Source organism: Triturus cristatus, chromosome 4_2 (genome assembly GCF_964204655.1).
Source record: "Triturus cristatus chromosome 4_2, aTriCri1.1, whole genome shotgun sequence".
Classification (NCBI taxonomy): Eukaryota; Metazoa; Chordata; class Amphibia; order Caudata; family Salamandridae; genus Triturus; species Triturus cristatus.
In genome coordinates this window covers 928,355,322-928,427,410 of record NC_140586.1, presented here as the reverse complement: position 1 = coordinate 928,427,410, position 72,089 = coordinate 928,355,322, and the positions used below count along the sequence as shown (strand labels likewise).

Here is a 72,089-nt window from a genome sequence, read left to right as displayed (position 1 = left end):
GGTCTGCCTGCAATTGAGATCTTTTCGATCGGGTTACCACTTGCCTGGTGGGCGATTGCTTAGATTCAGTGTCTGGTGCTGTTAAAAGTGCACTGGTTCCCCCCCTTTCAGCTTCTCCTAACACAGTGTCAGAGTGTAGCAAGCCAGCTACTTGTGGCGCCCTGAGAGTGGGGGAGATAACTTTAGCAGACGGGCTTGCTAGATCTAGAATCCCTCGTGGGCTAGAGTCTGCCACCAGCAGGGAATTGGGGGGAACCCCACCCGGCGTTACACTGTGAGTTAAGTTGCCCAAGGAGGACCGCTTCTTGGCTATTAAAGAGTCCAGGGAAAGCCGCTTTTCCGTCAGTAAAATTTCGTGAGCTAGCAGGGACTCCGCTCTTACAATAAAGGCGTCCAGGGTCCCCTTTACCCCTCCCTCCACCCTGGGCTGAGGGTTCTTACTCTTTACCATGATATTAATGTAATGAGTGGCCCAACTATTGATTTAATGAGGACCAAAGGGGCGGTACTGCGCGCGGCCGAGATTTCCCACCACTATCTCAGACCAATGTATGGGGCAAGGTGGATGCAGAACTTTCACAACAGGAGGAAACAGTCAACAATAGGCAAATGATGCAACCAATATGGCAGCAACCGCTGCAACAGTCTCAATGTCCCGGGTCCCGTAGCAGTGATTGTGTACTTGCCTTGTAGGATAGTGCCTGGTAGAGGAAGGGAGCGCGATAAGGGATATGGACCGGCCCTGCCTCCTCCGGCCCCGGACGGCCACAGACGGCCCGCCCTCTGCCCGGGCTCAGCCCGGCGCTGCCCGCGCGCGTCCCGCGACGCGGGGAGTCCTCGCGGCTTTTGAGCGCCTCCGGGCGCGCTGTGGGCGGAAGTGCCCCTCGCGGGCTTCTGGGTAGTGTAGTTCTGGCCCCACGATGCTCGCCGCACCGAGCGCTGCAATTCAGGTCCACCAGGGCGCCTCACGACCTCACGCCTTCCAGTGTCGGTGTACGGATCAGCCCCCGCTCCACAGGGGAGTCCTCGCGGCTTTTGAGCGCCTCCGGGCGCGCTGTGGGCGGAAGTGCCCCTCGCGGGCTTCTGGGTAGTGTAGTTCTGGCCCCACGATGCTCGCCGCACCGAGCGCTGCAATTCAGGTCCACCAGGGCGCCTCACGACCTCACGCCTTCCAGTGTCGGTGTACGGATCAGCCCCCGCTCCACAGGGGAGTCCTCGCGGCTTTTGAGCGCCTCCGGGCGCGCTGTGGGCGGAAGTGCCCCTCGCGGGCTTCTGGGTAGTGTAGTTCTGGCCCCACGATGCTCGCCGCACCGAGCGCTGCAATTCAGGTCCACCAGGGCGCCTCACGACCTCACGCCTTCCAGTGTCGGTGTACGGATCAGCCCCCCATTTGCAAAGAGGTCCCTTTCCTCACTGGACAGCTTCTACTTTAGTCACTGTGTCAAGCGGTGTCGGAGTGAGTAGGCAATGGTCTAGGGAACCACGGGCTGTCTCCCCAATGTCTTTACAAATGGGAATTTTTTTTTGAAGCAGCATCTGTCCCTTTTGAGAATGCACAGATGGATCTGCTGTTTTGTTTCTTGTAGGTTACCATCTGTGTTCGTAGCCAAGCACAGAAAGTCGCAAACTGTGAATGCTAATTTTATGTGACCCACGGGAACATATGTCAGATCACAAAACTACAGGTAGGTCATAAAAATTCAGCATACAATTTGCACCCACTACATGTGATATGCCTCTTACGTGCCTTGGGCCAAAAATACCCCACGATTCAAGTCCCCATTACCGCTGCTTTCCTACTTTACTTGCTCATCCTCACCAAGTTACTAATTTGTCAATTTTGTAGTACATGATCTAGCAACTTTAGAGGATGCAAGTTTAATGACAGCCTCTTAAAGGCAGATTAAGCGCACCTCATGCTCTAGGAAGCTATTCATGGGTTTCCTATCTGTCTTTGTTTTGCTTTTACCCTAGCTCTGCCAGTAAAGAACCACACATTGCAGAGGTATAAAACATTTACTGCTTCACATTAAAGGGCATAGTTCTCTTAAGTGCTCCCACTGTAATACATAGACCAACAGACAGTGTTTAAAAGCAAAAAGACAATGGAGCAGCAACTCTTTGTCATAAGTGGTACTGAGAATACAGTATTCGAAATTTCACTGGGCAATTGAATTTAACACTAGCTTCCATTTTCATGTAAGTAGATGATGTTTCAACTCTAGGCATATAGTGGGTCTTCTTCAGGATGGGTACTTAGGAAGAGCAAAGCGTGTATTTTGCAAGATGTATTTAATATGCCTTAGAGAGGCCTTGAAAATACGTTCATGTGACAGTAAGTGCTGCACCACTTTGTCTTTGATAGAATGTTACCTTAGACCCATCCTGTTTTACATTTCTTCTATTAAGTGTTTTACATTTCTTCGATGAATTTATTTTCTCTGTTTCTTTTCTTAGGTGTCTCTACTCATATGTGGTATTCTATTTCAAGTAAGCCACCATACTGTGGTATCTGTGTTGGGTGTTACTTGTCTTACACTTATTGCTACCCCACCTATTGTGCTAGATTAACCCTACACTCTCAAAATATTTTTCATCAGTACGTAGCCTAACAACCATCGCCGGTGTGCTGACAAATCAACCCAACAACCATTTTCATCCAATTTGCCCTTACTTTCTTTCCACATACTCAATTCTTTCTCTGTGGCTTCAGCTTGAAGGGACTTCACACTCTCTATCGTGTCTTCACACATTCCAACATCACCAACCCATCTTGCAGGGCCTGCAACATACATTCGAGTTGTCACATCTTTTGCTGTTTCTTTCGCAATTTCATCAGCAAATGCATTACCACGACCAACATCGTCAGTAATCTTTTTGTGTGCGCTACATTTCACAATCGCAACTTGTAACGGTAAGGTTAATGACTCAAGGAGATCATTCACCAACTGACCATTCTGAATTTTAGCTCCATGCGAGGTCAGAAACCCACGTTCTTTCCACAAGCGCCCAAAACTATGGGCCACGCCAAAGGCATACTGGCTGTCAGTATATATGTTCACTTTCATTCCTTTCGACAACACGCATGCTCTTGTAAGTGCAATTAATTCTGCTGCTTGAGCTGAATTATGTGGTACACGTGCAGTTTCAACAATCGTGTGCAAAGTCGTGACAGCATATGCAGTAGTCGTATCACCATTCGGAAGCTTGAAGCACGAACCATCCACCCATAGGTTACCATCACATTCAACCAGGGGAGTATCTTTAAGATCCACTCTCCCTTTTGTCTCTTCTTCTGTTCTGAACAGACAATCATGCTGCTCAATCTCATCTATGTCTGTTGGAATCTGCAATAATGTAGCTGGATTCAACGTGTTGCACCTCTTTATGTGTACATGGTTTGCTAACAGTGTCAATTCATACCCTGACAATCGAGCACTAGTTAAGTGCTGTGTCTTGGTCCTGTTTAACAATGTGTCCACAGCATGTGGAACCATTACAATCAATGTGTTATTCATCACTAATCCAGCAGACTGTGGAATAGACACAGCTGCTGCCGCTGCGGCTCTTAAACAACTTGGCAATGCCCTCGCTACCGGGTCCAAAGTCGACGAAAAATACGCGCATGGACGCGGTCTGTCTCCAAAAGGCTGTGTTAACATTGACAATGAGCACCCTTCTTTTTCATGAACATACAATGTAAAAGGCTTACTATAGTCGGGGGTACCCAACACAGGAGCTGAACATAATGCCTTGCGCAATTCCCAAAAACTTTTCTGACACTCTTCAGACCATGGGATAGGATTCGGTGTATTTTTACATGTTAATGCTAGCAAAGGTTTTGCCAGCAAAGAAAAACTCGGGATCCAGTGTCTACAGTATGAGGTAATGCCCAAGAAAGCACGCACTTCTCTCTGTGTCCTTGGCACACTTAATTGTGCAATGGCCTGGATTCTTTCTGGGGTCAGCTTCCTTCCTTCCTTCGATAAGAGATGACCTAAATAGGTCACTTCTTGTCGACAATATTGCAGTTTAGAGAGAGACACTTTGTGATGAAAGGCAGACAAATGACGCAACAATGACGTTGTAGCTCGTTTACAAATCTCCTCAGTATCTGCGGCGATTAATAAATCGTCAACATACTGAATAAGGGTAGCACCACTAGGTAAAACAAGTGCATCAATCTGCGCTTTTAAAGCCTGACTGTATATTGATGGACTTTCACAGTAGCCCTGTGGAGCGCGTTTAAAACGGAAACTGCGACCTCCTAAACAAAACCCAAACATATCCCTGCTCTCCTCTGCAATCGGGATACTAAAGAAAGCATTCTTTAAATCGATCACTGAGAACCAAGCAGCGGAAGCTGGGATCATAGTTAACAAAGCAGTTATATCAGGGACGACTGGAAATTGTGGCACAAATGTCTTATTGACCTCTCTAAGATCGATCACAAACCTGTAAACAGGTGGCTGAGAAGGGTCAGTACGTTTTAAAACAGGCAGAACCGGACTATTGCAAACGTTGCCTCTTGTCTCTTCAATTACGTCCTTCTCAATCAAATCATAGATAATTGCTAACAACGCTTTTTCACCTTCATTAGAGATCTTGTACTGGGGAATGCGTGGCAATTTAACATTGCCTTTCAGAGTGACCACATACGGTGGTATTTCCAAAAGGCCCACATCATTAGGGCCAGTGGCCCAAAGGGCATCGGGAAGAGACGACAATTCAGCTGGCAGTTTATTCTTTGACAAATACATGGGAGAAATCACTTCCCTACCCAGTGTAAGTTGTACTCCCGAGGGGGAGCAATATAATGTCGCATGTACTCTCTTTAACAAATCCAATCCTAACAGGTTTTCACCACATCCTGTCGTTAGGATAAGGGGTGCTTTCAGTTCGCAAGGTCCAACAGAAAGGGCCATAGGACTTGAGATCGGGTTCCTAACCGGGGCGCCAGAAAAACCTACTGAAACATTCATTTCACCGGACAAAGGCGCGCCAGGGAGATTTGAGTGCATAATAGAACTCTTTGCAGCACCAGTATCCAGCAGAAAGGGCTCTGTTACACCTGCTGTAGTCACCTTCACATACGGTCCGCTCTGATCCACTGGCACTGAAACAACTCCCTCTCTCTGTCCATGGCTGTCCTAGTAATCATTACCTTCCGTATTATCATCTTCTGCATAATAGTCATTATTATAGTACTGAGCTGTCTTGCCAGTTGCATTGGCTTGCTGATCAAAACTATTTATCGTATTTTGAGGCGGAAGAGGACGCGCATTCTGGGGAACATTTCCACGCCCTCCACCTCTTGGAGCTTGCTGGCCCCCTCTACCTTTTGCGCCATAAGCATTATTCGTGCGCTGCAACAATCTAAGGCAATTATTTTTAAAATGACCTTCCTCCTTGCAATACGAACACTGATTGGGACCTATAGGGATACGTGGTTGATAATACCCATACCTTTGCTGATTATTCTGAAACTGTTGGGGATGCTGATAGATACCCTGGGTTTGCCTATAACTATTCTGACCTCCACGTGGCGGATAAGCCTGCTGTAAAAGAACCTTTGTTTTTAATTCTTTTGTTTTCTTCTCTGTTCTATCCTTCTCATCTTTATCCCTATTTTCGTAATACTGTGCAGTAGCCAGTATTTGCGCTGAAGAGGAAACGGCCCAAGAACTCTCCGAATCTTTCAATTTTTTACACAAATCTGGAAGCAAATTGTGCACAAATTTATCAACAAATAACCGTTGGCCACCTTCTGTACTCATGTCTTGACCACTGTGGTCGATAAATGTTTCTTCAAACCTGGTGAAGAAATCGGACACTGTTTCATCTTTCTTTTGTTTGCATGCGGATAGTTTATCCCAATTTACACGTATTGCGGGCATTAAAGTCTTCATATAGTTAATTATTCTACCAGGGAGTTCTGCTACCGCGGGCTCAGGCTTGGCACCACCAACCTGTCTGTTGTCTGCATTAATGATATTAGCCCATGTGTCACCTAGTTCTGCAGCATGATCTGCATTACGAATCAATCCCCATAAAGGCTGTGGAACAACATTTCCGAACAACATATCTATGTCAGCTAGGTTCATGACACACGATTCTGCAGTCTGCGATAACTCCTTATAATATCCTGCAGGGTTTTTACGGGGGTCAGGCAGAGTCTGCTTAAGGGCTAAAACTTCCGATCGTTTCCAGGGAACATGTACCCAAACACGCTGAAAATGTGGCAGAACAGGTGGATTAGCCTGTGCATCACCAGGTCTCCAAACTGGAGGAACCTCACGCATCGGGTATTGTCGCGCTTTTACCTGTTTCCCTTCAGGGAATTCCTGTTCAAACAACGACTGCTGACAATCCCCATTCCTGAAAGACAGCAGTGTCGCTACTGCTTTCTCAACATCAGAACCCACAATCGTACCTTTTTCAAATTCAAATCGCACTTGACACAACAACTCCTGTGGGTTTGAGTCTAAATCATTATCTTCCAATTCCTCACATAGGATTTCACACATTTTCTCAAAAACATATCTCTGTTGAAAAACATTTGCAACAGACTCTACATCATATCTAGAAGGATAAACAATCCATCTACGTGCCATGCGGTCCAGTTCTTCTTTCTCTCTAGAACCAGGCATTTGACTACGTAACTGCTTACGTTGTGGACCAGGATTCGTACTAGATGACCCAAAGAGGGGTGATATAAGACTAGTGACTGCACTAGCTATTCGTTGTCGTGCAGAAGGAGAAGTTGAGGCAAGAACCGGGGGGAAAACAGAGGGAAGAAAAACGGGTGTAGATACAGATACAGGAGTAGTAGCAGGTAGGGCACCAAGGGAGGCAGCTGATGTGCTAGGTAAAGTCGCAGAGAGCGCAGAAGTGGTAGGTAGCAAAGTCGGCGTCCCTTGGGAAGGCTGTGCTGCAGGGATAAGAGCTGGCTGAGGAGGAGCTGGCGGCTGCGGAAAAGCTTGCGGTGCATTAGCTGGAGGCTGTACATTTACGGGTTGCGGAGGCGCTGTAGCATTTTGCGCATACGGGGGTGGCGAACTTAGCAAATGTGACATGAGGGAATCTTTCTCTTTTTCTTTTGACTCATATTGTTGAAGGGGTGGCAAAGCTGGGTAACATTTATCAATGACTAGTGTGCGTTGCCTGTGCAACCGCTCATTCATTTGGTCCTCTTCATTATCTTTAAACTGCACAGCTGCTTGCATTATCGACATACCTCTCTCTCTTTTATTCTTCTTTGCTAATTTAATTTCTTTTTGTTTGGCTTCCTTTCGCCATAGGCGGAAAGAATCAAACATCGCCGGCCGGGCTTTCTTCTTGAATAATTTACCTTCTAGATTATCTAGGATTTCTGTGTCGAAACTACCATTTTGGGGCCATTTTAAAACACCATCCTTCCTGGTGTATCGGACCCATCCTTCATTATACGTAATGGGGCCCACGCCATGTTTCACATAAAGCTCATAAGTTGGAGTTCCAATTGGAGGAACCGGACACGAATCCTCTAATCGGGAATCCCTTTTACAACCAAAACAAAACAAATATCCAAATATACTAGAACCAGGCATCCTCGCTCACTAGTCTAGTTTCAAACTTCAATGGATTATCGAATACAATAGTCTTGTGAATACACGAGTCCTCTGGCTTTGGCACTTGCAAGTTCCACATCAAAGCGATCCCGAAGGATACCAAAATCCCGAAGGATACCAAACAAACTGGGAGACGCTCCACTTATACTTAACTGAGGTATCGATGACTTCACCAGAAGACTCTCTCAATTGTTTCGCTCTACCAAATCGTCAAGGGTCCAAAACAGGGCGATTAATCAGGGCAGCAGTCCTTCGTAGCCGTCGGGACGCGGAGAACCTCGCAGAAAAGACTTTCGGACCACGTCGACATGCAGGGGTCGATGAAGTGGTGGCCTTCCTCCGGAATTTCCACACGAAGCTCCTCACGAACCTCTGGCTTGGACCGGTACCGCTGAAATCGCCCCGAGTTGGGCGCCAACTGAAGTACCGGGTTTTTAGAACCCAGCGGTGCAGGGGAACACACCCTAAGACTTCGGGTTCTTTCTGTTTCAGACCTACAGAAACACAGAGTCTTCTAGGTGAAATCAAAGATCGTATTTATTGGCTGCAGACCAATCACAGGTATCCGAGAAGTACAACATGATGTATGTTCTCAGGAGACTGCTCCTGAACCAAAAAACTGTCTTTTCTTATATACAGAATATTACGCTTCTGGGCAACACCGCCCCTATTTTACAAGTGGCCATTCACATATTTTTGTTTCAAAGGAACAGCAGAGCCATAATGACAATCCCACATTTCAGTTCGTTAAGCATAAGTCATTGTACCCAGCAAGGCTCAGAACCCTCATCAGATAACAGCGGACCCCAATAAAACGGGCACCTCCTGCTCGTAAAACAAGCCATAAAGTAGGAAACAGAGTCAGGTGTGAAATAGCTTAGTCAGAGATCGTGTGCGAACAAGGACTTTATGATGGGTCGAGCCCTGATGCTAATCACATTAGGCCGCGAGGAAAGGAACCGGCCGGACAGGACTGACCCCGGGCAGCGGAGTCAGTTTGCACAGGTCAGAGAGAAGTCACAGAAGGTGTACGTGTCCTTTTAGGCCTAAGCATGGCCTTAGAGCGCAGCCTATGTGAGGGCAATCACAAAATGGCTACTGTTCTAAAATGGAACCCAAAGGGTTCAATATGTGGTATCGTATGCACGGTGAATTCATCAGTGAAACATGACGAAAACACTCATACATACCGCATTTGACATTTGCGGTTTGCTGATGCTAAAATCGGCATGGTAGGACCATGCATCCAGCATGGTTCCGAAATTTACAGTACCACACGGTCGCACTTGAAACTGGCCCACGGGTCACTCATGGAGTGGAGGCCAGCAATCTTCGGTGCAGGAGGTGCTCAAGGCTGGGGCTACTCGGAGCCCAAAGCACAACTTCGAGGAGGACCAGGAAGATGCTGTTGCTGCCAAAGATCACTGTGTCCAGGGGTCACGGTTCCACGTCACCCACGATAGTCACGGGCCTCAGCTTTGCTGTGGACTCAGGGTAGCCTCGGGGAAGTCTGGAAATCTACCTCTGGTGATGCAAAGACTTCGGCGTCCAGCGGGAGCTTCAGCGATGCAGACCGGTCAGTTGCGTCTTTGGGGAGTCACTCCTTGACCCCAAGGCAGATTTCTTTCGTCTTCTAGTCGTGATAGAAAGTCGAAGGTCCAGGATATATGTTGCAGAGTTTCGTCCAGGGTAATCTAAAGTCCTAGGGACTGGATTCCTATACTTATACTAAGTTTAGGGGATGGACTAACTCTAAGGCCCCACCTACGGGTGGGTTTGGAAAGAGGGGTGGTTACACCCATTTCCTTTGTCCAGTTTCGCGCCAGAGCAGGGGCAAGTAGCCCCTGCAACCGGTCTGAACTGGACTATGCACAGGGACACCAAGTGTGCCCCCAGTGCAGGACTTCAAAGCACCAGAGAGTGCTGCCGCCCAGCCCCAATACACGTCTGCCTGTCTGGGGAGGTGGTTACACCTCCCTTCGACAGGAAACCTATTGTCCAGGCCTCCCCTGCCGGAGTTTCGGTCAGCAGCAGGAGGCCAGACCCGTGTGTGTGGCAGAGGCATCCATTTTGTGATGCCAGGGCTCAGGAAAGTCCTACCGGGTTTGACCAGTGTGAACATGTCTCTCCCTCTAGAAGGGTAGTATTCCAAAGCGTTTGACACCAAACATGACATGTTTTGATGCAGCCATTCCAAAGTTAGCATTTACCGCGAGGTTATAATGCACTTAAAGAGTATATGGTATGGCTGTATCACAGAACAGCCATAAGGAAGGATTTCCGAAAGCTGCAGAGCATGCTCAGCTCATGCTTTGGCACCCTCTCACACAAAACCAAGCACTCTGCCTTCAGAATTGTTAAGGCCTGCCATAGGAGTGACTTATAGGTTTATATGTGTCTGTATATATATGTGGATATAGGTAGCCTATACCACGGTAAGGGGTGCAAGCACACCCTTACCCAGGCTGCAGTAGCAGACCTGTGGTGCCATTTTGGAGTGCTTCCCAGGGGAGGCATAATACATGCTGCAGCCCCTGGTAGGCCTCTGAGGTACCTATGCCCTAGGTACATAGTAAACCATATACTAGGGGCTTATAAGGCACTCCAGAATCCAATTAGATATGTACCTAATGTACATGCAAACCATTTTAGAGAGGAAGCAGCTAGGCTGTGGTCCTGATTAGCAGGGCCACATCCAGACTAAGGTAAAAAAAACAGTGAAACACTAGTAAAAAGTGGGGATACCCATGTGAAGCAGATCCTACTCTCCTACATTACGTCAAATAGGGACTTTTGCAAGAAGGGGTCTGTGGTGGACCCTCACAAAGTGTATCTATGGTAGTTGCGGTCAGAGCATGATTTCAGGGCCAGCGCCGACTATGCTCAGATGAACTGAAGACTATAAGGGACCGCAAGGCAAAGTTGTATGTCACCAAACATCTGAGACTCTACACCACTTCCTGCCACTCTTGAACTCAGAAGGCGCAAGGGTGTCAATAGTGGAGTCTAGTCCCATTGCACCCTGAATTTCCCAGTGCGTTTGTGACTTTGCAGCACGTGGAGGCCTTTAGGGAGGCCATGCTGCACATTTTCATCACTGTACCATTTCCATTCGGTTCCCCAAGGATCTGCAGTGGCCTCCAGTTAGGCATCCGCTGGTGGGTCCACCCTTTGGCATAATTTGTGACCCTGAAACCAGCACTGGGTTCCACATCGACCCTAGTGCCGACTTCAGTTTCTGTGTCACCTCCCACAACAATTCCCTTTGCATCAACACCGGTGCTGATACTTCATCGCACATCACACTACATCACCACCAATAAATTGTGGAATATTATATCATGAAAATAAGGAGTGAAAATAAGTTGAGTGTAAGGATTAGTTAAGAACAAATAGGGTAAAAGGTAGGCAGGCAGGATGTCTACCCTCCTGATAATTGATTTCCAACTTGACTTTTCTTTTTATTACTTTTTTAGGACCCTGTGGTACATTGTGCCTAACATGTATTGAGTGAAACGTCATCTACCCAATTTTGTCTTTTCTTTTTTCTTTCTAAAATACCAGCGAGGGCTTCCCTCTCTAACATTAATCTCGGTTGCTTTCCGAAGGTTGGATCCACATAAGGGCTTCAAGATAACTACCATGTAAATTACTTTAAAAAAGCTTAATTGGATATCTCGACAATTTGCGTGGATCCAACCCTCCTGAGTCTTTGCTGGAAAGTCTGCTCTATACAGTAATATCAACAGTGGCCACCTCAACTCTCCTTTTGTCATTTTCTTCTTGAAACTTACAGACAGGTGTAATGTCACCAGTCCAAGTGTTCAACAGCGCTTCCTTCTCTGTACATATATATGACTTCACGTAAAGTCACTAAAGACACGTTCTGGAGCTTCAGTATGTAATAAGATATGTTCCAGTGAAAAAAGTGACTTCCTGTAACTTTTAACCCAGCCTAAATAAAATGCAAACATGTGCCTTTTTCACAGGGATTGTCTTCAACTTCCAAATTCTCTTTTTAAAAGTGTATTTGCGATGTGAGTATAGAGTGACAGTTCCAGACATAAAGCGAACTACATAGTCAACCAATTTTCTTTCATCTTCAGAAATGTTTACATTACTGTTTGGGATTTTGTTCTCTACTATATAGTACATGGAAGAAGGTTTGAAGCAAACAATAAGATCTTAAGTGGTGATCAGTGAAGTCGCACTTATGTCAACGTTTTGGTATACTACAACAAAGATGTCAAAGCAGTAAGGATGAGCTAATGGGGATATCACAAATAATACACCGGAGGATATCCCTATTGCACCAAAGTACAAATTCAATATTTTATTCAGCATTTTACATTAAAACCTCATGTTAAAATACAATAAAAAGTACAACATCAAAGACAAAGGGTGTTAAATCAAGTGGGAAGGGTGTGGTGTGTTTATAAACTTTCTGTTCAGGTCCTCAGGTGACAGAGAACCATGAGAACTATTTCCTCATATGGACTTTAGGTAAGTACTTAGCTAGTACATTCATTAAAGGTGAGTCATTTGTGGATCTACCAAAACCTATACTCCAAGGGTCACTTGTTAAAGGAATTGTATAGTTAGAGTATGTCATCTCATCTCGCTTAAGTTCTCTTTTTTGAGCTTGTTCAAGCTTGGCTCCAATACGATGTACAATATTATGTGCAGATGTATACTCTTTCCCACCATTACGCAAAACAATGTTTTGTAAACAATACAACATCCACTTGTTAACTCTGACAAACATGTAGTTTAGGTAAGTGAGCAGTTTAGGCCATTTTCAGGATACAGTTACTGTGTCACAAACAATTGGTGTTCTGCTGGCAAAGTGTGATTCGAGAATTTTTGCGCATGTTTTTTGGGGTGCTCTTGACAGGGTTGTTAGGTTTAATGGGAGTCGTGAGTTTAAACAATAAACAATGTAGCCTCCAGATAGGCAACTGAGATTTAAAAGTTGAGGCATCACCTTAGATCCCATCTTCAACACACTGCCTTCAACCTTTGCCATTCTTCTAGACTCTTCTAATGATCAAGGAGAACATTTTCATAGGTTGCAGAGGGATGAGTGCGAACAAATGACCAGATGTACTAAAGTATTTTGTGGTCACAAGCCCTGCGGTTTGCTAAATCAGAGGGTTTGCAACAGCATTTTTTTATTTAATAAACTCCCTCTGAAACTCATTGCAAATTGCAATTAGAAGTGGGTATGATAAGCAATGAAATGTATAAATGGTTTGTGCCACAAATCTTTGAGAAGTTACTGTCACTTTAAAGGAGGAGGTAACCCATTTGCAAAGAGGTCCCTTTCCTCACTGGACAGCTTCTACTTTAGTCACTGTGTCAAGCGGTGTCGGAGTGAGTAGGCAATGGTCTAGGGAACCACGGGCTGTCTCCCCAATGTCTTTCCAAATGGGAAATTTTTTTTGAAGCAGCATCTGTCCCTTTTGAGAATGCACAGATGGATCTGCTGTTCTGTTTCTTGTAGGTTACCATCTGTGTTCGTAGCCAAGCACAGAAAGTCGCAAACTGTGAATGCTAATTTTATGTGACCCACGGGAACATATGTCAGATCACAAAACTACAGGTAGGTCATAAAAATTCAGCATACAATTTGCACCCACTACTTGTGATATGCCTCTTACGTGCCTTGGGCCAAAAATACCCCACGATTCAAGTCCCCATTACCTCTGCTTTCCTACTTTACTTGCTCATCCTCACCAAGTTACTAATTTGTCAATTTTGTAGTACATGATCTAGCAACTTTAGAGGAGGCAAGTTTAATGACAGCCTCTTAAAGGCAGATTAAGCGCACCTCATGCTCTAGGAAGCTATTCATGGGTTTCCTATCTGTCTTTGTTTTGCTTTTACCCTAGCTCTGCCTGTAAAGAACCACACATTGCAAAGGTATAAAACATTTACTGCTTCACATTAAAGGGCATAGTTCTCTTAAGTGCTCCCACTGTAATACATAGACCAACAGACAGTGTTTAAAAGCAAAAAGACAATGGAGCAGCAACTCTTTGTCATAAGTGGTACTGAGAATACAGTATTCGAAATTTCACTGGGCAATTGAATTTAACACTAGCTTCCATTTTCATGTAAGTAGATGATGTTTCAACTCTAGGCATATAGTGGGTCTTCTTCAGGATGGGTACTTAGGAAGAGCAAAACGTGTATTTTGCAAGATGTATTTAATATGCCTTAGAGAGGCCTTGAAAATACGTTCATGTGACAGTAAGTGCTGCACCACTTTGTCTTTGATAGAATGTTACCTTAGACCCATCCTGTTTTACATTTCTTCTATTAAGTGTTTTACATTTCTCCGATGAATTTATTTTCTCTGTTTCTTTTCTTAGGTGTCTCTACTCATATGTGGTCTTCTATTTCAAGTAAGCCACCATACTGTGGTATCTGTGTTGGGTGTTACTTGTCTTACACTTATTGCTACCCCACCTATTGTGCTAGATTAACCCTACACTCTCAAATTATTTTTCATCAGTACGTAGCCTACTGGCACACTTACTTTCACATACACTTTGCTTTTCTTAAATAGTAATCTAATTACATTACCTCATTTTTGGTAGCACATGGCTCGCTGCTTCCTTGAAATAACCACAGTCCTGATGACGACCCAGTAATTGCCCAGAGTCAAAACATCATCAACTTACATGACAATTGGAGGTAGTCTCAAATGTAATCCATCAGTGACATTTCGAATGCTGTATTGACAGTACCACTTTTGACAAAATATTGCTGCTCCATTGTCTTTTTGCTTTTAAGCACACTACATCTGTTGTTCTATGTAAGACAGTGTAAGTACTTAAGAGCTCCAAGCACTTTAATACGAAGCAGAAAATGTTTTGTAGTTTTGCAAAGTGCGTTGCTTTTCTTACTGACTGGTTCTCAGAGATTCAGAATTATTACAAATTACATAATTATTGTGATTTAGATTTTGAATCATTTACAGCTCTACAAGATGGGACAGTTGTTTTATGTGTTAATTGCCCCTGGTTCAAGGTGGTTTTTGAAAAGGGCAGCTCCTGTTATTGTATAGCTGCCAGTCAAGTAAATCATATGTTTTTTGGCACCTCAGGACCACTCTAATTTACACACAGTCTATCCATTCCCTCTTGCGGACATAGCTATAGCATCACACAGAGACAACGCAAACCGCTTGCAAGATGGTTTACCCTGGTTGTTCATTCTTCTCCACAAGCTTTCAAAGGCTTCCTCACCGTGCCATCTCAGCACCAAGTGGATTCTTGTGGTGAGAGTATCAGTTTCTTTACACAAGAGTGCTAGAGCAGCAGATGGCGTTACTAAGAGGGAAGCACTAGAAACAGAGGATCAGGAACACAGCAGAACAATCCTGCCAGCAATCTGTATCATGCACAAGGAATGCCCAGAAGCAAGCATGCACACACAGCAACTTTCATTGCACAGTTAACATTCACTTTATCAAGCGCCATAGTCTCAGAGATGATGATACGGGTTGCACCATCGTGCCCTTGCGGTACAGATGCTGGGTTGCTTAATTCTCCAACACAAATATTCTTGTAAAAGATCTTAGCTTGTGGGGTCTAAGCTGATTTACAAAGGCATAAACCTATGCTAATAAGTTCAAGCAGTACACAGTCACAAGATATGTACGCCACATTGCGTATTGTGTGTTCTATTGTTTATTCAATCTCTGAAAATAGAAAAAAAATGAAAACCACCATTGGAGTGATGTTAATGTGTCTTTTGTTGGAAGGTGATTGACAGGGTTTCGTTATGGGTCTTGTTATTTCTCCTTTAGCCAAGAACAGCCAGTCCATGCTTTTCTAGAATGCAAAGGTGTTTGTTCTTTAACATGACACAGGGTAGTCATATTTATATCCTGGGGTGCAATGTACGATTGTTGTGCCCAGTGCATAAATCTGCATGTAACCTGCAAATATAATAGTACCAATTGCGTAAAATGATGTGAAGAATCTACGGTTATCTTTTTTCCTTGTTTGCTCTAAACCTTTAGGAAATCATTTGATCCACAGATACAGCGCCGAGCAGCCGAAAAATAACCTCTCATTTTTAAGTTTAATTTCTTTTAGAGGGCTGTGAATTGACTCAAAGTGATTATTTGTGTTCTGTAGAGAAGAGTGTGTGGGCTGTAGGCTACAGGTTTTGGAGCCCATGATGGCCCACACCTTCCATCTTTAGGACCATGACTAAAAATGTATGGATTAAGCATAACAACTTCTATGAGCACACAGACTTTGTTATAACTTATGATTCTAATAACCAAAAGGCATCTGCTGTTATTTCTGTTTCCCAATATCTTTTAGACTGATATTTTCTTTCCTCTTAGTTCTACTTATCAAATTATTTTTGCTATTTTACAGCTTCTGCTGTGTTTGGAACGTTAGCCATTCTTTGAAGGTATGAACCTTGTGGGTTGAAGTTAACTATAGAACATTTCTCCTTTTACTGGAGTAATGCTTGTGACGCAGTAAACATCGCAGTTAAGAATATGTGGTGGCCTGCAACGGTTGACTTTTAATGATACAGTTGCTACGATAAAGACGCTTCCTTGTAGTTCTGCCACTTAAGAAGTCACTTAAAATTCAATCAGCTATTGAAGATAAAGCCACATTAGAAAGAAGGGAACATGGTTGGATGACATAAAATAATCACAGGTCTATTGCCCAACAAGATTATTTTGCCACAAGTGTCACCCCTAGTGGACAGACAGTACTCACAGCACAGGCAATCAGGGGAAGGCAAAAGAAAGGCATCCAAACGCTTGGAGACCTGTATCGCGAGGGGACACTCATACCATATACATCTTTGATAGAGGAGGAGAGGCTCCCGCCGGGACAGTTTCTAGTACACTGATCACTGACAGCCACACTCACAGCCAAATGGGGGGACATCACCACAGAACCACGATCACACCTCACTATACAATACCTACATGGCATGGGACAGAGTAGGCACCTCATGCGCTGGTTCGCAGCCTCGCTCAGGACTCACGCAGCGATAAGCCTCGATGCACTCCGCCACAAATGGGAGGAAGACCGAGGCCACCAATTCACAGACGCAGAGTGGGCTCAGGTGCTTGGGAATCCGACACGCATACCTAGGAACATGCGGTTCCGACAAATACAGTTATATATAATTCACAGGGCATACCTCACACCGGCAAAAATTAATCAATATTTCAGTCCAGAGGACGCAAAGAGCCCTAGGTGTGATGAGCGGGGGGGCTGACTTGATACACTTGATTTGGGGCTGCGCCCGGTTTGGCTCATACAGGAGCGAAGTAGCTACTATATTGTACACTTGTACTGGGCGGGAATTGCCTTTCGATTTGCCAACATACCTACTACACAAATTCCGCAGAACACCTAACACCAAAGTAACATCTAGGTTCCTAGATTTAGAATTGGTAGTGGCCAAGAGGTTGATAACTAAAAGATGGAAAGCACCAGACCCCCCTCATGTAAAGGCCTGGGGTAGCTCATTGCTCGCATGGGCCAAGGCGGAAAGTCTCGCATTTGGCCCAAGGAAGCCCTGGGATTGTGACAGGTTCCCATTGGAACATATTAGGATGCTCTCTATACTGAGCTACAGCGGAGTATGGATACGGCTGTACAGGACTCCTCTGATGAGTAAGCCGTAGGTAGGCACCATGCATGCATGCTGCAACTGTGTATGCACCACGACATCTATTCACTAGCAATTGCACACTGGCTGTATTAGTGAACTGATTTACACGCTGGGAGCGGAGGGGCAACGAGCAGTCAGCAAACACAGAAACAGCATATAAGATCTATGCAGGGAAGCGAGGGAGCACTATGGGCTGAGCAAGTGTTTTCACGAGTTCTTTGTTTTTTTTGCATTTTTCTTTTCTTGTTAATCTACTAATGCCAATATGTCAGTTACATGAACCTGTACTATTACTTCATCTGTATTTAAACAAGTGCAACTACAGTCAGTAGTGGGTATGTAATATTAAGCACAGTCCAAAGGACAATAAGGCCTCTACACTAGCAGCAGGGATCCTCGTGTTTTTAAGTAAAAATATTGAGTACCAAGATCAGTATAACAACTATATTACCGCCTGAAGTGTAATAGAGACTTGCTGATGTATAATGTACCATACCAACTGTATGTACCAAAAAGAACAACAATGACTGTACTTGCAAATTCTGAGCAATATGGAAAAGTACAAAATTCAATAAAATAGATTTAAAAAAAAAAAGGATTATTTTGCCACGGTTTACCAAGCTTTTATCAAGCAGCAGTTTTTAAAATATCGGCTGGGGCTATTACCAGTTAAAGAACACATGGCACCTCGGCTATGCGGAAATCTACCTGCCACCTGTCGACTCTGTGGGAGCTGCAAGGAAGATCTGCTGCACTTGGTTTGCTCCTGTAATACTGTAATGGCAGAAAGAAAACGACTATTAATCAAGGCTTTCAACCAAAGAGGAATTCAAACAAAAAGACAAGCAATTTTTGCATGTTTTGACCCAGGGGACCCTCAGTTAAATTGCAGTTTCGTCAAATTTTTGTTAAAGGTGGAGCAAAGACTACAGAAAACGTCATTTGTTCAGTGCCGCCGATATAAGCTATCATTCAGTGGCCATTTCATCCTTTAGGAACAACATAGCGTTTCCCAAGGCAGTACCAGGGGTAGACTTGTTGACTTTCTAATCAAATCCCCTTGAAGGTAGACTAACAAACTGAAATGCTCTTCTGTACAATAGCACTTCCAGCCTTAAAGTAGTGACTTATACTTGTTTTTCACTACTTGACATATTTTAAATTGAACCTAAAAAGTTTTTATCATTGGAATTATTAACTGTGTCTTACTGTGTAACTGTGTCATATTATGTAAATATATAAGTTATTATTCAACGGCCATATCATCATTAGCAGGGGCAGACTTGTTGACTTTCAAATCAAATCCCCTTGAAGGCAGACACATGAATTGAAATGCTCTTCTGTACAATAGCGTTTCCGACCTTAAAGCTGTGACTCTTACCAGTTTTTTACTATTTGTCATATTTTTAATTGACTTGTAAAGATATTATTGGAATTATTAATTGTCTTTCTATGTGAATATGTATCACCTTGTACAACTTTTATTGCAATGGTTTTAAGTAACCTCACAATCGTTTACATAAACTAAAAAAAATGTAGTTTTGTCATATTGCTTTTTCCCACCACAATGCTGCACACCAATCATGCTGGTGTACAACATGGCTAAAAAAAAAATTACAAAACTAATAGAGCTTGCCAAGTATGCAAATGAATGGTTTCTTTTTTGCGCTTATAAGATGGTGTTTCCATTCCTCACCAAGTCATTATCAACACGGAGGGTGCATTGTGTGCAATAGACACCACCGGAATTAAGCTAATCCTTTTCCTTTATCGCTAATGCATATTCTTGTTAATAATGTGTATTGTTAACTCTTCTTAGTATCTGCATTGCACTAAACATGGTCTCTTTAACATGTACAATTAGAGGTCCTAGGTCTAGAAAAGCTTGCATGGTTTCTAATGCTTTTATTGCACTTTATACAATTGGCACAATCATTTTACCTTATGAAAATGTCCTTATCTTTCGTCTCACTTGGAACTATTACCATGATTGGTGCTTTCGTAACATTGGGGTATGTTTTTTTGCTACTTTGAAATCATGCTACGTTTCCTGTGTACAATAAATTCTGCTCACTAGTGAGCTTCTTCGATGTGTAAATCACATGATGCTTGCTCACAACTGAGCTTCTTGTGAAGTTTTTCCTCGAACTTCATGAACTAATATTATTGTATCTCATGTTTAATGTCCACAGTATGGGTTTTATCGCGCTGGTTTAGCTCAACACTCTTAACAAGACTGTCCTCACAAACAGTAAACTGATACGGATTCTATATATTATGCCCCCTCTGAGGATTACACACACCAGAGCTCTCTGTCAATCTTTTATCACAACCAGTTCATTGGTCCGGTCTTTCCCTCGTATGAGATCGCTCATGCCGCTTCAGATACGACGCTCGTCCAAAGGTTTTACCACAGTCTGTGCACTGATAGGGCTTCTCTCCGGTATGGATCATTTGATGCTGGCATAGGTTTAAACTACGCGTGAAACTTTTCTCACACTCTGTACATTGGTACGGCTTCTCCCCAGAATGGATCCTTTGGTGCTGGCATAGATTTGAGCTCACGCTGAAGCTTTTCTCACACTCCGTACACTGGTATGGTTTCTCCCCAGTATGAACCCTCATGTGACTGTACAGAGCAGACTTCTGATTGAAGCTTTTCTCACACTCTGTGCATTGGTAGGGTTTCTCTCCAGTATGAATCTTCTGATGCCTGCACAAATCTCCACTGCGAGTGAACCATTTATCACAATCTGGACACTTGTACGGTTTCTCTCCAGTATGGATTCTCTGATGTCTGCAAAGGTCCGACCATTGAATGAAGCTTTTCTCACACTGAGTACACTGATATGGCTTCTCTCCAGTATGAGTTTTCAGGTGCCGGTACAGCTCAGAGGTGCGATTGAAGCTTTTCTCACAGTCTGTACAGTTATAGGTTCTCTGTAAAGTTGTAGATTGGGTATGATTTTGCATACATGCCATGGCACGAACAAAGCCGATTCCAGGGTGATGTATGTGATTTGTTGTATATGATTAGACTAGTTCTATCGCAAAAGCATGTTTCAATCACTTCCAGAAAATCCCTGATGTTTGATGTGATCTTCAGATATAGCACAGGTTGAAGGCATGAGTTGCTTTAACGTGGCAAATCTGATACCTAAGGACACAGTCCTAGATGGTAAAGCATTTCCCACAGTGTATACAGGTGCATTGCATCTGCTTTCTTGTCAATCTGTCCATTTCAGTGAATTCTCCTTTTCAAACTTCAGTAGCATGGGTAAACTTCCAACTTTATGCTTCTAGCAGGATCTCAGCTTTGATAACTGTTTCATTAGCTGCTGAAAGAAAGAGGTTAATTGTATTATTATTAGTTTCGGACATTACACAGGCTAAGGTTTGATTGAAGTAGTGTAGATATGTGATTTTTTGTCCCAACTTCCAACATGCATATATTCTAACTTCTTGAATAAGACCACTTGTCTAATAAGCCTTAGAAATATAATGACTGAATTACAGCATAAAATTGTGAAGTTACAAGTCTAAGTACAATATTCTGAATATAAACAAATCAGAAAACAAATCTCACATTTTACTTTCTTTGCGCTATATAGCAATTTAAAACTAAGCAATTGTGTACCTTCCTCTATTCTGTCCTGAAATGTATTTCAGGGTTAAAAAAAATATCAGCAAAAAAAATGCAGGTCTAAAAGAATGCTCAATAAAGTGACAATAAATTAAAAGCTACTGTGATCCTCACAGCCAGATTTGGATTCCCGGATAAAAAATTTAACAGCTGTAAGCATTATTAACATGTACGCCATTTAATACAGCAGTGTCTATTTTGTGGCATATTCTCTTCATTCCTGACGTTAAATATTAATCCAATGAGGTCTATGTGTATTTAATTCCACTCCCACTAAAAGTAATACTTAGAGCCTTGATGGCCAACACGTTGAAGGTGAACACTATCAAGAGTACTGGATTACTTGAAAATCAGGCTGGTGGGGTGGATTACCCAGATTACCTATGGGGGAAAAAGAGTTGCATAGAATGGTAATGGACAGGAAGGGTAGCTTAAGTAAGGTGACGGGGTAGAGGGAAAGTCCTAGGCTCTTCACATCTTCACAAGGATGTCTAACAACCACTCTTAACTCCCTTGTCCATGATGTCTTGATCACCATTAGTTCCTCTGTCGCCCAAACAGTGGAAAAAATGGGTAGATAAGTTGATACCTTTTGTGTTATAACTTTGTAATCAATCTCTACAACGGGTGTGGTGCCACGTAGCTGGAAGAAGGCTGTAGTTACGCCTCTGCTGAAGATGTTTTCTGCAGCTCAGGCAGTCTTGAGAAGTTACAGGCCTAGCTCCCTCTTTCCCTTCCCGATTAAGATCTTGGAGCGTTATTTCAGTGGGGCCCCCTACTTGGAATCCTACTCCTTGCTTGAGGAAGAACAATTTGGCTTTAGACCTGGCCATGGAATGGAGACAACACTAGTGACTGCTATGGACGACATCCATATATGGACAGACAATAGCTAGTCTACGGTGCTTGTCTTCTTGGACTTGTCGGCCACCTTTGATACGGTCAAACACCACACTCTGCTGACAAGGTTTGCGGATTTGGTTGTTGATGGGACCGTATGGAAGTGGATAAAATCCTATCTGCAAAATCGTTGTCAGGCTGTGGCACTACCTGTTTCAATCAGACTTTAGGTGTATTAAACCTAGGGTACCACAAGGATCAGCACTTAGTCCTGTGCTGTTTAATATATGTATATAACTAAGCAAATGACATGCAGTTGATTCTATCTCCTGAAAATAATCAACTGGATGATATAACAACTTCTCAGACCGGTTTAGTGGATATTGTACAATGTATGAGTGCAAACTCCCTTAAAGTAAATGGGGACTACAGAATTTCAGTGCTGTTCGGCGAATAAGATCCCGATGTCACCTCCCTCAAATCTGTGGCCATTACATACCGAGACTGAGGTGTCCTCTAGTGTCTGCTTTGCATTGCTTTGTGGCCTCAGAAAAGTGTTTCCAGATCTATCTGCTCATGCTAAAGCTTTAATTGAGCGGAGTGTTATCATCAGTAGACTGAACTACTGTAAAGCTCTTCTTTTGGGAGCCCCTGATTAAGAGGTTATACATAGTCGAAGTGGCTGCAGCTAAACTAACTCTGAATAGAGCACGGGGATCTTCAGCCTTCAATACTCTCAGGAAACTTCATTGGCTATCGGTGGAGCAAAGGCTTTTATTCAAATCCATGTGCACTGTGTTCAAAGCCTTACAGAAGAAGGGTCTAGTATCGCTGCAGTATAAACTGAGAATATATGTCCCGGGGAGGGCCCTTCAGTCAGCAAATGCAAATGTTATTCAGGAATATGAGTTCCGAAAGGGTCGACAAGGGTGTTGGCCTTCACAGTGAAAGCTGCAGTTTTGGAACTGGTTACAGTCCAATCTAAGAGCCTTGACAGATTTGTTGGAATTCAAGAAAGCCTTTTGGAGACCTTGCTGTTCCCAAAATAATGACTATTCAGGAATTCCTTAATAAGTGAATGCTTATGTTGTGATGCAGTTCTTAATTTTCTCTCCTCATGCAAATAATTGCTGCTACTAGCGCCAGGATACCAGTCTGGTCTCTAAAAATAAAATATAAATAGAGCAACACTACATGCAGCAGCACACTTAGTTTTAGGTCTCGAGAAATTTTACTACAATTCCCCTGCTCTTCTCACCCTCCAATGGCCTGCCATTTAACCATGGGTCCAAATCAAAACCGCCAGCATTACCCACAGAGCGCTGCACTCCTCTTAACACTCCTGTCTAAACGAGAAACTGAAAATCTCAGGAGAAAATAGGGGTTTCAAAAATGCCCAATCCCAGGACCTGGAGCCCTCCCACCTTCAGTCGAGAACGATACATGAGCCAGTAATTCTCTGGTAGTTACACAAGAATCTGGACCTCTCTGCCTCCCTCCCGCCACCTAAACACCTGTCTTGTCACCTTCTAACAGGACCCCAATTGCCTCTCAGCTGACAGACACCTTGGTTAATCACCCTCAACCATACTTAATACTCTCTCCACCAGGATCCGAACTACCTCTGTTATGTGATCCCACCACCTAAATCGATGCTGTAACTGTGTGTGACCTTTGACAAACTGCTGTAATTATCTCATGTGGTAACTCCTGCAAGCATCATCCGATGTAAACACCCGAGTTTAATAATTACAGCTGTAACTCATTCTTCCTGCTGCTATTATAAAGCGCTCTGGTGCCTTGGGGCCATGTCTGCGCTATATAAAATTGCAAAATAATAATAGAGAAGGTGTCTGGTCTTATTGGCTGCTGCAAGCAGTGTAACTGCTTAACGTTTCAAGCACTTCCAGCACTTCTTACTTCATTCTGGCTAAATAAACTGAAACCTTTCTACTGTGCCACGTACAGGCTTGATCTCAGGCACGACATGCGGTACATTAAGTACAATACATGCTATCATGAAGTATCACAAGCCACCAAGAGCAGTTAAGAAATTAAGAGTGGATCAAACACACCCTGAGCTAGATTGTACACAACTCCAAAATAACCCTTTCTAGACTCTTCCCTCCTTTAGCCCTCCTGGCTCACCCCAAACTTCACTACTAATATGATCTCCCAAACAATCCTTTCTGAATTCTTCCTTTATGTATCCCTCCTTTGACTCATCCCAAACCTCATTTTACTACTATGATCTACCTAATCCCTTTCCAGAGACTCTTCCCTCCTCCATCTATCCTTTGTACTCATCAAAAACCTCATCTTACTACTATGCTCTCCCAAATCACACTTTCTAGACTCTTCCCTCTTCTATCCCTCCATTATCCTATTCAATCAAAATTCAAATTCAAAATTGTATTTGATTCAGACATCAACTGAGGTCAACAAACACAAATACAAATACATAATATGATATAGTTTTATTTATACTTTAAGGACTGCTTTAAAACTCATTATAGACATAGTAAATTAAAATTGACAAATAAAAATACATGAATTTATGATTGTTAGATTTATGCATTTTTAAAACAACTTTTAAAAACTCTTCAAAGACTTAAACAATGTATAGCAAACAAATGTACTTGGTGGGAGACCTGCACAGCGTAATTAAATTGAGAGTTAAAATAGCATTGTATCTAGTGCAGATGGGTTTTATGAAACTTTGTTGGGTCTCTACTAAAGTCGGATTCAGACAAATTAAAAGTACGTGGAAAAAATACAACTATTCAATCCAACAGACTCACATGTCCACCACTCATCCCTATACTAATCCACAGGGCTTTCAGTGGGGGGGGGGGGGGGGTGGGGGGTGGAGTCTCTCAAAGGGGCATGGCCGATGTAATTAATGGCACAGCTTTAAACACGTAAGCTGAAAATCTGTGCTTAGCTTAGTGTGCCGCCCAACTGGTATGTTGCTGCTTCTGTCATTGTATCCAGATATATAACACAGCAAGCAGCATTAGACTTACAAGGAGCCAGTACTATTGGCTTTGTCAATGGATGTGAGAAAATGCACGAGGGGCCCACCTGTATAACGCCATGGGAGGATCTTCCCCGTAGGACTCATACTCCTTCCAACTATCGGAATAGGAAGGACCATGAAGGACTACGATATCCATTCCCCTATCATGTCTCTCCACAGCGAGACGTCGACGTGACCCCGGAAGTAGGCGGGCACAACCCCAGAAGGTCTGGCAGCCGCCCGATGAAAAGGGCGGAAATCATACAGGAGGGGAGGGAGCCTGGGACCGGTGATGAGGAAGCAGCAGGAACGGAGTTGGGAGAAGGAAGGCAGAAGAGAGAAGACGGACACAACGGGAGAACGCACGAAGGAAACCCGAAGACGCCCTGGAAGAAGGAGACGAGGAACCGGATAAACGCTGGTGTGAAGAGTGGTGGTGTCCGCCGGAGGATGCTGGAGAGCGGCCTCAACTCAGGAGAGTTGCGGCAGGGCCGGTGAGTGGTAGCGTCTCGAGGGACCAGGGGGAGGGTACGAGGGAGGCGGGTGGCAGGCACGGAAAAGGGCACGGGTAGCGGAGAGAGGGATCCTGCCTCAGTAGTAACCGTGTGTATATTGCGCGCCCGTATACTTATGTTTTCCCTGTACAAGTGGCACTTTCATTTTACTAGCGTGACTTACTTTGCTAGCGTGCCTCACTGTACTAGCGTGCCTCATTTTACTAGCGTGCCTCATTTTACTAAATAGTGTGACTTACTTTATTAGAGCGACTTACTTAATAGCGTGACATGTAAACGAACCTAATTTCCCGCTGCACTTCAGTTATGGCACTAATAGACTTCCTAGGAGCACTGTAACCCCCTCAAACCCAGCACAAGGAAAGACGACCGAAAGCCCTAGTTTGTAAAGGCACTTCCAGGTGTGGTGAGGGTACTTGGCACTAATTGATTTTCAGAACAATAACTGACGGCTCCCTCTTTCCCTCTCTTATGAGCCTCCGGGGAAAACAGCTTTGTACTGAAGAGGAAGAGCCGGGAACATCAACCTCTGAAACCCACATCAAGCTCAGCCAAATCCACAGAGGAGCAAGAAGAAATACATAACGAACAACCTACCATTTTCCTCCTATTTCTCCTCTGCGCATGTCTCAACTTCAGGGAGGGGGCCTCCAGCCGGTGGCCTCCTTATCTGGGTTGCGGCATCTCTCGATTGCAGAATTATGGATTTCCCCACAGGTTCTCCTGACATTCAAAACATAACTTTAATAGACCGAAGGGGGAGAGTTGTTTTAAACGTTTATAATGTTTATGCCCGGGGAACCGTGGGCGGGAGAAAGTCTCCTATAATATCATTACTCGAGACTTTGTTAAACAACACCCCACATAAGTCTTGTACACTGGTTGCAGGTGACATGAACTGTACGTTCGAGCCTTTGGGTTCGGACGTCTCCCTCGACCAAGAAGAGGAGGACACTAGGTGGGGGATTCCGGCTCTGGAAATCCCACCGATCAAGAGGTGGTCAGAAGTGGCGCTTCAGTTATACTCCCTGAGCCTTGAATTCAATCTAAGGGCTGTTAATGGGAGGACACCCTCGGATAGGCTGGGTGCTCACACGTATAATAGGCCCGGACATACCTCTAGGTTAGATTATCTCTTAGTAGACGTGTGTCTTTGGCCCTATGTAAGGGACATGCAGGTGGTCCCCTCGGTTGAAAGCGACCATAACCCGCTTTCTTTAAGTATGGCTCAGTGGTGGCGTCACTCAAGTAAGGTCCCTATAAATCAAGTAGCAGCACCACCTGAGGTATCGGAAGTCTCCCCTTGTGGCAGGCGAATTAAATGGGCCAAACTGGTTTTATCAGAGGGGAAGGTAGAAGAAATAAAATCTCTCCTAAACCATACAGTACTAAACCTTGGAACATCGTCGGAAGGTGTGGGTAGAGTGAGTGGGCTCTTTGTCTCCCTGACTGATGCCTTGACTAATGTCTTTACCCTTCATCATAATAAATTGGGTAATAAACTCTCTAAAAAACCCCCTGAGGGTTGGTATTCCCAACCATGTAGGGTTCTTAAGGCTAAGTTAGTTGAGGCGATTAAAGCTAAGTCCCGTCTTGAGATACAGGAAGCAAGGAGGGCCTACAATAACTCTCTTAAACTAGCCAGGAGGGAGTGGGAAGATAAATATTGGGATGACCTGCTCCAGGCCAGCAAAAGTAGAGACCCAAGGGCATTTTGGAAACTTATAAGTGCACGGAAAAACCCCGATGCACTTATGAGACCCTGTAACATCCCGCCACAAAGCTGGGTAAAGCACTTTGGGTCTTTATACCTCCCTCCAGAAGGGGATTGTAATGCGGGGATGGCTCTTACGCATATAATTGAACCTCATGCCTACGACCTCTTTACTCCGCTAGAACTTGAGGGGGTTATAGGGTGGGTAGCCCCACGCAAGGCTGCGGGTCCCGATGGCCTCCCGGGAGACCTTATGAGGGCATACCCAGCTGAATGGGCACGGGTCATAGCAGCGCTACTTAACGACATCATGATGGGAGGGGCAGTACCTGAATCCTGGAAAGGGGCGGTGGTGGTCCCAGTTTATAAAAAAGGGTGCAGGGAAGCTCCAGGTAATTACCGACCCATAAGTCTGATCGACTCCACCCAAAAGATAGCAGGTAAAGCTATCCTCGGAAGGATCCTCCATTGGGTGGAGGAGAATAAAATTCTTTCAGACTTTCAGGCAGGTTTTCGGGTCGGAATGGGGACAATTGAGCAGGTGTTTAGGCTGATATTACTGGGGTGGAAGGTGGTGGAACTGGGCAAGGGCAGCCTTTATTTGGCCTTTATAGACCTGAAGACTGCCTTTGACCTAGTCCCCCGAGAGGATCTTTGGAGGGTACTTCTCGAGCTGGGCTTACCCCCTTACATCTTGTCACTTCTTATCAACCTTCACGCCCATACCTTTGCCCAGGTCCGCTGGGGTAAAAACGGTGAACTTACTGAGAAGATTCCAGTCTCTAGGGGCGTAAGGCAGGGCTGCGTTTTGGCTCCAACCCTATTTTCACTTTATGTGAATGGGGTGGTAAAACATCTCCAGCAAGAACCAGCCGACGCCCCCTGTCTCGGTGGAGTCCGGATCCCCACCCTGCTATTTGCGGACGACACGCTCCTGATTTCGAAGACCCCTCAAGGTCTCCAGAAATTACTAACACGATTTCAGGAGTTCTGTGATGCAAGAGGATTAACAATAAACGTGGATAAAACAAAATATCTAGTCCTAAATCCTCCTAAGAAACTGGGCCGCCCCCCGACTCTAAATTCGACACCCCTAGAGAAAGTAGCCGAATTTGACTACCTGGGTATCCGGATTACGGATAGGATGTCCTGGGTTAGTCATATTGATAAAATGGTCCTCAGCCATAGGAGAGTGGGAGGTGCCCTTATGAGGGAGTTCAGGGCCTCTCCAAGAAGATCACTCACCCCAGTAGTTGACATTTACAAGGCTAAAGTAGTGTCATCAGCCTTGTATGGGGCAGAACTGTGGGGCCATTGCTGTTTGAAAGATCTAGAGACAGCGGAGAGTAAGTTATTGAAATCTCTTATCTCCGTTCCCCTGAGTACTCCATCCGTACCTGTCCGGTTGGACATGGGCTGCAAAAATATTAAAGACCAGGCCCAGCTTCGCCCGCTTTTGTTATGGACAAGAATCTGGAGGGGTGAAGAATTGAAATCTTATGCTGATGCCTTGGGAGAAATTATGAGTCTGGGGGGCTGGGCCAAAATAAAGTGGCTTAGAGATACCAAAAAGCTCTTGGAGAATGTCGGTCTAGGAGGCTGCTGGTCATCACGTTCAGCCCCTACAAAAGAAGTTGTCAAGGCGCATTATTGGAACTGGTGTGCGGAGCGGCTAAATACAACCTCCAACCACTGCAAGTCGACTGTCGCCTTTTTGCAAATTAAAGACACTGTGGCTTTTGAACCCTACCTGGACTTGATAACTCTCCCTTATGACCGAGCCCTTTATTTCAAATTCAGAGTTGGATGCCTCCCCCTAGGTGCATTGGTATCGAGTTGGTCACCTGTGCCCCGCATTTCTCCCAATTGTGCATGTTGCCCTAGCAAGGTTGAGACTATTGTACACGTTTTATTTGCTTGCCCGGATCATGCAAGGCCCAGGGGTGTCTGGTTGAAACCCCTCTGTCGCAATATGGGCACACGTAGTCACCTTGAGGCCCTGCGCATTTTAACGACGGACACTTCCCCCCTTTTTGTGTGTGGAATTGCGAAATTTTTAAAGTGGTCCTGGCTCATTCGCTGCAAGAGATTGTCAGTAGCTGTTTAATTCTTTTTTAGATAATTTATTATGGGAAATTTATGCCCTTTTTTATATTCTTATGTTTTTCATACTGGCTTCTTGTAACTGTGATTTTTATGTGTCTATTGTATTTTTTATGTGCTTACAAGATATCTTGCATATCGAATAAAAGCTTATGACTGACTGACTGACTAATTGATTTTCAGAACAATAACTGACGGCTCCCTCTTTCCCTCTCTTATGAGCCTCCGGGGAAAACAGCTTTGTACTGAAGAGGAAGAGCCGGGAACATCAACCTCTGAAACCCACATCAAGCTCAGCCAAATCCACAGAGGAGCAAGAAGAAATACATAACGAACAACCTACCATTTCTACTTTTGTTAATAAAAACCGTCCTTTTGGAACATATATTCAGCCTCCTCGCCTGTTTATCAAACCTGCCCTCCCACAGGTTGTTAGCTGCATAAGATAAATAAGCAACACAAAGGTTACCTCAAAGTCAGTGAAGGGTGGAACTGCTGCAGCGTTGATGTATTTTTTTCATCCTGAGGGTGAGGCCGAGTGGGACCCGTCTCAGAAAATGCTTTTTAGAACTGCCTGTGCTGAGCACCAGCAGGATCCGGCCCACTTAAAGCAGTAGTAAGGACTATAAAAATTGCAATGCAAGGGACAAAAGTCCACAATACTGGACGCAAGTGAGCGAGTACTCATCATCCCTTGTCTCAAAACCTACTCAATCCAAATACTGCAGATTAGACTACACTATCCTCCCCACCCTGCACTCAATGCCCCTTTCCCGCATTTCAGACCCACCTGGGGGGTCCTTGCGCCGATCCTCTGAGGACTTGAGCCAGCTGACCAGAGAGGCTGCAGACACTGCCTTTAACGTTGCCTCTGCGCATGCGCTTCACGGAGGAGGTCAAAGACCGCCTCTTTGATTGTCCATGAAAGTACATGAGTACTCACAATGACATGGGCAGATTGCGCCTCCTCAGGAGCCGGAAATTGATTTCGATAGGACTTACATAGACATCATGCGCCAATCTCGCCTCATCTTTCATCAAGCGTCCCGGGAAGTGACTGAGACACTATTCGCAGTAACATGCGCAGACTGCGCCTCCTTGTAGCCTGAAGTGGTCCAGACACTGCTCACAGTGACATGCACATCCTCTGTATCCAGAAGTGGTTGACACAGTTCTCGCAGAGACATGCGCATACTGCGCCTTCTCGGTATCCAGAAGTGGTTGGGACACGGCTTGCAGTGACATGCGCAGATTGCGCCTCTGCAGTCGGAAGTGGTTGAGACACTGCTTGCTCACAGTAACAGTGCTGACTGCGCCTCCTCTGTAGCCAGAACTGATTGAGACACTGCTTGCACTGACATGCGCAGACGGCACCTCCTCTGTAGCGGAAGTGGTTGAGACACACTCTCAGAAACATGCGCAGACTGCGCCTCCTCTGTCGCCAGAAGTGATTGAGACACTGCTCGCAGTGACATGCGCAGACGGCGCCTCCTCCGGTCCCACGTCACCAGAGCCTGGTCTTTGTCTCCAGCGGGAGGAGGAAGCGGCTGCGGGCTCGGGGTGTCATCTTCGCTGAATGCTACTCAGATACCGCCCCCACCTCCCTATACGCCTGCCGACGAGGGGCACACAGTACTCTTGGGGAGATGAAACCTGGGCTTCTTATCACCTACAGAGTAGAGACCTGCAGAAGAGGTGCCTGGACCCCTGATAACCAGAAGAGAGGCCTGGACTCCTTATAACCTTCACAAAGGGGGTGTGCACTCCTTATAACGTTCACAGGAGAGGCCTGCACTCTTTATAACCTTCACAGGAAAGGCCTGGACTCATTATAGCCTTCACTGGAGAGGCCTGCACTCCTTATAACCTTCACAGGAAAGGCCTGGACTCCTTATAACCTTCACTGGAGAGGCCTGCACTCCTTTTAACCTTCACTGGAGAGGCCTGGACTCATTATAACCTACTGGAGAGGCCTGGACTCATTATAACCTTCACAGGAGAGGCCTGGACTCATTATAACCTTCACTGGAGAGGCCTGGACTCATTATAACCTTCACTGGAGAGGTCTGCACTCCTTATAACCTTCACATGAGAGACCTGGCTTAATTTATTACATTATAAAAAGGCCTGGCTTCCTTATAACCTCCGAATGAATCGAAGAAAGGATCGGGGTCTTTGTAACCTTCACAGGAGACGTTTGGACTCCTTTTAACCTGCAGAAGAGACTCCTGGACTCTTAATCACCTGTAGAAGAAAGGCCACAACTTCCAATAAATTGTACAGGAAGGAAAGGCCACAAGTTCCAATAAATTGTACAGGGAGGACTGCGACTCTTAATAACCGCCAGAGTTAAGACCTAAGCACCTTGCGACTTACGGAGGACATGCCTGAAGCCAGTAGCCTCGGATACCTAATCATGTGCAGAGCTGGCACTGGGAAGGTGAGAGCTTTTATTTTCCTTTAATAAAATGTTGTGTATCCCCTCACTGTACAGTATACTCGCCAGGACCCGTATCTTCTTCCCTCTCTTTCTTTGCTCGTATTATTGCAGTTTATTCGAGTGGCATGTCCTGCCATTAGGTGGACTTTATAGAGCTCTTGGTTCACCGGGTTGCTTTGCACATGTTTCCAATGATTTCTTCGCAGACTAGAGGCTGATGTGTTCTGTGGTAAGTTTTAACCTTGTGTTCCACTTCGTCTGTAAGGTTGCAAAAATTTAATTATTTTGCTAGTCTGCCTAAATCTGGTTTGACTGGCTAATTGGTATGTTTAAACTGTAGTGGGTTTTGCCGAGTTCTTCGAGATGTGGTGTATCTGTCTCCTGTATGTTTGTGTGGTGGATCTTTCATAGCAGTTTGCACTCTTTGTTTGTCTCAGTGAAGAACACTAGAATTGGTGGAGAACCGTCTTAACCGTAATTTTGAAATCCTTGAGGTTAAGCCTCTTGTGTCTGTGTAAGAATGTATAGTTTTTTTTTTTTAGAGTTTTATATAGCGCAAACTAGGCCCAAATATATCAGGTATCAGAGCTCTTTACATGAGCACCAGTTTTGTTACAGATGGAAACTAATTTGTTTTGTTAGGCATGGGCAGATTAAGTGATTTGCCCAGAATCACATATGTTGAGCATCGACGCCGAGACTCGAAACCCGTTCCCCAGCTTCAACGTCGGCCGCTCTAGTCTTAAGGCTACATCCTTGCCCCTTTAGTCAATAATAGTCCATATATATTTTTAGAACACCAATCAGGGGTTTGCAAAGCATGGCTACTCACCCGTATGAGTCTCAAGGCGGTGACGGGGAATTGGGGCCTGCTGATCCATTTGGGTGCGGCAGTTCAGTCGAAGAGCCAGTTCGTGAGGTCCTTTCTGAACTCGGTCAACAATGCGGATTGCATGAGGTGGAGGGGTAGGGTGTTCCAGGTCTTGACGGCGAGGTAGGCGAAGGATCTTTCTCCAGTTCTGGTCTTGTGGATCCGTGGGACGTAGGCCAGGGCGAGTTGGGCGGAGCCGAATTGTCTGGCGGGTTTGTGGAAAGCGAGGCGGTGGTTCAGATATTTTGGTCCTGCATCGTGGAGGGCCTTGTAGGCATGTGTGAGGAGCTTGAAAGGGATTCTCTTGTTGATAGGGAGCCAGTGGAGTTCTCGGAAGTGTTGTGTCATGTGGTTGCTGCGGGGGATGTTGAGGACCAGTCTGGTTCCGGCATTCGGGACGCTCTGTAGTTTCCTGAGCTGTTTCTGTGTGACGTTGGTATAGTGCACGTTGCCATAGTCAAGTCTACTGGTAATGAGTGCATGGGTGACTGTCTTTCTGGATTCTGTGGGAAGCCATCTGAATGTCCTTCGAAGCAGGCGGAGCGTGTGGAAACAGGATGAGGATACTGCGTTGATTTGGCGGTTCATTGAGAGCGATAAGTCTAGAATGATGTTAAGATTGCATGCGTGGTCCGTAGGGGTGGTAGGGGTTCCTAGTGCGGCGGGCCACCAGGAGTCGGCCCAAGCTGATGGGGTGGATCCCAGGATGAGTACCTAGGTCTTGTTCAAGTTGAGTTTGTGGTAACTGTCTTGCATCTAGGTACCAACTGCTTTCATTCTGTTGTGAAAGTTGATTCTTCGTCTGTGGGTTCGTTGGTGAGGGAGATGATCAGCTGGGTGGTGTAGGAGACTATGTTGCGTCCGTGGTTTCTGACGATGGCTGCAACAGGAGCCATGTAGATGTTGAAGATGGTGGGGCTCGAGGAGGAGCCCTGGGGCACTCTGCATCCAATCTCTAGGTTCTGAGAGGAACGGGGATAGTCTGCTTCAATGTTTTGGTTCGGTCAGGTAGGAGTGGATACAGTCCAGTGCAGTGTCGCGAATGCAGGCGTTGTGGAGTCTCTTGATCAGGGTACGATGGGAGAAGTCGGCTGAAAGGTCCAATAGGATGAGGGCTGTGGTTTTGGTCTGGTCGAGGAGGGATCGGATGTCGGTGGCAGCGAAGAGTGCGATTTCAGTGCTGTGGTTGCTTTGGGAACTGGATTGGGAGGTGTCCAGGACGTGGCTTTCTTCGATGAAATCAGAGAGTTGGGCGTTGATGACCTTGGCTGGGTCGGGGAGCAGGGAGATGGGTTTGTAGTTCTTGAGGTTTGTCTGGTCGGCGGATGGTTTCTTCAGCAGGGGTTGATCTCGTCGGGGAAGGTGACGGTTTTGATGGTGCAGGGAAGCTGGAGGGCGATGGAGGAGGCTGGTCTATGGAAGGTGTGGTACGGGCAGGGATCTGATGGGGCTCCTGAGTGGATGCTCTTCATGGTCTTGAGTGTGTCCTCTGTGGTGAGCAGAGTCCAGTTGAGCACGATCTGTTGGGGTGAGGCGTGGTTGAATGCGGTGGTGGTGGGCGTAGTGGCGGGGTCTTGGGTGTTAAAGCTGTCATAGATCTGCCTGATCTTGGGGTGTAAGAAGGTGATGAGTTCATTGCAGAGTTCTTGGGAGGGTGGGACATCTGTGGTCTCACTGTTGGGCCTGGTGAACTCCTTGACGATGGCGAAGAGTTCTTTGCTGTTGTGCGCATTGGCGTTTATTCTGCCCTGTTATGCTGTTTTCTTTGTGTTTTTGATGAGAAGGTGGTGTGAATTGACGGCGGATTTTAAGGTAGCATGGGTGTTCGGGTGTTTTGATATTCCTCTATCTCTTCTCAGGTCGTCGGAGGGTGCGTCAGACTCATGGAGGGTGGGAGTGAACCATCTGGCTTTCTTGGAGTGTTGCTTGCCTGGTGTCTTCTTGAGGGGTGCGAGAATGTCGGCGCAGTGGAGATCCTTCGGTGAAGGCTGCAAGCTGCGATGTTGGCATCTGTTGGTGTTGTCGATGTTGGTGTTGAACATAGTTCAATGGAATAAGTGCACTACGCTGTAGGCAAATCTGATACGAAAGAAAGTCTGCATTACATGTATAACTGGCATTACTCGCGCACTGTCGGCGTAGATACCATTTTAAATATATTGTTGTATAAGCTTACGTTTAAGATTTACTCTCCTAGCAAAGTGAAATAAAATGTTGTGAAGCAGCCGCTATTTGGGAATGGGGAGGATGAAAATAAATCTTCAATACATCACGGCAAGTGAATTCTTCCGATATTCCAAATATCAACACTGCCTACCGGTCAGCTGTTAAATGTCGAGCCGATTAGTGCTCGCGATCCTCGCTCCAACGATCAGCGTGTGCCATGTTGGAGTATAAGATTGACCCTCACCTGTGAGAGAGGGGTTCTATCTTGGATTGAGGCACCATTTGGCGCTTAAAACTCGGGATTATGATATATACAACCGTTAGAGGATCTTATGATCATTGTTCCGTTGCCCTCGTCCTGAGGAGGCCGAGAAGAATCCAAAGGCTGTAACGCGTCCGCGTCGACGACATTCACTTTGTAGTCTTCACTAAATTGATAATGAGTGATTTATAAAAAACTTTTTGTGACACAAGAGAGCTATATAAAAGGCACCTTTGCCTCTGTGCACACTTTTGACTACCTCTGAGTGTATCGCCCAGAATAAATGGGTAGACACTAGTTATAGAATAAGGATTTTAGGGTATTGGCAACATTATTTGATTGCATTATTGTTTGTTTTGTATATATATATATATATATAATTCACTGAAAAAACCATAGGTTTCAGGGGCGTTATAGTTAGCTGGACTTTTCACTCGCACAAAACCATTGAAATTCCCCCGTTATAGTTAGTTCAGCTAACTATAACTCGCGCGCCCGCAATGCAGTGCTGATGATGCCACATATTACATCACTCATGACATGGTCAGTGACATCACTCATGACATCACTGATGACATCTCAAATGACATCACTGATGACATCATCCAGTGAATGTATGTTTTTCTGAAAATTACATATGTTTTATATATGTATATCTCAAGGTCGATTGAAGAATAAATGGGTATATAAGTGTCTAAATGGATGATTTGTTTTTGAAAAATTGATTGTATAACTGACTGATTAAGTGTATCTTAGTGAATACATGGCTTAGTGAGTAATGTTTAAATGTGTAAATATCTGTATCAGTCTCTCACTTTGTGTATAAGTGGCTGCATGGTTTGGCGAGTAGCTACATGAGTGTCTATATAGGTTATTAGTTGGTTTTTTGAGTATCAGTATGAGCAGGGGTGGGTAATTCGTATCGCCCGACGCCCAAGACATTAAGATTTATTGCAAGGGCAAGAAGTTTTAATTACTGTTTTGTCCGCAGGGCAAGTAGACAGTAAATTATGGACTGAGACCAAACTATCCTCTGACCACTTCAAATTGACAGTCCGCGCCTCGTCCACAGTGTAATCACCTAACCCAGACACACATGGCACAATTAATAGCAGGATGCAGAGGAGCCTATTTCCGATTATGTAGCCCGCCTGGGCAGTCGAGAGAAGCCAGGTGAAATGAGTGATGAATGGCTTGGCTCGCCACAGGTACCGATTGTAATAAATTGTGAGGTATGATGCGGCAGTGAATGTTTAACGCTTTTAGTACATTGGACACAGCTTTTGGATCTAATACTCAGGAAATCACCGTAACGAGAGTGTGTACATGGATTTTAAGAATTCGAGCTCTGCCTCTTGATCACTGTGCATGCGGGCTAAACCACGCAACTGTACACAAAACATCTGATACCGATTTAAATTAAGTGCAGTGTGTTCACAAAGTAAAGCACAGCATGAACTTTGTGTAGCACAGAATTTTCCAAACCCGCAAATTCAAGAGAGAATGGTCTGTATGTAGTGTTTCCTTAGAGCACGGGGCGAACATGGAGCTTTTGCAGCTCTAGAACACTCCCAGCAATGGCAGGTAGGAGACAAGCTTCTTTGCGCCTTGCCTTTACCCGACTTTTTTTTTTTAAACTTAATTCACCCTTCTGATCCTGCCCTTTCTTGGCTCCACCCTTGGGCCTCTCGTGCTGAACCCAGGTCGCTCTCCTCTGTTCCCCTCCCCTCCCCTCTTCTCCCCTCCTCTCCCCTCCCCTCGCATCCGAGGTTTGCAGTAAAGTGCTTGGATTTCTTTTGTCATGCAATTCTTGGGCCCCTCTCCTCTCACATTGCTTGCTGTCTGGGCTTGCTGTCTCGGCCTCTTACTGTCTCAACGAAACCTACATTAAAGCGCCTTACTTTCCCTGTGGGGCTCTCGTGCAGCCCACAGATCCACCCCTGTTGCTTTCATTTTCACGAGCCTCTAATTTGTTAACCAGTGTCTGCACTACGCTCTTTTCTTCCCCCTATGGCTCTGCATTTATTCCTTCACCAGCACCGAGGAACCGGAGGCCAGAAAAAGAAAACAGAAGGGGTAAGGCAGAGTTTGCCAGAAGGCAGGTTTGCAGTGATATATTTACCACAAACTAAAAGCCTAAACCTTACTGTCTGATACGATGTCACCAAAATCTTGCACCTGAAACTGAGAGGCTTTATATGCTGTTCTGTGCAGTGCCAGGCATGACTTTAAAGCCGCACTGGGGCGCTAGACTAGGGGTGATTTCTTTAAGTCAGTAGAAATGCCATCCATTAACATCTGCTACGTGATGCAACCTCAGGCCCTGACACGGACTATAGCCAGGGCCACTGGAATTATGTGATTGAGCGTTCGCAGTGTTTGCCACATAATCCATCATCTGCTGCATAATCCCCAGATTTTAACAAAACAAAATTCGTTTCTAGCTCAAATGATTAAAAAGTTACTACAAATGCGACTTTGCATTTTGCCGAGAAGTGGAAGCCGCTTTGCAAAGCTGGACTGGTCACCTTTCTGTTGATTATTGCTGTATTTGGAGGTTCACCTCATACTAATGAGTTGCAACCAAGTTACCAGGTTTGAAAATGATGAAATAATGAACTAATACTATTACAAAATGTGCCATATTATGTCACATAATTTGCCTTTTCTTGCTGCATAATTTACTCAACCCTGCCACATAATTTCGTCCTCTCTTGCCACATAATTCCAGTGGCCCTGACTATAGCTCTGGTCTGATTGACAGCAGGCATGCCCGGAGGCGTTCAAATAGCCCACATTTTACCTAATTTACAACAATAACAGGCAAGTCTCTGAAAGCTCTTTTTGTCCCTACAACCCCTTGCAAACCCTATTAAAGTTAGAGTTAAAAACAGTGCGCCTGTGCTGCTAAGCAACTTACTGCAGTTTTAGGTAGCTCTTATTAAAATGAGTTAACCTTTATGTGAACACTACTAATCTTGCAAGATTAGGAAATGGAGGACCAGAAAAAAAAACACTTGCCCAGGATCACACAATGTGGCTAAGTGGTGGTGAGTCTAGGTTAGAGGCTCAGCACTCTCATTTGGAAGCTAAGCCACATTCCTACAATAAACTGGTGCACTGCACGCTAAGATAAGGCAGGTATGTGGAATCGTTACCTGAAATGTACCGGGAGGAGTAAATAACAAAGGAGCATGTATGGCTGGATAGTGTGTTTATGCAGTCCATTGAAATGGGCTTCTTAAAAGTGTACAGAGTAAAGTGAACATAATAATGTATATGTGTCCAAATAAATCCTGCTTAGAGTAGATAGGTTGGTGAGGCCCTCTGCTGCTTCACAACAGCAAGACTTGTAGCTTTCAGGCTGTAAATGCCTCTCTGGGCCTAGAAGTCTCTCCTTTGTGTCGTGCTGGCTTGCTCTACCCTTGCCCTGTATTCTATATTACAGCTACATCTTGCAAGGGAGCGGTGCTTGAAATGGCACCACAGAGATAAGGTCTGTACCCCGAGGCAGTGGGGAATGATTGTTTTTTATGCTATTTGAAAGTAATCACATGCAAAGCAAGTGAATAGACTGCATGTAGAATGTCCCGTTAAAAGCTGCGAAATTTAGAACGAGCTAACGTTACAAACCTCTCAGGAGATGCAGCAGAACAAAGTGAATTTGTTCTTTTGCTGTGTGCTTTAGTTTATAGCAGAAATTACAAAATGCCAACAACAGAACCTTCCCTACTTAACACACCAACCACATCAACTTGTGTTTATGACACTTTCTTTTCCTGTTTACTATCTCAGCACGCTGTCATTTTTCGAATTCCCTGTTCAGCTTGTCTTTTTCTTGCTGTCTCAACCTTCTGCCATTGGTCTTGTGCCCAGTCTAATCCTCATGTTATATCTATTTCTCCATCTAAGTCGCCTTCCTTCTCTTCCTTTTGGATCTAAATCCTCAAACATCTCTAGACAAGTTTTACTCTTCTTTCTTTTGCTCCCAGTTGGATGCTCACCTCTGTCCCCTCTCAAACTCCTGATGTAAAACCACCATCCCCCACTTCCCTTCCCTACTGTTCTCCATTCTGAAAGACAAAACGATTCACAAACTATTGCGGATGGTCACCTCTCTGATGTCTGCACCCACACCCTGTCAAAATGCCCCCACAGTTTGATAAATCAGTCTCTAGTCTACGGCTGAGATGGAGAATGTTTTGACAACAAAACCGTTTCTACTTCTGGCTTTTTTTTAATAGACCCCTGGTTATTTTTGCTAGGAGATTTGTCCTGCAAGATACATTCCTCGTGTTGTTCCTTTTACACCACAGTATACTTTATTTAAAAAGCAAGTCACCTGGCATGTTATTTTTAGATCATGTGCCGTTCAGTAAATGAACTGTCCTTGTATCAGTTCCATATAGCAAGCTGGGGCAGGGTAATTCGCCCCTGTCCTCGACTGTTAGTTTATGGTCTCCTTCAGGACTGTCTGCCACTGTTTTATAAGCCTGTATAACAAATTGAGTCTTGGGCTTGGTTGAAGATATTAATGACCAGTGAACCAGTATTGCAGTGGACTTTCGAGCTGCTGCAGATTCTTTCTTTGGAATGCTTAGAAAAACGTCTTTGGTGCAGTAAAGATTCAGGCTTAGTGATTTTTCACATGCTCCAAAGGGCACTTCATTTCCTAATAATGCTCCTAGGACTGCCTGTGTAATGTTGGTAAGACTTCTACAGCATAGGCCTAAGTGTGCCTCCCCACCCCAATCTCCCGGTTATGTTTCACAGTGTCACAGATTGAGTCATACAAATGAAAACCTTACACACTTTCAGAGATGATTGTTTGATCTAAGTGGGGCTGTAATCTGAAGACCCATCCCTTTGGAAAAAAGGAATGGTCTCCTACCCTTCCCAGAAAAGCTAGACATGTCATGCTTTCCTGAGCAGGACACCCTAATCTAGACATAATCACAGATCACATTCATATCCACCCATGACTATTGCATGAATCTCAAATGCATTATGGGTAGAAGCTTGGGTCGATATGTGACTGCGTTTATTATTCTTTGTAAATACCTAATGCAAAAATGTTATCCTGTAAATATGTAATACTTACCTGCACATTACCAAGGTGTACATTATACTGGGAATTTCTGATTCGAATATGCAACCTTTGTTGACACTGTTCTCCCAAATGGAAGCTTCAATGTATTGAATGTCTAAAATGCATGGTCACCTAATTTACACGTTTGCCTGTCCATCTTATTGATTTAGCGAAGAGGTAAGGCAAGTAGATTTTTTTGCAGGACAAGTAGATTTTTATAAAATTTTGTCCCCTAGACAAGTAGATTTTTTAAACAATTCCACACCCCTGATGAGTGTCTGAGTGTCTGTATGGTTCGGTGGGGGGTATTATGTAGTGCATAGGTGCATGAATGAGTGACTCACTGTTTGTATGTGTTGAAGACAGCATGTGTGCAGGACTGTATGGGTGGATGAGTGTGTGCATGGGTGTGTTAGTAAGTGATAGACTGTCTCAATAGTGTCTTTATGAGTAACTACATATGTTTTAAACTAGTATATGTGACTATTGGTGTATATAAGTGAGTATATGTGAGAGTGAGAGATTGAAAGAGTTCCTGTATGAATAAGTATGTGTTTCTATAAGTGATTGTTTAAAAGACTAAGTATGTGTAAGTTTCTGTAGAAGTAAGTGTGGTGGTGTGTGTATAACTGTATATGCAAGTAAATGGATGTTTGATTCTTTATTAGCATGAGTGACTATGTGTGTGAGTAACTCTATGGATGAGTGGCGTTGTGTAACAGGATGTATAGGTGTGTGAGTACATGTATGAGTGACTGTATAGGACTGTTGGTGAATGAGTGGATGTGTATGTGGATCTTAGAATTACTGAATAGGTTGTTGTAACTGGTATTGTTATGTCCATTGTTTTGAACATTGTAGTTTCTATTTTTGAATGTGTGTATCAAAGGTTATATTAGGGGAAGAGGAGGTCTGCCACTCTATCACAAGGATGATGTCATCAGTGATGTCATCAGTGATGTCATTTGAGATGTCATCAGTGATGTCATGAGTGATGTCATGAGTGATGTCACTGACCATGTCATGAGTGATGTAATATGTGACGTCATCAGCAGTGCATTGCGGGCGCGCGAGTTATAGTTAGCTTAACTAACTATAACGGGGGAATTTCAATGGTTTTGTACGAGTGAAAAGTCCAGCTAACTATAACGCCCCTGAAACCTATAGTTTTTTCAGTGAATTTCTAAGGTTTTTTATATGCTAATTCCTAACTATAACGTGCCTGAAACCTATGGTTTTTTCAGTGGATTTCAAAGTTTTTTTAAATGCTAATTTCTAACTATGCCTACAGAGATAAGACATGTGAAGAAAGAAGAAAAAACGCACAGAAAGGAAAAAAAAGAAATGCAGAAAGAAGCAACAGAAGTCCTCTAAGACGAAGAAAAGTGCAGGAAGATGGATAACGTGCAGAAAGAACAAACAGAAGAGCAGAAAGAAGCCTTGTTGCAAAATCATCCTGTACCCTCAACTTTTTCAGACGGATACTGGTGGTAACTGAGTCTGACTAACCAGTCCTAGAGCCAGTGCTATGTTAAAAGACACTCAGAATACAGTGAAAACACCTACATACACTAGGGAACACTATGCGTTGGGGTCCCCCTGTGATCAGCATGACCTCCTCTGTAAGCCCCTAGTATATAATAGGGCAGGGGATTAAAACTACCTCTTAAAACGCGCCACAGGGCGTGTTTGCACATGTCACCTCAAGCCCCGTCCCCTCACTTCCCCACTGTGTAAACACGCCCTGTGGCCGTTTTAAGTTGGGAGATTAGGTCCCCTTGAATCCTGAGGGTCCCTAGGGTCCAACTAGACCACTAGGTACCTCCAGTATGCGCCACAGAGCTGCGTTGCAGAGAGGTGTAAAATGTGGCACGGCCTGGACCACCTCTCTACAACGCAGCTCAGTGGCGCTTACTGGAAGCACCTGGTGGGTTAGTTGGCCCCCAAGGGCAATCATGATTGAAAGGGAATTAATTCCCCAAATTTAAATGCGCCACATGGCGTGTTTGCACACATGTCACCTTTGGCCCCGCCCCCTCCCTTCACTGTGCAAACGCACCTTGTGGCGCGTTCTAAATAGGGAAATTAAGTCCCCTTGAATCCTGAGGGTCCCTGGGGTCCAACTAGCCCATTACGTACCTCCAGTAAGCGCCACAGAGCTGCATTGCAGAGAGGTGTAAAAAGGGGTGTGGCCTGGACCACCTCTCTGCAACGCAGGCCTGTGGCGCTTACTGGAGCTACCTGGTGGCCATTTTGCCCCCAGGGGCCCTCAGGATTGAAGGGGAATTAATTCCCCAACTTAAAATGAACCACAGGCCGTGTTTGCACACGTCACCTCAGGCCCCGCCCCCTACCTTCACCACTGTGCAAACGCGGCCTTTTTTAAATTTAAATTCTTTAGGAGGGGGCTGCGTTGCCCCCCTCCTCAGGCCACTTATGGCTCCGGGGACCCCATCCCCCGGGGCCGGCTTTTGTTTTTTATTATTTTAAAAATATATATATTTATAGAAACACCTAGGACATGCTGGACAAACCGTATGTACTTATCACCATGACGATTTGCGTGACATTCATTAAAAGGCGACTATGCATACAATGAATCCACGTGGAATGTATTTACACCGCTAGTGAAGCTCTGACGTGTCTGACGTCCTACCGTGCCTAATCCCGGCGCCCCCGCCGGTGGGTACTCTCCAAGTAGACTCCCTTGTCGTTTATTTATACAAACATGGGTAGCTATTGACGGGCACATTTAATATACATGCACACGAAGCCATTCAAAGGGGATTCGACAAAAATTCAACCAAACTATGCAAGAAACCCCCCTCACGGTTAATAAAAAACACATCCACCGCCGGATGTGTAATACTTTTTATTTTACTCTCTGGAAAGGAGACGAACCTCACTTGAGAGTCACAGCGTGCTCCTGGCTGAGCCCAATGCTGTGTTACACCCACCAGTGCCCGCCGATTGCCTCACACCTCTGTGTTGTATTCCACCAGCTAGTGCGTATGCTATGACACTCTCTAGCCCATGTGCACTGTAACACCACCCCGTGAATATGTCATGCCACACTTGCCTTCGCACGGGTTATATTGCCCCATCTAACGTGCCTTCCTCGATGTGTATGTTATAACGCACAGCGCTATGCCATACATATTACAATCTGGGATCCATATCTTTGTCACAGTACATATGCAACGTTACACTCCCCAGCACATATTTTATATTACAACTTTAGAGACTAGTTATGTTACACAACACTGCCCTGTGCATATTACACTCCAAGGCGCATATCGCATAGCACGCGCTAGTGCCTGTGCTATCTCGCGCTCTCCAATTAATCTGTAATTGCGCACAATGTATTGCATATTATATTTCACTCCCCGGTTCATCTTATATCACACTTTTTGGTGCATAGTTTATACCATATACTACATCTAGTTTTCATTTTCAATCGTGCTCTCAGGACTATGTTCTATATAACACTGCGTCCACCTACCCTTTTCACGGGCATTACATTTTGCGATGGGGGTGGAGGGTCAGGGGGTGTTTCTGCCAAGTGAGCCCGGAGTCACAGTCACAAACGTCCTCTTCTTACTGAATAAAAGTGAGATTATGCTGCATACTTGTTCATATTTTAAGTAGTTCGCACAGACACACATTTTAAAAACAATACAGTTCCTAATACCCACCTTCTCTGAACAGTTAGCTTGCTGCCCCATCCACCTCCTCCCTATCCTCTGTTGTCTGAATCCATGGACTAGCCTCCTCCCTCCTGCCATGCATGGTCTGATGTGCTGCCACTACCCTCCATTTAGCATGATGTACCAGTCCACTCCTCCTGCCCTCCATTGCCCAATTCTATGGCCCATCATTGACCTCCTGCTTAGCCTCTGTGCTTAGCTTGCTGCCCCTATTCTCCTCCCCCCGCCCTCCGATGTCTTTGTGCATGCCCCTGCTCCATCCTTTTTGCCCACTATGTTCCATGGACCTGCCACTCCTATCTACTCTGAGTGTTCTGTTGAGCTGCCACTCCCCTCCCACCTGCCTAGCATTGTCAGATGACTGTAACCTGTCCCTGCCACCTCCACCCTGCCTGTCCACATGCCATGCCCCTATCCCCTTCCTCCTGTCCTCCATGGTCCATTTTACTGCCACACCCTTCTGCCCTCCCTGATCTGTTGTGCTGCAACTGCTCCTCCTGCCTGTCCCGTGCAGTGTGTTGTGAGGCCCCTTCCCCTGAACTCTCTTGTCTGTGCCCAGGTCCTGACCCTCCCTTCTATCCTCCATGGTCCTTTGTGCATGCCCCTGCACCCTCCTTCTTGCCCATCATAGACATTGTGCTGCCACTAACCCTCCCGCTTGCCATGCATGGTCTTCTGTGCTGCCATGGCCCCTCCCACCTTCCCTGTGTGGTCAGCTAGCTGCCCCTGACCCCCTCCCACCTTCCCTCCATGGTCTGTGTGTATGCCACCATAGTCTCAATGTTGCTCTCCATGGTGTGTCTTGTTTCTAGTGCCCATCCTGCCTGACCTCCATGGTCATCTTGCTGCTCCTGCCCTGCCACATTGCCCCCAGTCCTCTGTTTCCATGTGCAGACCCCCTATTCCCTCCCTCCTGGCTTGTCTGTTCCATTGTAATGCCCCTGATCCGTCCCTCCTGCCCTTTATGGTCTGTTATGCTGCAGCTTTCTCTCCTGTCTGTCCATTATGGTCAGCTAGCTACCATTGCCTCTTTCCCATCTGTTCTCTGTTGTCCATGTGCATGGTCCTGTCCCCTCCCTTTTGCTTTCTATGGATTGTTGTGCTGCACTCCCGTCCCGCATGCGCTGTGTGGTGTATTGTGCTGCTGCAAACCCTGATGCCTGCCCTGTAGGGTCAGTTTGGTGCACCTCTCCATGTCCCTCCTGTCCTCTGTTATCCGAGTCCATGTCCCTACCCCAATTCCTCCTGCCTACCATGATTCAATGTACCATACTTGCGAATATTTTGAACTTGGTAAGAGGGAGATTTTGAAAAGAAACTGGGGTATTGATTTTCCCCTTTGAGTTGCATTGAAAAAGAGGAGATTGTAGACAGGAGACAGATCAAATAAAGCCCATTTGAGCTTAAAATCATTGGACGTTTCCTGGCTGAAACGGGTCTGTTGGCATGTATGGTTGTACTACCACTGCCTCTTCCTTCTGCCCACAATGGTCTATTATATTGCCACGGCCTCTCATGCCAGTCCTGTATTGTTGGTTTGTTGCCCCTGCCCCCCTTTCCACTGCCCTCCATAGTCTGTTGTGCTGCCACTGCCCTTCCTGCCTGCCCAGTGTGGTCAAATTGTTGCCTCTGCACTCTCCTACCTGCCTTCAATTTTCAGAGTCCGTGTCCCTGGCCTCTGCCTCTCAACAGTATCCCAATGAACAACTATATTGCTAACATTCTATATTTATTACAAAAGTGTGGAACGCCTGACGTCATCTTGATGTAATCAAAACTGTAATACCTAGAGTATTTCCTTTAGAAATTACATATATGAGAGGGTCTTATTTGCATCAAAATTATGGTTAGTGCTCTAAAAAACTAAAATGAGGACATATTTCCTGAGTTTTCAAATAGCGACAAAGAATTTTTAAATTATTTGTAATCTTTGTTTTTTTATCCAGTTGACCACTTGATTAAATGTTGCACCTTGGCGAGAGGATGTGGTGTTACTTCCAGAGCTGCAGACTTTGCAACTGGGGAACCAGGTTGGAGTTTCTGCTTCAGCTCAACATTCTGTGATTGTGGTCAAATCACTTAATCTCCCCATGTCTACAACCAAAATGAATTTGATCTTGTGTGATGTAACCAATGCTCATGTAAAGCATTCCAATACCTGACAAGTCTGCACTATATAAAACTGCAAATACACAACAAATAAGTGTTTTGCACACTTCTGTCATTGGGCTACATGTGGGCTACATCTGGGTGATATTTGTGCTGCATTTAGGCTCTTTTGTGTCTGGTGGCCATCTTGGGAGATTTATTTGTTATGATGTTTCCTAATTTCCTCATTTACTACAGTCTCCTCAGTAGGAAATACTTTCAGTTTTTTATTTTGATTCCATCAAGAAGGCATTCAGATGTGTCACAAATTTGCCATAAATTCAGAATGTTAGCACTCTAGTTGCTTATTAGATCACTGTAGTAAAGCTACTGCTCACCAGGGAAGTCTGCTGCTGATATTGAAAGTGCTTGTTTCAGTCTGCATGTCAGAATGTTTTAATGAAATAGAAGAGGATTTGAGAAGTCACTCAAAATGTGCCCTAATTTTTCTTTCTGCAGCACTAATCATACTTTCTATGGCAAAATGAACCCCCTCATTTTGTTCCTTTTTAAATTAAATGTTTTAAGAATTACCACTTTATTCCAACCAAGATGGCTTCAGGTGTGCCATACGTTTGTCATAAGTAGGACTGTTAGCGCTCTAGTTGTTCTTTAGAACACTCTGGGAAGCTGCAGTAGAACACAAAGGAATCACCTGACAGTCTCTGCCCTTGTTGGATGTACATGTTTTACTGAGAATGTCAGACTTCATTCTCACATGACTGAGAAAGATAATGTGAATTTACAGAAAATATGCTCTCAGTTAGCTTATAGATCACCTTCCAAACCTCTGTGGGAAAAGCATGAGAAAATAGTTTTCTCTCAAACATGATTCATGATATCACAGCAGAAGGCTTTTTCACATGGTAAAATCACCTTAGAACACACCACAATTCCTAAAATGAGTATGGTACCATCAAAAATGATTTATAATGTAACTAAAGTCTTAAAACCTTCTATTAACTGCAATGCTTATTAATGAGGTGCTATCATGTATATTGGTCCCAAGATGGCTGCCAACACTTCTTGGATGAAGTGCTGACAGCCAATCAGATCTCACGATGAGATGTGTGGTTAGGCTCCGCCCAGATATATATGTGATTTTACTTTTGATTTTCTCAGGAACTACTGAACGGATTTACACCATTTAAGCAAAAGGCACATGCCTGACCTGAGGACTACCTCTTTGCCAAATTTCAAGTAATTCTGTTCAGCCGTTCGGGCTGTACCTTCGACTAAAGGTCCTATGGGAAAATGCATGTGGAAAACGCGTTTTAGGACCCCCCTTTTTTCTCAGCCCCCGCTTGACGAATCACCCCGAGACTTTCAGAGTAGGAGCTGAGCGGAGCGCCCCATTAGTTTTGAAAATTTCACGAAGATAAGTCAACCGGCGCCAAAGTTATTCAAAATAGAATTTTCAGATTTCCTATGGGAACTCGGTCCTAACTATAACTATCTACTGGCGACCGCCAGTAGATAATATATATATATATATACATACACATTTTTTATGTATTTTTGTATATCTTTGTGCAATCTATTGTTATTAGGTTTGTTTGAAGATCGGTCTCATTGTGTATGCGTGCCTTATATAAATTCAGGCAATATATTTTTGTAGGACTAAAGACTAAAGTTAGGGTAATTAAATGATCCCTACGATAAAATAAAAGTAATATTTTAATTCCTCCGTATCAATGTTTTTTCATATATGATTATATTGCTCAAAAGCAAATGGCTTGGTTGAGAGGACAAATAGGCTAATCAAGGAACACATACAACTAGCCATTACTAATCGTCATGACATGGAGTCATCCCTATGTGACTGTTTGTGAGCATATCACACCTCGCCCAATCTGGTAACAGAGGTTTCCCCTTTTGCTTCCCTCAGGAGGAGAAAACCCTGTACTAAGATTAACCCAAGTTGGCTGGGAGGGGTAAAGGTAGTGTATCCAAATCCCGTAAAAGTTGTTAGAAAGATTGAACTGCACCAAGCCAAGTATAAAGAATGGTACGACAAAAGGAATGGAGTTAAAGCCCCTAAGTGGAGAGTAGATGATGTGGTGCAGATCAAGAGAATCGTGAAGAACTTGCACAGTCAAAGTAATTTGTACCCTCCTTGTCGAATTGCCAAAGCTTTCAACAATGTAGTTCTCCTTGATAAGTGGCAATGGTGGAGTTGTGACAAAGTTGTCAAATCTAAAATGTTTTCAGCATATAAATGAGGGAGGTGTGTTCTAATCTTCCTATTTTCTCTTGCCTCTTTTTGGTACGTTCCTTTCCCCCTTTCTTTCCCCTCTCCTTGGTTTCTTCCCCCAGGAGCTTACCTTAGAATATAAATGTAAAGAATTAAATAGTAATTTGGAATTCGTGCACCGCCCATGAGGAGCTTGAGAAGCGCAAATGCCCCACCCAGTTTCCCCAGCAGACGTTTCTCCCAGTTATCCCCTTTGTCAAACCAGTGTACAGCGTGCTGGCGGTGAGACGCCATATAGTAAAGCCCAAGATCAGGGAGTTCAATACCTCCTTGAGTCCAAGTCTGTTTCAACATGGTCAGACCTATAAGGCCTGAGGTCCGTCTATCCCATTAAGGCTAGGCGCAGGTCCTTCCAGAATTGTACAGAGGCCCTCATACCAGTAATCACCCAGCCAATATTCATATTGAGAAACATCTGCTTTTGAGTGGCTATCTGTATCCCCAGGTAGTAGACGCTCCGAGCACCATGGCAGGGGAAGTGGGGGAAGCGAGGTGGGGTCCGCCATCGCCAATATTCCCAATGGCAGGAGGTGGGACTTTTGTGTATTGACCAAGAGACCCAATATCGTGGCAAACTGAGACAAGGCTTCCATTAAAACCGGACCTGCTTCCACTGGATTCCGAAGATATATTAAGGCGTCATCTGCGTACAAGGAAATTGTGTGCAAGGCGTCGCCCACCAGGATCCTCCGTCTGCTAGTCATATGGAACTAGTACAAGGACACTTCATGTACTGACCTGCATATCTAAGATAACTAATATCAGTGGACGATATTGAGATTAAGGAAGTACCATTGCTTCTGTTATGGATATTATTCGTTTGAACAAGCCCTCAGCACACTAAGATGCAAGCTGCAGGAAGTTGGTACATGTATACTGTGCCAGTGACTGACCGCAGTGATTGAAACCTTAATGTTCCCTTTTGATGGTGGCAGGCTTCTGCAAACAGACTTAAGACAGAAATGTAACCACTGGAAAAACTGTGGTGCAAGGCTTTATGGACAACTCAGGGTTGTTTTCAGTAGGCCAGTAACAGAAGTTGTTAGCTCTTGCTACAGTTATTTCCAGTCAGGACTGTCTGTCCTCAAGTAATGATTGTATGACTGAGAATTGTTTACAAAAAGATTGTGTTCTAAAGATATTTTACAAAAATATTGCTCCATTGGGTCCACAATATGCAGATCACTCTAGCCGGGGGCAGAGAGTGGAAGGTCGTTTACTTTTGCTTCCATGTGACAAAGTCTTGGCTCCCATTTCAGAGAAAAGCCAGTTACATTTGTCCATCAATTAAGTTGATTCTGGCTGGATTGACTAGTAAAGATCATGTATGCAGCGTTATCGGGCCCCAAACATTGTGTTATTAATCTGGAAAGGTCAGCTTTTAAGACCTGGGATCCTGAAGACTTGCATATGGTAATAATGTGCACGGTGGTATAAGAAGACATCCAGGAAGAAACGTGAATAGGGTGGCTGGCAGGACAAATCTAGAAAATAAGTACTCAGTGGCATGATGATAAAAGCATGAAGTAATAACTTGTTTTTTGCAAAACATTCCCCATGTTTTCAGATGGAGACTTGAGAATAATCTAGCAAATTGTGAGGGGATTTTGAAAGGGCATGGGTGCAGACACAGAGGATTTCGACTAGAAGCAGCCGCTTATGAAAAGTTTTTACTTTGTGCTATCCAGATGTGCTCATCCATCATTTTGTCCCAGAAAGCCATCTCACAAGTCTCCAGATAGACAGAAAGGAAGGAGAGGTTATGGAATAAGGTCAAAAATCAATTGCAACTTGAAGAAAGGGCGACATATTTGGAGTTAGAAAGACGACATAAAGAGTCAAAAAGAGAAAGAGATGGGAAGAGTGGAGATTTTAGGAAATTTGCAAGAGAAGAAAGAGGAATGGAAAAATACGATGAAAAGAATGAACTTACAGTAATCGTGACAGTCACCTTGGTCATGAGGTTAATATGAGGTGGCTGCACCTGTATTCAGCTTTCAAAAATTGATAACATCCCAAGGATATGTTAATACTTCACAAATCCGTAGGTGTTTCCCGCGGGACTGCAGCCAGAGAACAAGTCCATAGAGACCACAGAGGCAAGTGTTGCACCTTTTCCATGTACACAGGAAGTTTAGAATTAAGCAACCAACAGCGTCTTCCACTGTGTAACATGATCTAGGCATTCCATGACACCAGAACATGGGGCACCCCTGCTATCACATGTATAACAGAGATGACAATACTTAGACATTCACAGCAGCATTACTTGGGATCTAGAGATGGAAAAGGTGTTACACTGGGAGTCAGTGATGACAGGAGGTTATAGAGAGCCACTGATGTATTGGGAGTGGGCGGGGTGAGTTGCACAGGGAAGCAGTGATGTCCCCAGGTAGGGGTTACCTAGGGAGACAGTGATGTCCCGGGGGTGAGCTGGGTGAGTTACAGAGGGAAGCTGTGAGGTTCTGAGGGAGGTTCTGAGGGAGGAGTTATACAGAGTGTCAGTAATGTATCGGGTGGGGAGGAGGAAGGAGGAGTTGCAGAGGAAGGCACAATGTCTTTAGGCAGGGGTTACAGTGAAAACCCACTGATGGCCCATTAGTTCACAGCTGAAGATGGGAGAGGCATTAAAGAAGGAACCACTGATGGTTTCAGGGGAGGGGCTACACTGGAGCTATGGGTATGCAGATGTTTACAGAAGAAAGATGGTTCAGGGTTAAACAGAGAAAGGAAATGAGAAACAATGAGAACTAGATGGATTGTAGAGGGCAGACAGAAAAGGGAGGGTAGTAGGGCAGTGAAATGGACGGGTAGATTTTACCCTGGTAGTTTGGGAGCAAAGGAAGTGAAGGGAGTAAACGTTGGCTAGAGATGGGTAAGGATTTAGATAAAAAGCAAAAATCAGGAAGGGACTTTGGTGGAGTAAGAAATGCAGCATGGGGTTTAGACTGGGTCACAACGGGAAACTGGACCAATGGCAGTGACTTTAGGGAGAGCAAGGAGATGAGGTGAACACGGAATTTGAAAAATGACAGAGTTCTGAGATTGCAAGCAGGTGACAGAAAGGGTGGTAGACATAGCTCAAGGTGATTGGGGTATTAAGTAGCAAGTAGAGGAAGTTCTATGCTTGGTACTTTTATGACGTGTGCCGGGTGGCACACAGCATAGGTACACCATCACTTGCTTCTGCTGCCTCTCCTGAGAGGTTTGCATAGTTAGCTATTTTAGGTCTCGTCTTGCCAGCACTTGTGCTGTCTCTTTGAGAAATACTGTATTCAGGTATGGACTTTAAGCTCCCCCCATTTTCCGTCCATTGTTTCAATTGGCCCCTCTTACTGTCCTTTGTAAACGGTGGCTTTTGATTTATGAGTAGGCTTAGAAGTCCCTTCTTAGTACCTCCTTTTCTGTTGTTGTAACCTCCCACAAGGACTTGCCCTGTCACATGTGTTGTTACTCGGTAGGTTTTATTTACAGTCTGTGAGCACTATTTTCTTAAAGGACTTTCTCCTAGCTGATGTTGCAGGCATGACATGCTCTCCTGCATTTTGTTTTAAGCAGCGCAGCACGTTGAGCTTTATCTTATGCTTTTATGTTCAGTCAACTTTCTTACGTTTTCTTTTTACCAGCAGGGCATGCTAAAGCTTCCGGTTTTTTTCGATGTCAGGGTTGTACGTGTGTCATCCTTGTTTATTGTTCCACCCCTCCCAGGCCTCTCTCCCGCCCAGCGTTTATGTCCTCCCAGTACCCACAAATCGTTGTTCCATCAGAGCTGCTGCCAAGCGTTCTTTTAAATTGCTTTTCTCTGTGCTTGATGATGTATTTCATCCGATCATGTTTGGGCTTAAAATGTGAATAATGTTTGTTTTCCCAGTAGATCTTTGAGATTTTGAGTGGGTGGGAGGGCGGGCGGGTAGGGTCGATAATCAGTGCTTCTTGTAAAACCGTACATCTTGCCTCCAGAAATCTGAACATCTGTCGGTCTTTCAGTATCTCCTGAAAGCTAGTGCCAAGTCAGTTATTCAAGAGCAGGCTGCAGGTTCGCGACATTCCCTAAACCCTCTTAAATGGGCCTTTCTTCTGCATAAACTAACTTGGAGGGGGAGTGGAGTCCGAAGAAAGTGACATTATCCCAAATGTTATTTTGTATCGCAACACAAAGGCAGATTGACTGCTTCCTTTCGGACTGCTTGGGGGAGGTGACAACTGATGTGATCGGAGCTTTAGCTAGAAGAAGGGTGCGCTGAGAAATGTCTTATGAAAATATGATATTCAAGTCTTGGAGCAAACCGACCTGTTTCACAGATTAGGAAAACATCTTTCCAAGCAAAGTGAGTGCTTGTCAATCAGTCAGGGGTTCATAAAGCGCAGCTACTCACCCTTGAGGGTCTCAAGGCGCTGAGGGTGTGGGTGGGCTGCTGAGCCGTCTGGCGCTGGGGTTCAGTCGAAGAGCCAGGTCTTGAGATCCTTCCTGAATTGGGTTGACGTCGGCGATTGCCTTAGGGGGAGAGGCAGGGTGTTCCACGTCTGGTCCAACAGATTGAGGTACGAATATTTGGCTAAATGTAAATAAAAGCTTTTCCTTTGATCTGCAAAATCGCTTTCAGTGGATAGGTGGTCTGGAGAGCCGAGAGTCCAGGATATAGTGCTTCAGAAGTAACCTTTACCAATTGTAAACTTCCACTCGGCGATGGTAATGCATTTGTCACAGTAATGACTATTTGTTTCACAAAGTCTACTTATTAAAAAAAGTGTGCACTTGAGATTTGATTTCAGCAGGTTTGAGCTGACACAACTAAAATCTTTTCCAACCATGTTAAAGTAAAACAAAAAAACGTTTTCATGTCCTCCCACTCCCTCCAAACCGTTCTTCCGTCAGAGCTTCTCCCCGGTCTTCCAGGGGCCCAATAAAGAAAGAGAGCGGAGAGCTACCAGTCTGGAGGAGGAATCAACGAATACCTGCAGAAAGTACCGCCACAGATACTGGCATTTTGCAGTAAATACAAATAATTGGAATAAAATGTAAACATGCTAATGAGGAGTTTGTGTTTTATGAGAAGCTATACACAACTGCTAAACTGCATCAGTCTTTGATCTTTCTGCATGAAAATACATATTTTGCACATCAACATATCTAACTGAATTTTCATACCATGGCATTTCAGAGCCATTAATGTGGAGAGAAGTATTATTTACCATTTTGTGCCTTCTGCTATTTTATTGTATCAATGTATATTTTCTTGTCACGTGTACTAGGTTCCTACATGGATATACTCTCTGCTCCTTCCTTTACAGCTGTTATAGATGTCACTACTCTGATCCAGTCTCTTTAGATACCTCGGGCTCAGGCTGTGCTCTCTCGAGTTCTATCTGTGTATCTGCTTCCTCACTGTATCTCTGGTCCTGGATATACACACTTTCATTGAGCGTCTCCTGTCTTGGTTAATTGCTTGGGCTGTGCACGCCCTTAGGCATCCTTTCTTTCATGTGTATCCAGAACTGCCAAGTTTCCCAGTTCCTAGCGTCAGTAGCTCGGCCAGTCCAGGTTTTCCCTTTGCGTTCGACTTGTAGTCTATATGATCCTATCATAAAACCAGGAGTACAAGTCTGAGAATGCAAGTGAATTCCCTGGACTGGCTGAGTTACTCGTGCACGGGCTTGGGATACATGAGAACTCCGGGTCTGTGCTCTTTCCGTTTACCTGTGGCCCTGTCTGTGGTCTCTGTCTGGTTGCGTCTGGGCCAGGCAGTGTTGTGTTGCTGGTTGTCTTTCATGCAGTATGGTTACTCTCTCCCTCGTCATAGCGTTCTCCTATTGCCTGGATGATGGTGACAAATGGCTGCGTTCTCTGTCTCAACTATCAGCTCTTTCTCAGTTTCTTCTTTGGGTTTCTCTTGGTATGTCTGGCCCGCTTATCCGGTTCTATCCATGCAGTCTTTAGGTCTGGATGTACTGTACTCTTGTTAGTTGTGTCTGCTCTCTTGACATGGCTTTCATTTTTTTGTCCTGCATCTCACTTGGTGTGTACTGTTTCTTGATAATTGCATCTTTCATATGCCTTTCTCGAATCCAATTTGTGCAGTATGTTTGGATGTCTCATGTCTTGGACAAGCTGCCTCTTTCTGGATGTGCCCGATCCTGGCTATATCCATCTGCTTGTGCTCGCTCTTGCCCTGCTCTCGTCCACTGTCTAGATACCTTGTGTTCTTCCTGTGCCCAGTACGTTCATGTGTTGTGGGTGGCTTCTCCCATTTTCAGAGTCTTCCTCCAGGCTCTCCTTGTCGTGGTTGTCATCACTGATCGACACCTGACACACACACACACACACACACACGCACACACGACATGGGAAACGCAGATTCACGAGGGGTTCTGTACCACATGTCATGCGAAAGAAGGCACCCACAAAACTCAAGTGCACCCAGAACCGGCGACATACTGGCCCAGAAAGGGCCAAGTGTGTGTCTGACCATCTCATTTCCTTCTCTCGGTCTCTGCCCCAGGTTTCTGTTCTGTAGCTTTGCCTGTCTGTGTATTCACCATGGGGATGTCTGGGTGTTTAAGGTCCTAGTTCATTCTGTGCTTACTCTAGCCATCACTGATTATCTCCTGTCTATGCAGTCACTAGATGCCTTGGGTTCTAGTCATGCTGCATCGAGTTTTGCCTGCACTGCTTCTCTCTGAATGTCTCTGCTCTTGCCGGTCACTTGGTGTCTTATCTCCATTCTACCTTTCTGTTTATGCATGCTATGTTGGCTGTTTCATTTTGAGTATCTTTGCTCCAGAGTGTAAATGCTTTCTCTTAGTTTATTTTGCCCTGGTTGTACTCTCTTTTATCCTGGCGCAGCTCGCACTCTCTCTGGGCTGCGCAGTAAAGCCTGATGTCTTTTTCTGGTCTCGCCCATTCTACCTGTTCTCCCTGCTGCGATGTCAAACTGATTTATTGTGTGCTGTCTCTCTCACATAAACTTTCGATTCTCTTTCTCCAGCAGTCTCACTGCGCATTTCATGGACCATTCAATGCTGCTTCGGTTTCTCTGGTCCTATTTGTTCACACTCTTTTTCTCTCCCGTCTTACTGGTGCTCATTCCCTAGGTGTGTCTCCTCATGTCTATGCTGGTTATCTAGTTTTATTAGTCCCTTACTGGGTTCCTAAATTCTCTCTGGATCTGACAGTGCTCTTAACGGATGATTGTTCATGTCTGCTTTTTGGCAGAGAAGCTGTCTCACAGATGTACTGCAAATAATATACAGAGTGGGATTTGGGTCAGTCCCGTTCAACTATTGGCTTTCTTCAACCTGCCTCTTTCAGTCAATAATTCGAGACTTAGTTAATAATTTCTTGGCTCAGTCCAGGGGAGTACTCCTCTTTCATCTAATGCAATAAGCAGTTTGGGTGTATCTTTTCACCTCCAATTAAGTGCTTCCATTGAACTGTATGAGGTACTACTTTACAACTAAAGTTCTCCTGAGCTCTGTCTGCTTCTGCTGGCTCCCTTGCATGGGTCTTCCTCCAATGTGCTAACACAGTATGCATTAGGACATAAAACTCAGACCTATTGGCTTTACAATGCTTGTCGATTCTGGTGGTGCTCTATTGCTCTCCCGATGTCTCTTAGTCTGTTAGTGCTTGCCTAAACTCATGCTTTTCTCTGTACTCTGGTCTGTCCTCAGCACTTTTTGGTCCTATCTGTGCTCTCTGGATGTTTGTGGTCGGGCTAGAGACGTGCCCTCTCTGGTTCCATCTGTGCACCCTACCTTGCTTTTAGTACACTATCTGAATCAATTCCAGGTTTTCCTCATGCTGTCTGTTTTTGATCCTGACTGTGACGTTTTCTACTGGTGTCTCTCATACTACCTTTGGGTGTGTCTAGTCTTGGCCTTTATCTTTTCCTTTTTTAGGTCTCGCCTAGGCAGCGCTTGGGCGGTTTCTTCGAGACATGCAGTTTCGAGGATATGGGCTTGAAAAAACGCCCATATTTTTCATTGGTTTCTGTTGTCGTCCATTAGATAGGCCTGCTTTTCATTGATTAATATACTTAGTAGTCCCTCCTTTTGGAATTTTGTATCCTCCCATTAGGACTGCCCATCTTACATGCCTTATTACTGTTCAGGTTATTTATACTTCGAGAGAACTCTTTTTTTTAGTTGGCCTGCTCGTTAACTGTTCTGTTTACTTGTTTTACATTGACACCAAGCACTACTAGCTCGGCGGGCACTTTATCTTAAAGTATGGCCACTCCTTTCTATAGTTCTGCACCGCACTGCTTGCCCACCAATAATCAGCTTGGTATTGCAGTGGCATTTTTAGTTTTTAAACACACACTTCACACGTTTATCATGATGCTTAGGCTCGAGCCGGACGACACATGCTTGGCTTTGGCTTAATCTTTCAGCATGCCGTGCTCCAGCCAGACTTGGTTGCCACAATACGGCGAGAGCTCGGAGCATTCTTCTGCCCCCTCAGCCGTTGGCACTCTCCGGCCGCTCCTCCCTCTTCATACTCATGTCATGAAAAATAAGTGATAATGCTTTAAGCTTACCATGTTGTTCTTGCTTACATTTCTTTAAGTGTGGCAGACCCGCCTTTTGTTCTGCATGGTGGGGCTCACCCATCTCAATTTTTTAAACGCCTTCAACTATACTTTAACTCTTAGCATGGTGCCAGTTTCAAGTTTTTGCAATAGTGTTAATTGCCTCGAGAACTGGAAATACTAATGTATAATCATCCATACTTTGGCTAACGGCGCCTCCCAGAGCACAGGTGTTTCACCCGTCCTGCCTGGGCATGATGGGTGAATGGCCATTAACAATCTCATGGCCCTCGAGCTTGGTTGTTTTTCCTGCCATAACCGACAGGTCGTGCAGACGTCTCAGAGTCTTGTTGGTGATGGATCCTTCAATCAGGTGGTTGAAAGGTGATTGTGTTAATGATGTCGCTGCTTTCATCGCAACCATAGATAGAGTCAGAGACATCATCAAAAAAAGAGTTCACCACATTTCCTAATGAAACAACAGAGCTCTGTGTTACAGATTTACATGCCATTAAAGAACAGTCAGTCATGGAGCTTACTACCCAATCAGCCAGGCAAGGAGGGTGCCACTTCTTGATCAGGCTTGAAAAAGGATAAAAAAAAGATATCTGGGCTGATTTCCCTGCATGAGTGGTGTTACTATTACTAATGCTCTGGGTTGTGTTATTGAGTTACCTGAGAAAAAGAAGGCACAGAAGACCCTGCCTCCTCTGTGGACAATACATGAAGATCTGAGGCTGCAGTAAGAATGGGGAAATTAGGTCAGAAATTCCATGGCCAGTGTTGGTAATGGTAGAAGGTAGGGCTGTGGGGCAGACTAATGTGTCTACTTTGGTAGCAATTTCGGGGTTTAGGGTACTTGGTTGATCTGTTAACAAAAATTACATGCCTGTTGCTGAATTCTGTTAACTGCTTCCAAGACAGACCCTGTCTGCCCAGTTCGAGGCTAAAATTAATATTTTATTTTGCACAAACTTGATCCTTTGTGTGGAGTGTACATATGTGACCGAGTGTTTTTATTAATTCTATTTTTTTTTTACTTACATGTGTTTAAGTTAACATTTCTAGGCCGCAAAATAATTTACTAGGCCATTTTCTGTTTGCACTTACTGCTGAAGAAACGTGGGTCTTTGGAGTTTGAATAAGTACGTTTTCTACGTCATGTTTTTAACTTTTCTGTGTTTTTGCTTTTCATAAAATATTTAAAATTGGATTATTTTCAATTGGTGGCACTACTTCTCGCACTGTAACAAATTTGTCCTTCGATGGTAGCCGTGTCAGGCATGTTCCGATTTGTAGCGATAATCATGGCTGTTTCTGCCTGCAGTCACAACTGTATTGTCAAGTTATTTTAGTAGGTTTATTGTTCAGATGTGCACTATCATTTTCTTTGTATGTTGGGTAATAGGGATCATCATCTATTAATTTGGGAGGTCTCCAAAGTGTCCCGCTTTACCAGCACCACTGCAATATTGATTGGTTTGTCATATAAGATGATTAGCTCACCTCTTTGGTATTAGACTTTAGGCTTTGCTTCCACAAAGACAGACTCCATGACAATCTGTTTATTTGGTCTTATATTTATACTTTTCTCTTTACTTGTGAATTATTTGAATGCTGATTTTAAACTGACTAACTCTTCTTCTGTTTCTATAATGATTCATAATTTTTGGATAAACCACGTGGTTCCAACTTTGAATATTATCCTACAAAATGTTCTTTCTGTGCCTGTCCTTGGGGAGTCCTATGGCTCGATCCTGCATATCGGCCCTTCTGAATGGATTGGTGCAAAGTGCTGACATGTGCCATGTAGGCTTCAATGCAAGCATTCCACTTGTAGTTATGTGATCCTTTTGAGTCTTTTGTGCATGATAGTTTAGGATGGGCTGATTGGGACCATATGGGGCCATATGGGAGGTCACCACTGATCTTCTGAATCAAAACCTTTTAACCCCAATTAATGCTTTTTAAATGTTTTATTATTATTAAAATGAAGAAGCTCCTTTCATTTATCTCTGTTAGTTTGGCTCCAAGAACCTCCTGGCCATCAATTTACCCACTGAGAAATAATACTTGTTTTAATTTCCCTGCACTCCAGTTTGTATCTTCTTTGGGCAATGAGACATATGGTTGCTTGAACATTCCTTTTAGGGTCTACTTGTAAAATTACCATGCATTCCCATCGAAATATGGAGATGAGTGGTCTCAAAACATTGTTACTGGTATTCCTTTTTCACAAGGTTTCATAAACAAATTTCAGTAGTGCTGTACTTTTGTTTTAGGAAAAACTCAGATTTCGGCCTACGGCTATTTCAGTTAACTAATTTCTGAATACTTTTTGTGCTGATTTCCTTATTGATTCTTCATTTCTTTCAATTTCCAAAATCTCAGGTTAAATAATTGCCTTTTGCCTGGTGCCAGGAACAGCTAGCTATTTTCCTTGCTTAGGCAATTTAAGTCTATTTTATTTTCATTGCAGATCCCTTATCCAGGCAGGAAAGCCATGTGATTCTGGGTCATTTCTCATGGTTGCTGTGCATGCAATTGAAGGGCTACCTTATGCATCACTCTTTGAGCTTGAACAGATGTGGAGGGACACGCTGTGGAAGTGAGACTCCGTCTTCATCAGCATCTCCAGCTCCATTGTCAACCACAGAAAGGCTCTGGAAGTTGGTCAATGGTTACCAACTTCTTCTGTTCTATTGTCATAAAAGCAATGTTGCAGGAGGAAGGATCAGTGTTTAGCATGTTGTCCCACTCTGTTGTCAACAGTGGAATGCTGAGGAGATAGGATGAGTGATTACCATTCTTTCTTGTTCCACTATTAGGAACAAGATTCTGCAGTAGGCAGTATCAGTGGTTACTGCTCAGTATTGCTCCAATGTCAATGATGGCTCCATTATCATCCATATAATAATCCATATTTGTAAAGTGCAAACATATCACCCCTTAAGGTTTCAAGGTGTTGGGGAGGATAAGTGAGCTATTGCCCAGAGTCACATGGGGCTGAGCTGCGGACGGCACCAGGGATCGAGCCGTGAGCTCATCGCTCCGGATTTAGCTGCGCTGGCTGCTGCGCCATTAGTGTTCTTCTGGGCTAAAGACGGTCAATATTCCAGAGGGCTCACTTCTGCCTCTGCTGACCAGACCTCAATTTTTTTCACTAGACCTGCTTGTTTCTGGTGACTTGAATAATCTACTTGACCTCACTGTAAGGCGCTTTACCCATAAACTGGTCCACATTGCTAGGCAAATATATTTCATAGAATCGCCTTTGTCTTCATTATTAAATATGAGAGCACCTTCAAATGTGTGCTGTACAAAAACTCTTATGTTTAATTTAATAGTCTAAACCTTTGCACCATGTTTGATAAAAGATCTATTCCACAGAACAGGCACACATGACCTCTCACTTGCCCCTTGGTTCAGCAGTAGCATTGCGATCAGGGCGGGGGCAGAAATGTTCTAAGTTCATGTTTAAATACTCTCACTTTTAATAGATATATTATTAAAGTATGATGTGGTAGTGGTAGGAATCCACCCTTTTGGGTACAACTGAGTTGCTAAGACAGCGCCTGGATGAGGGAGAAGCAGCTGCACTCATCCTATTAGATCTTAGCGCTGCCTTTGACACTGTGTCCCACCAGATCCTCCTGGATGGGCTTATGGCACTCAGTCTGAATGGTGTGGCCCTGGAGTGGTTCTGCTCCTTTCTTAAGGACCGATCCGTTCAGGTTTTTTCTTCATCTGCCAGGTCCAATTCCCAAGTCCTTTCTTCTGGAGTTCTGCGGAGCTCTGTGCCGGGTCCAATGTTTTTCAACATCTACATCCGTCCTCTAGCAAAAGGTGGTGGGACCTTACGTCTGTCTCTTTTTTCCTATGCTGATGACACTCTGATTATCTTCTCTTTGTCATCTGTGCAAGGGCAGGGGGTCTTCTGAGCTTAGTGTGGGTTTGAGTAAGATTTCCTTGTGGATGCATAACAACCTACTCAAACTCATCGGGGACAAAACAGAAGTCATGGTTTTGGGCAAGAGGCCTGATCTTTGGGGACCTAGACATGATCGTGTTGATTTAGGTGTTCCTCCCACACCTTCGAACAATATTAAGAACCTGGGTTTCATTGTGGACGAATCATTATCTGTGAAACCACAAGTAGTTAAGGTGACAACTACTTGCTTTGCGGTACTTAAATCGCCAAAAAAAGATCCTTTGGCTGATCCCCTTTTCAACACAAAGGACAGTGATTCAAGCACTCGTTATCTCCAGATTGGATTACGACAATGTGTTATACATCGGAGCCGATAAATCTACTATCCATCAATTGCAGCTTTTGTAGATTGCGGCCGCTAGCCTTCTTTATCGATTACCCAAATTTGCCTTGGTTTCTAACCTTCTCCTTGTACTGCACTGGCTTACTGTCTCAAACCGCATTAAGTTTAAAGCTTTATGCTACATGTTCAAGACAAAAGCCCAAGTTGGTACCAAATGCATTATGGACTTGGTCCATCCATATTACCCATCTCTCCCTTTGAGATCTTTTCAACAGACCCGGTTTATTGTACCAAGATTTCTTCTGTTCCATATGAAAGGCCGTTATTTTGCCTATTTAGGCCCTCAACTCTGGAACTCCCTTCCAGTTTCCTTGAGGAATTGTGTCTCTTTCCGCCTTCCGTAGGGGCGTAAAGACTTTGCTTGTCTAACCCACTTAGCTTTCCGTATCCTCCCTACTCTGCCATGCGCCAGGAAACCTCTTAGGGTAGCTTTGCTCATTATAAAATAAAAGTAGTGCACTGTCATTTACAGACAGCACATTGCCATTGAAACGGACCCAAGCTTTCCCTCTGACATGCAGTTTTACTGATAAAACCATATAGTGTACAAACAATACTGGAGAAATTAGGGTTCAGCAAATTTCTATAATTTGCATATCACCAAGTAAAGTATTCCGAGTTGTTGTTTGTATATTAAAATATATGTTTCCATCAGAAATAAGAATTGCTTTCCCAACTACTGAAACATATTGTGAAATATTTGTACAGCTCATTTGCAAGGTATTAAATGTTTGTTAGAAACAAAACTGGCATTCTATAGCCTTTTATTGCCCACAGCATGATTGTCAGACAGTTCACTTTACTTTTCTTTCTCGGACTGAGAAGTTAGAGGATTGTGGTGGTAAAAATCAACAGCTCCACTCTGGTAGTTGATGTCAGACCCTGTGGTTGGATAAAGGGTGAATCAGGACAGTGAATTCACTGCATCCCAAATAATTAATTGCAGTAAATGAAAATGTTTCTGTGGCATCACGCCTTATTGCGTAAAATTTTAACTAAGCAAACTCGCTGGCTGTTCCTGATAATCAGCTACAGCTTCATTTGTTCTCTATAATGATTGCTGTGTCTGAATTCACAACTACAGACCTCAGCAACTGTGTAGTCTCATTCTTGGTATCTTTACAGTGCTGCAAAGCCCTTTTAACTATATCAGAAAAGCAAATTGAACCTACTTACTACCGACATTACCTTTTTGCATTACATCAATTCATAAATTTTATTTTTTCATACCAAATTGTGTTTAGTAATACGTTTTTTTTAAAATTATTCTGCAGGTCACTGAAACAGGGACAGAACAAGCAAACCAGTACCGAAGAGACATACAGTAAAATCAACAACGGAAACAACTTGCTGGAATCCAGGAGAATTGAAAAACTAAAAGCACAGATAATTACTGACCGTAAACTTGATTTCTCTGTTTCCTGTCATTTGGTTATATATTGTTGAACGCCCTATATTACACCGACCAAAAAATGTTAACAAAAGTATGTTTTCGGGACTGAACTATATCAATGCAGTGCAAACCATGAGAGAAATTGTAACAGTGCACAAACTATGAGAAATGTTCTCAGACCATCTACAGAATCATGAGAGAAAAAGCTTTAGTCAAAAGTCTCGTATGACTAAAGGGAGGAACACTCATAGTATTAAAGAGGGTAATTTTGAAACATCTTTCCTAGATCTCGTCAAGGCAAAGACACTGGCACACCATATCTAGTGTAAAGGATTCCTGTCACCAGCACTCTTCTGTGGTCCATCGGAGTAGGCTGCATCCCTACCACCAAGCCTGTTCATGGAGTTGATTTAAGTGGGTTCCAATCATGCTGAGTTTTCCGAATTTATTATATTCACTAGTCTTAGAAACAAGTATTGGAGACAGGCAGGTTAAAAGGAACAACTATCTTGTTACTGATGGTACACAATCTCATCCTGTCTTGTAACAACCTCATACGATTACATGTATGTACATATGGGCCCAAGTAATAGACACTAAACCCCAAATACTCCTAACTAAATAAGTGTGAGAAAAGCTTCTGTTACTAGATTGGTCTAATTGTGCATGAGAGGACAAACATTGACATAAATAATTCTACACAAGAGAACCAACATGGATGTAACATGGAAAACAAACACTTTGGGAAAACATCCTTGTAAATGCATAGGACTTTTATGATAAAATTTAGTGGACAATCTAGGTAGGCTGCCTACAGAGGGGAAATCCATGCAGAAGTCAACATTGTCCCATCACACGTGTTAAGAAGAGCCACTGCAGGAGATTTGAAACAGGAGGTTTGAAAGGTTAATGGTAAAGGTTATTTAAACATGTCTCTTATCAAAGTCTGTATGCAAAACAAAGCCAGACCTGGAGTCAAGAATGACAGAAAGGATTCTTATAAGCACACTGAATGTGAAACCAGCCTTAGTCCTGAATCAGAATTCACTATTCATGAAACAACAGACATTAAAAAAGAATCATATTGGTGCCCTGAAAACCTGGAAAGCTTCGGTCTAATATCCACTTTCACTTTACTTGAGAGAACACACATTGGGCAAAAACCTTATCGATGCTCTGAGTGTGAGAAACCCTTCCATTCCAAAAGTGATCTCACTAGACATCAGCGAGTCCATACTGGGGAAAAACCTTTTCAGTGTACCGAATGCCAGCGAACCTTCAGAAGTAAATTCAGTCTTACTGTACACGAGAGGATCCACACTGGGCAAAAACCTCATGAATGCTTCGAGTGCAGCAGACGCTTCAGTTGCAAAGGTGATTTCATTAAACATGAAAGAACCCACACGGGGGAAAAGCCTTATCAGTGCTCAGAATGCAAGAAAAGCTTCAGCCAAAAATACAATCTTACTCTGCATGAGAGGACCCACACTGGCCAAAAACCTTATAAATGCTCTGAATGCCAGAAAAGCTTTAGTTACAAAAGTGTTCTCACTAAACATGAGAGGACCCACACGGGGCAGAAACCGTATCAGTGCTCTGAATGCCAGAAAAGCTTTAGTCAGAAATGCCATCTCACTCAACATAAGAGTAGCCACACTGGAGAAAAACCTTACCGGTGCGCTAAATGCTTTAAGAGCTTCACTCGTAAAGCCAGTCTTGCTCAGCATGAGATGACCCACACTGCTAATGAGCATCAGTTGAACAAGTGGCCTCACTGTACACAAGAGAGCCCACACCGCGGAAAAACCCTTATCAGTGCTGTGACTGAGGAAAAAAACCTTCAGTCATAAATTGGCTCATTCTGCATGAGTAAACCTACAGTAGGGAGAGCCTGATCAAGGCTCCGACTACCAGAAATGCCCTGTTGCAAAAGTGATGTCATTAAACATGAGAGAACCCACATTGGGGAATAACTGTAAGTGCTCCACATGCCACAAACAGTGCAGTCCAACAGCCAGCTGACTCGCCATGAAAGAATATACACAACCACACGGGGGAAAGCTTTATCGGTGCTTGGAAAGCCAGATTCTTTTCAGACATAAGCTTTCACTCAACATTGAGAACAAACTGGGCGAAAACATTATTAATCGACTGAATGCCAGCAGTGATTTTATTTGGCTGACCCGTCTCACTCAACACTGAAAACACACTATGGGGGACAAAACCTTATCACTGTTCTAAATGGGAGCAATCTTATCTAGATGTCTTAAAAGCTTCAGTCAGAAAACCAGTCTGACTCACCATGAAATAGAACACACTGGGGAAGTAAAATCTGTCAGTGCTCTGAATCCCAGAAAAGGTTTTATTCACTACCCTAATCATAAAAGATCTCACCTCAAGGAAAATCCTTTTCAATTCACTAAGAGCCTGATTACAATGTCGGTCATCGCTGCAGATGGGGAACCGACCGACCTCAGGTGCAGTGTTAAACTTCCACTTTTCAATAGGAGCTTGTGCTGTGGGCCGAAACTGCCCGCAGCACAAGCTCCCATTGAGAAATAGAAGTTTTTACACATCCCTGCACCATGTGGCAGGCACCGTGATGTGATGGGGGGGCACCAATGGTGTCCCCCCAGGTCCACAAGCGGAGTGTCAGGGAGGAAGGGGGGGCCTGCTAAGGGCCCCCAAAGACACTTTCAGACAGCAGTTCCATGTCAGAAAGACCAACATGGAACTGCTGTCGGAAAGTGCCATCATAATCCTGACGGCAGAAACTCTGTCTTTTAAGCATTATGAGGCTTTTCCAACTGGCCGAAAGGCTCCTTGAGCCCTTCGGAACAGAGTCTGATTCCCTGGCGGGTTTAAACTCCATCCACTGTCATTGTTATACGGCAGTTGAAGTTTAACCCGTTCCGTGCTCGCGTCAGCCAACGGCTGTCGCGAGCACTACCTTGCTAGTGCTGCGCACGTCCGTTGGCCGATGCGACCCCGCCCACTCATTTATTCTCCCGCATTGCGGGAGAATTCACGCCGCGGTTAAACCTACGATGTCGGGCAGAAAGCCTCCGACCAGCGGTCAGAGGCTTTCCAACCTGCATCGTAATGAGGCCCCAAATCTTCGTGCACAAAACTAATCTCACTTAACATAAGAGAAGACACACTGCTCAAAAACTTGATCAGTGTGTTGAATGTCAGAAAGCTTTCAATAAAAAATGTAATCTCAGTCAACAGGAGAGATCACACACAATGGAAAAAGCTTATTTTGCTCTGAATGCCAGAAAATCTTTAGGTATGAAACCTTTTCGTTGGTCATGAGTGAACAGACTTTGAGCAAAAGCTGTATGAGTGCTTTGACTGTCATGTTATGCAAAGGTGAAAAGTTATTGACGATCTGCCTCAGTGCGGAACATTGTCCTGGCAGAAAAATGAGCTTACCTTTCTCACCGTTAATCACGGCTCCATACTTTCACTAAGCATCTAACCATTGGTTAAACATTTAACTTACTTAGCAGCCACTTGTGAGACCTTGGACGTGGTTATAATTTAACCCCAAATGTATCCACAGAAAACATAACATTTGCTGTTCATTCACTACTTAACCTTCCTGCATCATTTATTATATTTTAACATATGAAAAAACAAATAAAAATAACCAGGTATTTAAAGAAAACCGCATAGACCATACGCTTTTCAAATGCAAGGAAAATAGCATTAAAAAAGGGAATGCTCAAGTGAACTATTTTTTGTTGATAAGACAAAGGTTCAGTAGCTGCACTGAAATGAGCCACTGTGAAAGCACTATTAACAGTCCTTGCAGCCACGTTTGTCTTGACCCCCTTCTTATGGCCTTGTGATAACACATTAACCACAAATAACCAGTCAGCGAATTCATATTATAACAAAAGTGTATTTGTAAAGCGCATATTCACACTTGGGTCTCTTGATTCTAAAGTAACAGATATTTATTGTAATCCAACTCAATGGTTTGCATTGTATCCACCATGGAAGGATGACATTGTGAGTGTACCAGCTTGGATTCGAACCTGTGGCAATGAGCTCAAACACAAATTCCTGAAGTGGATGCATTCTTTCAGTGAGCCACCAACTACCAATGAATTCAAAGAGTAGGGAATCTGTTTCCTCAACTACACCAACGGCATCATGGACTCCTTGGAAACACCGACAGTTCAGCAGACCCAAATGCAAATACAACTTAACTACTTCAGTCATCAAACCTTCACAAGTATTCTGAAAAATACAAGGCAAGACAGACAGCCCCTCATTACATGTATAAAAAAAGTGAGAACAGATGTAGTAAAACTAGAGGAAAAACAAAATAAAGAAGCTGAATCACCAGAAAAGATGATAAATATGGAAAGCACAAGGAACTCTGAGAATGCTGCTGCTTACCAGGAACAAACAAAAGCCATCACATTGATCATTTAAGCCCAAACGTATGAGACTAATAATGCCATTCTAAAACAGAACTTGCTCAAAAAATTGTTGTCTGCTTGTGTAGGTAAAGAAAAATGCAGCAAATGTTGGAATATTTTTCCAAAGTGTTAAACTGCCTCCCAACTGATCTCAGAATGTTAGGTACCAGTGACTGAAGGTTATTATACAAACTATACACATGGTGACTTCAGCGAAATGGTTCTTATACCTCTAGAGTTACATAAATACAGTGCAATAACAGAGTATTCTAATCCCAGTTGTTAAAGACACAATAATGAAACCAGTTCTCTAATCTTGCTATGGCTCGAGAGGTATAAGTATCCACTGATTACTCTTAACTGTGTGCAGAAAGATGCAAGCTGGTGAACTTTGCAGACTAGCAGAATGTGGAAGAAAGTAGCCCAAAGAGTGTGTTCATGGGTGCACTGACCATGGGGATGGAAGTCCTACACAACAGCATACAACTGCTCATAATGGTGACAGCCTGTAAAACACAGAAATGTGTCTACTGTGGTGGAATTCAAATATCAAGAAGATCAATTTTGATGTATTTATGAGAGATTCCAAGTCCCTAAGCATGCCTGTACTCATGTTCACTCTAGAGATGCAGGTATGCAAAACAACCCCCTATGCATTGCAGATATTCGGCCCTTGGTGAGAAAGGAAAGAGTGGGATGTTCTGTGTGCCAGGACACCTAGTAACGTCATACAGTGCCATAATATGGAACTGGGGTCTTGGCAGGCAGTCAGTTTCATCTGGGATGACCTTTCGAATTACTTCTGCTCCTGGTGAGGCCCTTCTTATATCACTTTAACTTTTAATAAACTCCCTATTATTCAAACCATGCGTCTGTGTGTCTTTTCTTCATTGTAAATCACAACAATGGTGCTAATTGCCAGCGGTGGCACAATTCTTACAGCTGAGTAACATAAACATCACTTGCAGTGCTTGAGGTAGTAAAACCAAAAAAGCCACTACCGTAAAGGCCAATGTAGAGACACACCAGTGCAGTGGATCTGTAGACTGTCTGTTGCTCATAGGTGTGGAAAGCTTAGATCCGCTTGTGGTTTATATTGGGTTGTTCACATATTGTTGCTGGACACTTTGGTTTGACATTGATTGGTGTAGTTCATCTTGCTGATCAGTATGTTTGTAGCAGTGGTATTTTGTCACATAGGTCGCATGTATATGTGTATGTATGCATATGGTATTTCTATAGCATGAACCTGTCCAAAAGGCCATGAACTGTAAATGGTCAAAGATTAGCATAAAGTCAACACGTTCTCGGAAAGTTAGCTGGTTTGTGAATGGTTAACAAATTGTGATTTAGTGTTCTTTAAAGAGTGAGTCATCAACTCTTTCCTGGATTGAAGGAGTGTTGGGGTCGTCCAGAGGAATACCCGGATGGTGTTCCAGATCATTGGTGCATAAATGGAAAAGGCCTGCTGTCTTATGTTTTTTTCTTATTTTCACTTCTACTGTTGGCTCATGGTGTCCATGGCAGTCGGTGTTTTAACAAAAGCTTACAAGATTAATTGGATTTCCAAAAAATAAGTTTAGTATTCAATTTTAAAATAATACAATAATTATATTTAATATTTTTGAAATGTAACTAAACATATAAATATACTTTAAAATAAAGATTTTATTTATTTAACATTACTTCTTATATGGTGTTATTTTAAGTCCCTGCCTCCATTATTTTTTACGGGTGTGTTGCAGTACGTACTGTTTTGACACCTTTTTGGTTCTAGATACTTTAGAAGTATAGTTTATGAATAGCAATGAGCTTACATTTTTGTGTGGGGGCGTTTTGAAGTATTCCTGTTTGAAACTAAATGGAAACAGAGCTCCCGATCTTTGGCAACAATCCCTATCCTCTAAAAAGCTGAGGAATCTAAATTGAGTAAACAAACTTTTGTACTTTAGCTGAGAGGCTGAAATTGCGGACAAATGCTGTCCGTGAGGACATTCATCACGGACAACAGACTTAAGGGCTAATTTATGGGCTGTCCGTGAAAATGACGGACGGTTGGTCACCCTAACTAGAAGTAGCCTTTCCCTCCCTAAACCCCTCCTTTCCTTTTTTCTAAACCTCTCCCATTCAGTAGCAAGTATACCCCATTTTCCAGCCACTCCTCTGTCGATCCCAAATTAACTTATAAAACGTAGGCTTGCAAGTGTGAAGAGCACTGCATAGAAAGGCTAGATGAGACGGAGTTCTCTGTACGTAGGTTAGGAAACAGCAGTTTGTAGTACATGAGTAGTAGTACAGCAGTACGTTGTCACTTTTTAATTGGATTATAATGCTGCTGTTTTAACAGTTTGATTAGCAAAAGCATTTCCCATAGATGCTTCATCTTGAGAGGCTTGATGAGCAAATCATTTAAAAATAGGAATCTTAAGAGGTAACATGCGGGCATCAAGCAAGCTTTTAATGTAAGCACCATTCTTTATAGAGGTCACAGGAGAAATGAGCATACTCCATCAGATCCAGAGGAACCCAAAGTTATGATCTACTCCGAATTTGTGCTTTAAATCAGTAACTATAATAATAGAGTATGTGATGCCTACCCAAGTTATAAGTACCAGAATTCTGTAAGGTCAAATGTGTCAAGTTTCAACAATATTTCCGCAGGAACGTCATGAACATGAAGCAAGGTCTGCAACTTCCCTAAATCACCTTTTGCACCCAACCAGGTCAAAGTGACAACGGTAGCCCGGGGAAGATGGGAAACAAAACAACGAGAGAGACTGGAAGTCCCACGTTATCACCCCAGGCTGCAACAGGACCAGTCAAAAACAAGGCACAACAGAACTGTAGAAAAAAGAGAAGAACAGAGAACTGGTAAGTATATGGAATGGCCACCTTCTACCTCTTATTCTCTCTCATGCTATGCCATACCTTAGGGTTTCTCTTCTTCCAAGTTATGCATGTAACTGGGTTTGTAAGCCATGTGTTTGGGTCTATAGGGATAACAAAACACTGCTTAGTTGGTGGGAGACTAAGTAAAAGGAGTGAAACTGTAGGGGAGGTCTTAAGCTAAGGAACCCACCTAGAAACATGTCTTCTGTGTTCGTAACATTATTCTAAAGAAACTAAATGAGGTTTCACCTTAATATTCAGGCATAACTAACCAACGTCCATTTTTCCTTTTTGTATTAGGATACTATTTTCTAAGAAACATTGAACGGATATCCATGACGTCAGAAACACTGAATCAGATAAGTATATATAGATTCAAAGAAATAAGAGTAGTGTCAGCGCAAAAGTGGTTTTACCGTAGTTTTCAGTAATGCAGCTTTGTTTTCTCTTTTCAGGTAGCAGGCGGTTGGAGAAATGGGGTCTACGACTCGGAAAATGCTTGGGTTTATCAGGATGTCGCCTGTGAAACAAAGGCAACAACCGAGGAGCGTGTACCTGACTAGCAAGTTCCCAAGTGCGTTCCTCAACACCATAACCCTTCCAGTGTATTAAATACTGGAGTCTGCAACTCACTCTACGGGAATCAATGATAGCCCCATCCTCATATTCTGGTTCGTTGTCCACCATCACAGGGGCTGGACTTCAGGGAAGCGCATGCCCGGTTCTACCGGTTTCAGAAGAGAAACATGGAATACGGGATGTATATTTAAGGAGGCCGGAAGGTCCAACTTCATTGCGACAGGATTCACCACCTTACAAATCCTGTATGGGCCTATATACCGGGGTTTAAATTTGCAAAACCCTCTCCGTGTGAGATTTTTTGTTGATAGCCATACCTCGTCCCTTTGACTATATTCAGGCTCTGTGCGTCTGTGAAAATCCGCTCCTTCTTTATACCTTGCCTTAGCTTTGTCTAGATTTAGCTGTGCTGTCTTGTGGATGTCTTGTATGTCCTTTACAAAGTATCCAACTGCAGGGGTAGAGCAAGAGGTAGAAAGCGGGGTTAGCATGGTTCGAGGGTGAAAACCGTAAGTACAGTAAAAAGGGGAAGAAGCCATGGAAGAGTGGAAACTGTTATTATAGAAGAACTCAGCAATCCACACCATTTTATCCCATTCAGAAAGAGAGTGTAAGACTTGCACCTAGCATACTGCTCAAAACACTAGTTAACTCTCTCGGTTTGGCCTTCTGTTTGAGGGTGGTGGCTCGAGGATAACCGGATGTCCATCTGCAATAGGGCGCCCCAACCCCCTCCAGAATTTAGAAATGAACTGAGCCCCCTGTCAGACACCAGTACAGAGGGTAGGTGTACAATATGTTGAAAAAATATAGAAGCTAACCCTCGGGACGTGGGGAGTGCCCTCAATGGGATAAAATGGGCCATCTTAGTCAATAAATGCACCACAACCAGGAAAGTAGTGTTCCCTTGGGCAGTCCTTGGTAAGTCCACAATAAAGTCCAAAGATACTGTATGCCAGGGTCTAGGCAGAGCGGGCAAAGGCTGTAACAATCCCACAGGAGCTTGGTGAGAGGCTTTCCCTTGTACACACACATGACATGTCTGCATATACTGTTTTTATGAAAGTCGAGCAGGGCAAGGTTGAAAGCTGTATGCGACAAAGTGCTACAGAGTCAAGTTAGCTGCTGGCTGAGGTCCAGTTGAAGCTGATGGTTATGGCGGGGAAGGATCCAAGCAGGACATTTTTAATTTTCATGGCACTGAAGTCCTTTCACCAGGTGGATACTTTTTACACCATTCCCTGGTCTAGAGTTTTACCTTCAAACTTAGTCCCTTTTTTGGAGAATTCATGAAACATTATGATATGCTAACTGAATCCCCCTCTTACCAACAACATGAAACAAAGTTAGCTCCACTAATGGATTATTTTGAGGATACTTGGATTGGTCACGTGTACAGATCAGGCCACAGGCGCCAACCCAAGTATCACATTCCAAGGCAAAATATAAAAGAACAACATCCTAAGAACCAAAGACAAATAATGCAGTAGGGTGATGTCACATTTCCTCACCCTATACTCTGCCAGTTCCTAGATATACGTAAAAAAGAATAAATCCACCTGAAACAGGTAGGAATAAATCCTAACCCTATTCAAACCAAAACAAAACTCCAATAAACTAAACAAACTCCTTACCAATAAAAGTAAGACTCTTTACTAATAAATAAGACTCCCAGTTTTCCATTTTGACAAATGTTTACAAAGACAGAAACAATGTGTTTCCAGCCTGTATTTTTAGAAGCAGAAAAATACAGAAAATTGTGCTTTTTGTGAGTGACCCCCTGTGCTGTCCTTCATGAATTCCAGACCACAAGCTGAGCAGATAGACATCATGAGGAGTTAACAATGTGATGAGATTGCCTTAACTAAAGACGTATGTTAAAA

The 72,089-nt window shown here is 43.9% G+C and overlaps 1 protein-coding gene and 1 pseudogene across 2 annotated transcripts; one reads left to right on the top strand and one right to left on the bottom strand.

The window, feature by feature from the left end:
* Window positions 1-15,273: 15,273 nt before the first annotated feature.
* On the bottom strand, window positions 15,274-30,348 carry LOC146835433 (uncharacterized). Its single transcript, XM_085602997.1, has 2 exons — window positions 29,901-30,348; window positions 15,274-20,611 (listed from the first exon to the last, which is right to left on the bottom strand). Exon 2 carries the CDS (start codon window positions 20,256-20,258, stop codon window positions 19,614-19,616), a length of 645 nt encoding a protein of 214 aa, XP_085459123.1. The 5' UTR covers window positions 20,259-20,611; window positions 29,901-30,348; the 3' UTR covers window positions 15,274-19,613.
* Window positions 30,349-30,585: 237 nt separating this feature from the next.
* On the top strand, window positions 30,586-67,602 carry LOC146835432 (uncharacterized; annotated as a pseudogene). Its single transcript, XR_014960733.1, has 2 exons — window positions 30,586-31,550; window positions 62,187-67,602. The product of XR_014960733.1 is annotated as an uncharacterized LOC146835432 (transcript).
* The last annotated feature ends 4,487 nt before the right edge of the window (window positions 67,603-72,089 follow it).

What these genes read in the sequence shown, in the direction of transcription:
- LOC146835433 (XM_085602997.1), bottom strand. Translation starts at nt 20,258, where the DNA reads ATGGCATGTATGCAAAATCATACCCAATCTACAACTTTACAGAGAACC.